The sequence below is a fragment of the Loxodonta africana genome, chromosome 2 (genome assembly GCF_030014295.1).
Source record: "Loxodonta africana isolate mLoxAfr1 chromosome 2, mLoxAfr1.hap2, whole genome shotgun sequence".
Lineage (NCBI taxonomy): Eukaryota > Metazoa > Chordata > Mammalia > Proboscidea > Elephantidae > Loxodonta > Loxodonta africana.
In genome coordinates, this window is record NC_087343.1 from 145,418,145 (window position 1) to 145,490,233 (window position 72,089).

Consider the following 72,089-nt stretch of genomic DNA (forward strand, 5'->3'; position numbering starts at 1 on the left):
TAATAGGGAAAAGAGTGATATTGAGTATACCATGGACTGCCAGAAGAACGAACAAGTCTATCTTGGAAGAGGTGTAGGCAGAGTGCTCCTTAGAACCAAGAACAGCAAGACTTTGTCTCATGTACTTTGGACATATTATCAGGAGGGAGCAGTTCCTGGAGAAAGACTTCGTGCTTGGTAAGGTTGAGGGTCAACAAAAAAGAGGAAGGCCCTCAACAATATGGATGAACACAGTGGCTGCAACAATGGACTCAAACATGGCAACGATTTTGAGGTTGGCACAGGACCAGGCAGTGTTCCATTCTGTTGTACACAGCGTCACCATGAGTCAGAAGTGATTGAACAACACCTAATAATAACAACAACATAACCATTAAAGGCAATCTGCTTCAGTAAAGATTTACAGCCTTGGAACCCCTATAGCGCACTTCTACTCTGCCCTATAAGGTCATTATGAGGTGAAATTGACTCAATGGCAACAGATTTTTTTTAATCCAGAATATGCAAATAATGCCAAATAATGCCAAATAAATAAGAAAAAAATGAGCAACCCAGTCAAAATGGACAAAATACGTAAATTGGCACTTCAGAAAAAAAAATGATGCTCAAAATACATAGAAAAAATGCTCAATATCACTAATCAAGAAAGAAATGCAAATTAAAATCATAGCAAAATACTATTGCACTCAAATAATCATGGCTCAAATTTAAAAGATTGACAATAACAAGTGTTGATAAAGTTGTGGACTAACTGAAAGTCATATTGCTGGTAGGAATATAAATTTGTACAACTGCTTTGGAGAACTGGAAATTTTACTAAAGTTAAACATAGCCTATGACCCAATACTCCCTCTCCAAGTTATGTATCCAAGAAAAATGACTGCATGTCTATCAAAGGACACATACAAGAATATGCATAGCATTTTTATTCATACTTGCTGCCCTACACTAGAAATAATCTAAATGTTCATCAACAGAAAAATTAATAAATTGTAGTATATGCATACAATAGACTAATACACAGCAATAAAGAACATTTATTGATACACATAAACAACACAGATAAATCTTATAAAAACAAATATTGAAAGGAGGAAGTCAGAAACAAAAGAAAAATTAATATAAAATTGCAAAAACTGAAACACCAGCTAATGCCCGTAGAAGTCAGAGTGTGGTTACCTTCAGGAGATTAGTGAATGAGAAGGAGTATAAGGGTAATATTTGGGGCTGGTGAAAACATTCTATATCCTGATTTAGGTAGTGGTAAAATGGATGTACACGTATGTAAAAATGTACTGGATTGTACTCTGAAGATTCGTATAATTTTATTTTTTTTAATTTTATTGTGCTTTTAGTGAAAGTTTACAAGCCAAGTCAGTCTCTCACACAAAAACTTAAAATACACCTTGCTATATACCCCTAATTGCTCTCCTTCTAATGAGACAGCACACTCCTCCCCTCCACTTTCTCTTTTCATCTCCTTTCGGCCAGTTTCTGTCCCCCTCTGCCCTCTTGTCTCTTCTCCAGACAGGAGCTGTCCACATAGTCTCGTGTGTCTTCTTGATCCAAGGAGCTCACTCTTCACCAGTATCATTTTCTATCCCATAGTCCAGTCCAATCCCTGTCTGAAGAGTTGGCTTTGGGGATGGTTCCTGTCTTGGGCTAACGGAAGGTCTGGGGACCATAACCTCTGGGGTCCTTCTAGTCTCAGTTGGACCATTAAGTCTGTTCTTTTTACAAGAATTTGGGCTCTGCATCCCACTGCTCTCCTGCACCCTCAGGGGTTCTCTGCTGTATTCCCTGTCAGGGCAGTCATCCGTTGTAGCCAGGCACCTTCCAGTTCTTCTGGTCTCAGGCTGATGTAGTCTCTGGTTTATGTGGCCCTTTCTGTCTCTTGTGCTCATAATTACCTTACGTCTTTGGTGTTCTTCATTCTCCTTTGCTCCAAGTGGGTGGAGACCAATTGATGCATCTTAGGTGGCTACTTGCTAGCGTTTAAGACTCCGGACGCCACTCTCCAAAGTGGAATGCAGGATGTTTTCTTAATAGACTTTATTATGCCAACTGACTTAGATGTACCCTGAAACCATGGTCCCCAAGCCCCCACCCCTGCTACGCTGGCCTTCAAAGACTTCAGTTTATTCAGGAAACTTCTTTGCTCTTGGTTTAGTCGAGTTGTGCTGACCTCTCCTGTACTGTGTGTTCTTTCCCTTCACCTAAAATAGTTCTTATCTACTATCTAATCAGTGAAAACCCCTCTCCCTCCACACTCTCCTAACCATCAAAGAGTGTTTTCTTCTCTGTTTAAACTAATTTTCGAGTTCTTATAATAGTGGTCTCATACAACATTTGTTCTTTTGCAACTGACTAACTTCACTCAGCATAATGCCTTCCAGATTCCTCCACGTTATGAAATGTTTCACAGATTCATGATTGTTTCTTATCAATGTGTAGTATTCCATTGTGTGAATATACCATAATTTATCCATCCATCTGTTCATGGCCACCTTGCCTGCTTCCATCTTTTTATTATTGTAAACAGTGCTGTGATGAACATGGGTGTGCATATATCTGTTTGTGTAAAGGCTCTTATTTCTCTAGGATATATTCCAAGGAGTAGGATTGCTGGATCATATGGTAGTTCTATTTCTAGCTTTTTAAGGAAGCACCAAATCGATTTCCAAAGTGGTTGTACCATTTTACATTCCAACCATCAGTGTATAAGTGTTCCAGTTTCTCCAAAACCTCTCCAATTTTGTGTTTTTTGGATTAATGTCAGCCTTGTTGGAGCGGGATGGAATCTCACTGTAGTTTTGATTTACCTTTGATCGTGAGCATTTCCTCATGTATCTGTTAGCTACCTGAATGTCTTCTTCAGTGAAGTGCCTGTACATGTCCTCTGTCCATTTTTTAATTGGGTTATTTGTTTTTTTGTTGTTGAGTTTTTGCAGTATCATGCAGATTTTAGGGATCAGACGTCGATTGGAAATAAACCAAAAAACCGAATCCACTGCCATCGAGTCGATTCCGACTCATAGCGACCCTATGTCATAGCTAAAAACTTTTTCCCAGTCTGTAGGTAATCTTTTTACTCTTTTGGTGAAGTCTTTGGATGAGCATAGGTGTTTGATTTTTAGGAGCTCCCATTTATCTAGTTTCTCTTCTGCATTGTTAGTAATGTTTTGTATACTGTTTATGCCATGTATTAGGGCCCCTAACATTGTCCCTATTTTTTCTTCCATGATCTTTATCGTTTTAGATTTTATATTTAGGTCTTTGATCCATTTTGAGTTCATTTTTGTACGTGGTGTGATGTATGGGTCGTTTCATTTTTTGCAGGTGGATATCCAGTTATGGCAGCACCATGTGTTAAACAGGCTATCTTTTCCCCATTTAACTAACTTTGGGCCTTTGTCAAATATCAACTGCTCATATGTGGATGGATTTATGCCTGGATTCTCAATTCTGTTGCATTGGTCTATGTATGTGTTATGTACCAGTGCCAGGCTGTTTTCACTACTGTGGCAGTGCAATAGGTTCTAAAATCAGGTAGAAGAAGGTCTCCCACTTTTTTTTTCTTCTTCAGTAATGCTTTACTTATCCTAGGGCCTCTTTCCCTTCCATATGAAGCTGGTGATTTGTTTCTCTATCTCATTAAAAAATGTCATTGGAATTTGGATTGGAATTGCGTTCTATCTATAGTTGGCTTTTGGCAGAACAGATATTTTTACAATGTTAAGTCTTCCCATCCATGAGCAAGATATGTTTTTCCACTTATGTAAGTCTCTTTTGGTTTCCTGCAGCAGTGTCTTCTAGTTTTCTTTGTATAGGTCTTTTACATCTCTGGTAAGATTTATTCCTAAGTATTTTATCTTCTCGAGGGCTACTGTAAATGGTATTGATTTGATGGTTTCCTCTTCGATGTTCTTTTTGTTGGTGTAGAGGAATCCAACTGATTTTTGTATGTTTATGTTGTATCCCGATACTCTGCTGAGCTCCTCTATTAGTTTCAGTAGTTCCCTTGAGGATTTTTTAGGGTTTTCTTTGTATAAGATCACGTCATCTGCAAATGGAAATACTTTTACTTCTTCTTTACCAATCTGGATGCCTTTTATTCCTTTATCTAGCCCAATTGCTCTGGCTAGGACTTCCAGCACAATGTTGAATAAGAGTGGTGATAAAGGGCATCCTTGTCTGGTTCCCGATCTCAAGGGGAATGCTTTCAGACTCTCTCCACTTAGGATGATGTTGGCTGTTGGCTTTGTATAAATGCCCTTTATTATGTTGAGGAATTTTCCTTCTATTCGTATTTTGCTGAGAGTTTTTATCATGAATGGGTGTTGAACTTTGTCAAATGCCCTTTCTGCATCAATTGATAAAATCACATGATTCTTGTCTTTTGTTTCATTTATATGATGGATGACATTAATTGTTTTTCTAATGTTGAACCATCCCTGCATATCTGGTATGAATCCCACTTGGTCATGGTGAATTATTTTTTTGATATGTTGTTGAATTCTATTGGCTAGAATTTTGTTGAGGATTTTTGCATCTACATTCATGAGGGACACAGGTTTGTAATTTTCTTTTTTTTATGGTGTCTTTAGCTGGTTTTGGTAACAGGGATATGCCAGCTTCATAGAATGAGATTGGGAGTATTCTGTCCTTTTCTATGCTCTGAAATATCTTTAGTAGTAGTGGTGTTAACTCTTCTCTGAAAGTTTGGTAGAACACTGCAGTGAAGCCGTCCAGGCTAAGGCTTTTTATTTTGTTGGTAGGTTTTTAATTACCTTCTCAATCTCTTATTTTGTTATGGGTTTATTTAGTTGTTCCATCTCTGTTTGTTAGTTTAGGTAGGTAGTGTGTTTCTAGAATTCATCCATTTGCTCTAGGTTGTCAAATTTGTTAGAGTACAATTTTTCATAGTAATCTGATATGATTCTTTTCATTTCAGTTGGGTTCGTTGTAATATTGCCCATGTTATTTCTTATTCAGGTTAATTGCTTTCTCTCCTGTTTTTCTTTGTCAATTTGGCTACTGGCTTATTAATTGTGTTAAGTTTTTCAAAGAACCAGCTTTTGGTCTTGTTAACTCTTTCAATTGTTTTTCTGTTCTCTATTTCATTTAATTCTGCTCTAATTTTTATTATTTGTTTTCTCCTTGTGTCTGAGGGTTTATTTTGTTACTCTTTATTTGTTCAAGTTGTAGGGATAATTATTTGATTTTGGCCATTTCTTCTTTTTTGTACGTGTGCATTTAATGACATAAATTGACCTCTGAGCACTGCTTTCGTTCTGTCCCAAAGGTTCTAATTGGAAGTGTTTTCATTCTCACTGCAGTCTATGAATTTCTTTATTCCATCCTTGATGCCTTCTATAACCCAGTCATTTTTGAGCAGGGTATTTTTCAGTTTCCAAGTGTTTGATTTCTTTTCCCTGCTTTTTCTGTTATTGATTTCTACTTTTATGGCCTTATGGTCAGAGAAGATGCTTTGTAATATTTCGATGCTTTGGATACTGTTAAGGCTTGCTTTATGACGTAATATGTGGTCTATTCTAGAGAATGTTCCGTGTGCGTTGGAAAAGAAAGTATACTTTGCTGCTGTTGGGTGGAGTGTTCTGTATATGTCTATGAAGTCAAGTTGGTTGATTGTGGCATTTAGATCTTCCGTGTCTTTATTAAGCTTCTTTCTGGATGTTCCCACCTTCACCGAAAATGGTGTGTTGAAGCCTCCTACTATAATTGTGGCACTGTCTATCTCACTTTTCAATGCTGTTAGTTTGTTTTCTGTATCTTGCAGCCCTATCATGGGGTGCATAAATATTTAACATGGTTATATCCTCCTGGTATATTGTCCCTTTAATCATTATATAGTGTCCTTCCTTATCCTTTGTGGTTGATTTAAATTTAAAGTCTGTTTTGTCAGAAATTAATATTGCCTCTCCTACTCTTTTTTGATTGTTGTGTCCTTGATATATTTTTTTCCATCGTTTGAATTTTAGTTTGTTTGTGTCTCTAAGTCTAAGGTGTGTCTCTTGTAAGCAGTATATAGACAGATCGTGTTTTTTATCCATTCAGCCACTCTCTTTTTATTGGTGCATTTAGTCCATTTACATTTTGAGTAATTATGGTTAGGCATGAGTTTAGCGCTGTCAATTTGATGTCTTTTTTTGTGTGTTGTTGACAGTTTTTTTCCTACTTAATTTTTTGTGCCAAGCAGCTTATCTTTATATACTGTCTTTTCCACTTATTCGTAGTAGTTGATTTTGTTTCTGCTGAGTCTCTATTTTTTTCTTGTATTTTATTTTTGATGAGTAGGATTGTTAGTCTCCTTTGTGGTTACCCTAATATTTGCCCCTATTTTTCTAAGTTTAAACCTAACTTTTATTTCTTTATATTGCCTTGTTTTCCTCTCTATATGAAAGATCTATGACTACATTTCTTAGTCCTTCTTTATTATTTTAATGTTGTCTTCTTTTACATAAGGACATCGCTATTTCCCTGTTTTGAGCATTTTTTTAATCTTGATTTATTTTTGTGTTTTCCCTGTCTGGGTTGACATCTGATTGCTCTGTCCAGTGTTTTAGTCTTGGGTTGATATCTAATATTATTGATTTTCTAACCAGAGCACTCCCTTTAGTACTTCTTGTAGTTCTGGTTTGGTTTTTACAAATTCACTAAATAGCTGTTTTTCTGGAAATGTCCTAATTTCACCTTCATATTTGAGAGACAGTTTTACTGGATATATGATTCTTGCCTGGCAATTTTTTTCCTTCAATGCTTTATACAAGTCATCCCACTGCCTTCTTGCCTGCATGGCTTCTGCTGAGTAGTCCGAGCTTATTCTTATTGACTCTCCTTTGTAGGTGACTTTTCGCTTATCCCCAGCTGCTCTTAAAATTCTCCCTTTATCGTTGGTTTTGGCAAGTTTGATTATAATATGTCTTGGTTACTTTCTCTTAACATCTACCTTATGTGGAGTTCAATGAGCATCTTGGATAGATATCTTCTCATCTTTCATGATATCAGGAAAGTTTTCTGCCAACAAATCTTCAACAATTCTTTCTGTATTTTCTGTTATCTCTCCCTGTTCTGGTACTCCAATCACTCATAGGTTATTTCTCTTGATAGAGTCCCACATGATTTTTAAGGTTCTTCATTTTTTTAATTCTTTTTTCTGATTTTTCACAGATAAAACAATATATTTGTGGCAAGTGGTTTATCTTCAATCTCACAAATTCTCCCTTCCACTTCCTCAATTCTGCTTCTCTGACTTTCTATTGAGTTGTCTACTTCTGTAATTTTATTGTTAATCATCTGAAGTTTTTGATTGCTGTCTCTCTATGGATTCTTGCAGCTTATTAAATTTTTCGTTATATTCTTGAGTAAACTCTTTAATTTCTTCAACTGTTTTATCTGTGTGTTTCTTGGCTTGTTGCCTGATCTCCTTCCTGATGCCTTGAAGAGTTCTGTATACTAATCTTTTGTATTCTGCATCTGGTAGTTCCAGGAACACAGCTTCATCCAGAAGATCCCTTGATTCTCTGTTTTGAGAGCTTGTTGATGTGATCATGTCTGCTTCTTTATGTGATTTGATATTGACTGTTGTCTCTGAGCCATCTATAAGTTATCGTATTAGTTTATTTTATGTTTGTTTATTGTATCCTAGCTTCTTGCTTTGTTTTGTTTTGATGTGCCCAAATAGGTAACTTGAGTGAGCTAGCATGATTATTTTCACCTCTGAAGCTCAAATGTCTTTTCACCAGATGGCTAGAGCTGTTACTAGGTATATGAGCCTAGGAGTCCGTTTGCTTTTCTTGTATGGATTCAGCTCAGGTGTTCAGGTAGTTGGTCATTAAGTGTGTGGTACAGGCTCTGTCCTACAGTCTTAGGGAAGCTGGGGTGATTGGTGTAGGTACTGGTATCTGGTTGCACCAGGGCATCACACTCTGAACAAGGCAGGGGGCTGACAACTATCTTCTGAATGTCTGTGAGGAAAGCATGTCCCTGTTCCCTACAGCATACTGGTGGGTTGGTTCTGTAGACAGACCATGGGCACCGAATGCTTTTGTTTGCAAGAACTGGGGGGTACCAGTTATCCTTGGATGCCAGTCGTGGGTGGCTAGATGACCTGAGTGGAGCCACCAGTCCTTAGGCCCCTGATGTGGGTAGGTGAGAACCCTGTTTAGTAGGCAAAGCAGTGTCAAACATCAAACGCCCGCCTCTCCACCCACAGCTGAAACAGTTGCAGTGTGCCAACAAGGGCCTATTCTCCTGAAATAGGCTGGCACAGGTCCATGCAGGGAGGAAAGGTATTCAAAGTCCATGGACCATTTATGCCTGAACAGGAGCTGCTTCTCTCCTGAGCTCCCCAGGTTAGTGGAGCTGGCAGATTGTCTTTTCCCCAGTTAATTTATTCCTTCTCCAAGACCAGGAGAATGGCTCAGAGCACCCAACAGGACCTATCTTAGACCCAGGGAAATCAACAGCCACTGAAGCCAGCTTCAGGGTGGGGGCTGCAGTAAAATACATGCAAGTACTTAGCTTTTGCTGAGAGTGCCATTCTTCTCAGGTTCCGGAGGTGTAAGTAGGCTGTGCAGCTGGATGTTTCTCCCTGAGGAAACTGTGGCTGGACATTACCACCAGACCACCGCAGCCACTCCCAGGAATGGTGCCTGAGGGATTCCGGCAATTCAGGTCCGGCAACTCCTCTTCACTTGCAAGTCCTTCTCTCCTTCCCCCTGCCACTCAGTCCATTTTCTACCTTTGCCTTTCATATTCAGGGCTTCTAGCTTGTCATAAATGTAATCTTTTCACTTGTTTATTTGGGTCTTCATTGTAAGAGGGTTCACCAGAAGCATCTGACTACTCCGTCGTCTTGCCCCCACCCCTCAGATAAGTATAATTTAAACATTTTACTATATATGTGTTGTACTCAGTAGAAACAAGTTAAAATAAATAATTTGATTTTTTTTTTTAAGGCAAGAGCATCACGTATAGATATTTGGTAGTAGGGAGCATTAGAGGTTTGAGGAGGGAGGTAAAGAGGCAAACTAGTTAATTGAAAGGAAGAATAAACAGACAACCAGGAAAATGAAGAATTACTTGGCAACTGAAAGGGACCACTTGAGGAATGTTGTCTGAATTTAAAGTGAGCCCAGTGGTCACATTTGTGTGCATGTGTGTTTTTCAGTTGTGTGTTTTTATCTTCTTTCACATTCAGCTGGTCTGGTGTAGGTGTGGAGTTGATGGAGAGTTGGGTTTAACCTAGTGGAGTTGAGTCAGTTCTGTATTACAGAGGATAGAGGCAACAGAATCAAGGAGATATATATATATAAAGGAGTTGAAGGATCCCTGGTAGCTCAGTAGTTAAGTGCTCAACTGCTAACAAAAAGGTTGGTGGTTCGAACCCACCAGCCACTCTGTAGAAGAAAGATGTGGCAGTCTGCTTCCATAAAGATTACAGCCTTGGAAACCCTATGAGGTAGTTCTACCATGTCTTATAACATTGTTGTGAGTTGGAATCAACAAGTTTCAATGGAACGAAGGAGTTATTATAACAATGGCATAGAATCAAAGCAAGTAACATGAGGATTGAGTATATAAGGAGGGTGATGGAAAGTGAAAAAATAGAATCAGTAGTGAGACCCTGTGGTGGTTAAGGTTGTGTGTCAACTTGGCTGGGCCATAATTCTCAGTGGTTTGACAGTACACAATGATGTAGCTTGGTGGCTATATAATGATGTAGTCATCCTTCATGATGTGATCTGATGCGAGTAGCCAATCAGTTATAAGAAGCATTTCCTTGGGGGTGTGGCCTGCATTCAATATATATATAGATATTCTGGCAAAGCTTACTTGCTTCCTCTAGATCCTGCATCTAACTTGTCATCATCTGACCTCTGGACTTGAGCCAGTGGCCTGCCATATTGCTTGCTGTTGTTGGGACTCATCAGCCTCCACTGCCTATGAGCCAGCAACATGCTCCCCAGCCTGTGAGTCAGTGGCCTACAAACTGACCTACTGATCTTGGGTTCATCAGTCCCTGCAGCTACGTTGAGTCAGGAAAAGTACGCAGCCTGATGCCTGATCCATGAACTTGGGTCTTGCAAGCCTCTACAACTGCATGAGCCATTTCCTTGAGATAAGTCTATCTTGTCTGTCTGTCTATCTATCTATCTGTCTGTCTGTCTGTCTGTCTGTCTGTCTGCCTGCCTGCCTGCCTGCCTGCCTGCCTGCCTGTCTGTCTATTCATCTATACCCATCACTGGTTTTACTTCTCTAGAGAACCCAGCCTATGATAGACCCAATGTGGTTGGAGAAATTTTTTTAATTGCCTGCTTGTACTTAGTATTTAAGAAACCTCCATTTCCTCATGTTGTCTCCCCAAATCACACTTTAGGAAGGTAGAGACATTAAGTTCCATGTTTTCAGGTGGTGTAGGAGGAGATATCCACAAAATGCTTCCTTTCCCTTGGGGATACTTTTGTTCCTGTTGAATAGATGCATGCTTTTACAATGTCAATCAGTGTAAACACAGCATTCAACTTACTGTACAATTTTATGCTTATATAAGTTAAAGGTATTCATTCCAAAGGGAAGCAGCTATGCAGTAAACTTCTTTTCATGATGAAGGTATAACAAGCTAACGTGAAGTGACTTTTGAAACGGAAAAATTGTCTTTAGTAGTCATTCCATGTAAACATAAACATTCACCTGGTATTAAAAATAAATGCATAACTTATGTCACAAAGAAAGAGATACTTTAATTATTGTTCTGAAGACGGTCTCATGGTTGTTAGACAAGCTGTCAAGCTAACACATTGGCTTTTAAATTATTTCACCCATTCAGCTAGAAAAATGGGTTTGTGTGTGTGTGTATGTTTTCTTCCTGAATACAATAAAGAATGAAAGATAGTGGACCTGACTCATGAATACATAATGAGCACTGACTAGGAGAGATGAGCCTGGTAGCATCTCAAAGAATAAATCAACTGTAAACTCTCCCCTTGTTTATTTTCTTTGCCGTAAGTTGCCATTGTTGTTAATTTGGAGCAACATATAAAGAATCTCATTCTTTGGGAAGGTCTCATGTCCTAGTGACCTACAGGGCAGTTGCAAATAGTTTTCTCATTAGGTGTCCACCTGTACGGGGAAAGCACCCATGGCTGCAGTGTTTTGTTTGTTTTCTACTTTACAAATTATTCTACTCTCTCCCTCTAAAAACTTTGTTTTTATTTATTTATCAATGAAATTGAAGTCCATTCTCTGTAAGGAATGCTTAGACAGATTCCATACTGGTATTTCCTTCTTCTCACTTGTTGTAGTTAGGTTCTGTCGATTCAGTTCTGACTCATAGTGACCCTATGTACAACAGAACAAAACACTGCCAAATCCTGCATATTGCAGGTTGTTAATGAGCCTTGTTCCAATCCTGATGCCATGTTCTTTTTCATATAGTCCAGCCTTTTAGATTATTTGTTCAGCATATATATTGAATAACTATGGTGAAAGGATACAACCCTGATGCACAACTTCCCTGATTTTAAACCATATAGTATCTCCTTGTTCTGTTCAAATGACTCCTTCCTGGTCTATGTACAGTTTCCTCAAGAGCACAATAAAGGGTCCTGGAATTCCCAGTCTTCATAATGTTATCCATAACTTGTTATGACACTCACAATCAAATGCCTTTGCATAGTCAATAAAACACAGATAAACATCTTTCTAATATTCTCTGCTTTCAGCCAAGATCCATCTGACATTAGCAGAGATATCCCTTGTTCCACATCCTCTTCTGAATCTGGCTTGAATTTCTGGCAGTTCTCTGTTTATGTGCTACTGCAACTGTTTTTGAATTATCTTTAGCAAAATTTTACTCACCTGTGATAGTAAGGGTATTATTCTATAATTTCCACATTCTGTCAGATCACTTTTCTTTGCAATGGGCACAAATATGGATCTCTTCCAATTATTTGCTTTCCAAATTTCTTGGCATAGACCAGTAGTGGGCACCTCCAGCACTACATACTGTAAATCTCTTCTCCCAGCCTGAACCATATCTTTTAACTATCTCGTTGGTGTCTTTTGATGAACATACATTCTCAATTTTAATGATGTCTAAATTATCACTGTTTTCCTTTATAGTTAGTGCTTTTTATATCCTGTTTAAGAAGTCTTTGCCTATCCCCAATGAACTTATATCGTTAAAATTCACTGAGATAATAGATGCAATTAAAAAAAAAAAAAAACTTCCATATCCTGCTTAACAAATTCTTCAACCTACCTGCAACTTCTACCGATATACTCTCCCTTCCCTCCTACAATGGATGAATTTTTCCCACTCCTTTTTAGGTCCCAAACTGCCACTGCTTTTCTCTTCTTTCATTCACTTAAGAATGTCTCTCTTGCAGGAGTTGTTTTTTTTTTTTTTTTCTCTTCTGCATGAATTTTTCCATCTCTACTGAATAATTAATCCCATCAGCATACAAACATGCTGTAGTGTCAGTCATTGTATTTATCAGTACTAGCAAGAAATTGATGATACTCTCCAATTAGTGTAATTGGAGGAAGGTTCATAATCACTTACAAAGGTAAAGGCAGGGTATAGGGAAAAGATGGAGTTCATGGGTGGTGCAAAGGGTTACATGTTCAACTGTGAACCAAAAGGTTGGAGGTTCAAGCCCACACAGAGGTGCCTCAAAAGAAAGTCCTGGTGATCTACTTCTGAAAAATCAGCCTTAGAAAAACCTATGGAGCACAGTTCTACTTTAACACATGTGGGATCACCACGAGTCAGAATAGACTCAACAGTAACTGGGTTTTCTTTAGGGAAAACATGAAAGCTCTGAAGTACTCCAGGGATAGCAACAGTGGCATTGACACCAAGCCCAGGTCTCTAATGAAGGAAGGGATCAGAAACACCCAAAAAGAGTTAGTCATATATATAGAAAGACTACCTTGAGAAGAATAGTTGAAAGAAACCAGCTAGGTCAAGGCTCTGCCCTGGAGGGTTAGTACTAGGGGAACAAAAACCATGAATTTACTTTCCTCTCCTCTTCCAATCTCCAGCCGAACTCTCTACTAGCCAGACTCAATTGGAAGTCAGAGGTTAAAATAGTTTACTTACATAAACCCTATAGGTCAGCTTCCTGGGACACAGAGAAGGATATAGAAAGACAGAAAAAGCTTTGGAATGGTAAGTGGCAGATATACAGCAGAGTCCATCCTTTGACTCTTCTGGATCCATTCTTATTCTTCAAATGGGAGAAAAGTTTATGCACCCAATCATGGGACACACATTTCTTTCACCTCCCCTATTAGCACAAAGTGATGTTTATTTGGTCATACTTCCACCTCAAACCTAAAACATAAGTTTTTATAAGTGTTCTTCGTATAAGGTAAGGGAGTGGGGTGGGCAAAATAATTAAGTAATTACATTTCCTACTTCTATAGCTGATCCAGTATCTAAGTTGTTAATTATGGCTGACTTTTTCTATCATGCATTGAGTGTTCCTTTACCATCTGCCAGCACCTTGGCTGAAACAATTCTTTATAGGGAGTGTAACCAGGCATGTAGCAGTAACTAGAAATTTGCCTCCAAAAATGGATGGTGCTGAGATACTGAAGAAAGAGATGGGCAAGTCCAATGCGGCAGCAAAGTATATTAGGGAGGCTTACATATGGGGCAAGTTCTGACCAGCTGTAGGACCAAAGAAGATCTCTGTACCCTGCAGTGGGTAGGGCAGATGTTTTATAGTAGTGGTGAACAATAGTGGCTATATGCCAGGGACTTACATAAGAATGCAAACTGTAATGAACTAGCAGACCACATGGGGGCACCCATGTTCGGCCTCACAAAGTCTGTTTCCCCTTCAGAGAGTTGACCTTAAACTTTATTCCAGTGGAATCTGTGTGCTTAATGGTCGTATCTTTACTAGACTGCCATATTTTTCTATTGATCTATACTACCGGGCAAGGAAATATTAAGAAGTACTCCTGTCATTCTTTTGGATTCTAAACACAGTCTTCTTTGACCCTATTTTGTAGCAGAAGCACAATTTCCCCTGGAAATTAGATTGGCTACTCCAGCCAATACAGTGACTGATTTCTCTGTCTGTTGGTTCTACAGCAAAAGAAGCCCAAAATGGCCATGGTACAGTTTCATTTTCCAATTCACCAAAACTATGACTGTGTTTCCTTGTGGAAGTATTCCTTTCCTGCTCACTTAGACTTCCAAATTTGCCAGTTATGGTTACTTGAAACAAAACAAAAAAAAATCAAATGAGTTATTAGGAATAATAATGAGACATGCTACTCACGTCCCCTCATCTCCCCACTTCCTGGGCAGTTGTACTCTTATTATAGAGAGAGCACTATATACTGGCTTTTAGTTTAAAGCAAGAATTTAGTCCTATAGGACAGCACCCCAATCCTTCAGGTGCTCTATCCCAACTGGCATCATAGCTGAGCCTTTATCACCTTTATCACTCCACCATTCCATTAAGCCAGCTACTACAGTGATTTCATGAAAGGTAGCCCATTACCTCACTTTCTTTGCTATAAAATATGTTCTCTGGTTAAAAGTGATGTTGCATGGAATTCCTTGGCAATAAATAAAAAAGCATCCTGTTAGCCTCCAAATGGTAGTGCTATCAGAAACCTTGCAGGTAGAGAAGACAAAACTCTTCTGAAATATACAGTTATCTTGTAAGGACAAAGTGCTGTACTGTGTAAGATGTGAGAGGTCCAATGTAGTTAACTTGTTACCAGGTAGCCATCTTGACTCTGCAAAAATGGTACCACATGGGGGCTCATCAGCAGCTTCTGCTTTTAGAAGACATTTAGCAGTAGCAGTAGCAAGGTCAACCTAAGTCAGGAAAAAACCATCTTGTTGAATCAATGTGCAGTTTCTATGCCAACTGATATGATCACTTTGCACATGGGCCCATTAAGTAAATTCCAGGGAGGCAGGGAAAAGAGGCTGACATCTATAGGACGAATTACCTTATTCATGTGATTACTGAGGGTCTCCTCCAAAGTGGATACCCTCTGGTATATGGGACACAAATGTCTTTTTACTCTGAGCCTATTTTGAGAGGACTACCCACGTCCGTTAGAAGGGTAGATGGCAAGATTTTTGTCTCATGCTCTTTGGACACCTTATCAGCTGGGACCAGTCCCTGGAGAAGGACATCATGCTTGGTAAAGTAGACGGTCTGCTAAAAAGAGGAAGACCCTCAACAGTGGCTGCAACCATGGGTTCAAACATAGTAACAATTGTGAGAATGGCGCAGGACCGGGCAGTATTTTATTCTGTTATACGTAGGATTGCTATGAGTCAGAACCGACTCGACAGCACCTAACGACAACATTCAACATTCCTTTCTCCTTTGTCAGTAATTTTTAAATTTGTTCTTTGCAAAGTTAAGTGCTTGGCTATTAACTGAAAGGTTGGCATTTCAAATCCATCCAGAAGAAAGACTTGGCAATCTACTTCTGTAAGATCACTACCATTGAAAACCTGTGGATCACAGTTCTACTCTGACATGTATGGGGTCAACATGAGTCAGAATCGACTCAATGGTAACTGATTTGTTTTGTTTCTGGGTTTAGTCTCTAAGTAGCAGGCAACATGCTAACTACTGCCCACAAGTCAGTTTAGTTTTTCAACATAGGCCATCTCTCCTTTAACACCAAGTAGACAACTATGTGCACCATCTGAAGTTCTGCCAGCTCTAAGAATTTCCCTTCACCACTGCACACTTTTCCCGCCACATCTAGTGAAATTGTTGTGTAGTGGCTGTTTTTTTCTAGCATATGAAGCATATATGCCTATAATCAGACTCATGGTTCACGCCTTCCTTTAACTGGTCAGAGGGGACCAGTCATGACACCACAGGTGTGAGCTGAGGGAGAGGCAGTGAAGCATCAGGAGCAGGTACCATAGGAGGCTGAGTCATTTGATCATGCAGTTTGCTTTTGCCTTCTGGACCTGCTCAGACCTGATTTCTATATTCATCTTCCATTTTATAGTGGCATGTTGCTGTGTATGTTCAATCCTATAGTTTGATGGATTAGAAAGCACTCAGTTCATGATTGGCAGTTGAGGTCACAGTCACTTGGTGACCCATAGTCATTCATTCAGTCTCTACCAGTGTCCGGTAGCAAGCCAGGAGTTGTTTTGATTTTTTTTAAAAAACAGAGAATAATTGTCGGTAAAAGAATAATAAGGTTTTATCCTAAAATCCTCTATTCTCCTACTGTGATTTCCCAGTATGTATGTTTAAACTCACTTTATTTATGCTTAAATATGTTAAAGTAAATGATATTTTAATATTAAAAATTATGGATAACATTTTGAAGAATGGGAATCCTAGAACACTTAATTGTGCTCATGTGGAATCTGTACATAGACCAACAGGCAGTAGTTTCAATAGAACAAGGGGATACTGTGTGGTTTAAAATCAGGAAAGGTTTGTGTTAGCGTTGTAGCCTTTCACCATACCTTTTCAATCTGTATGCTTAGCAAATAATCTGAGAAGATGGACTATATGAGGAAGAACACGGCATCAGGACTAGAGGAAGACTCATTAACAATCTGCAATATGCAGATGACACAGCCTTACTTGCTGAAAGTGAAGAGGACTTGAAGCACTAACTGATGAAGATCAAAGACTACAGCCTTTAGTATGGATTGCACCTCAATATAAAGAAAACAAAAATCCTTACAGCTGACCAATAAGCAACAACATGATAAAGAAAAAATTGAAGTTGTCAAGGATTTCATTTTACTTGGATCTACAATTAATGCCAGGGAAGCAGCAGTCAAGAAACCACATGATGTATTGCATTGGGCAAATCTTCTGCAAAAGATCTCTTTAAAGTGCTCAAAAGCAAAGATGTCACTTTGAGGACTAAGGTGTGCCTGACCCAAGCCATGGTATTTTTAATCATCTCATACGTATGCGAAAGTTGGACAGTGAACAAGGAAGACTGAAGAAATGATGCCTTTGAATTATGGTGTTGGCGAGAAACATTGAATATATCGTGGGCTGTGAAGGGAACAAACAAATCTGTTTTGGAAGAAGTATACAGCCAGAATCCTCCTTAGAAGCAAGGATGGCAAGACTTCATCTCACGTGCTTTGGAAGTTGTTATCAGGTGCAACCAGTCCCTGGAAGATGACATCATGCTTGGTAAAATAGACGGTCACTGGAAAAGAGGAAGACCCTCAATGAGATGGATTGGCACAGTGGCTGCAACGACTGACTCAAACATAGCAAAGATGGTGAGGATGGTGCAGGACCAGGGAGTGTTTCATTCTGTCGTATGTAGGGTCATCATGAGTCAGAACCAACCTGACAGCACCTAACAACAACAATAACAATATTACACATCTAAATACCTCAGTCTAAAGTTCTAAAAATTAAAAATATTTTCCTACTAGTCTATATAACTTCATTGCACTCAACAAAATTAAAATTATTTAATACTCAACTCATATTTAAATTTGTTTAATTGTGCCAGAAATGTCACTTTTACTTAACTTACTGCACTTGTAATTTTCTGTTAGCTTGACATTTTTAAAACAAAAATTTTGAAAAACAAAATTCCCAAGACAGGCAAAATTAAATTACATTGTCTAAGACTGCACACACGGGTAACAAAACTTTACATGAAAGCAAGGAAATTAGGACTGTAGTTTACTGTAGGGAGAAGAATCTGATTGTAACCCTTTACAGGCAAACGGGGAGCTTCTGGATGCTAACAGTATATTATTTTTGGACCTGGGTGGTGGTAGCATAAGAATTTCCTTTTGAGTGGTCATTAAGTTATACATACATGTCTTTTAATTTAAAAGCAAAGATGTGGTATATGAAAACACTTTTGGAAAGTAAAACTGCTATACAATTGTTAAGCATTGTTACATTAAACAAAAGGAGATTTAAAATGAGGGCTTTCACAGCATTCTTGGATTTATAGTGAGCAAATCTAAATAAAACTGGCTTTTGCAATATGGGTTGCTTACTTAAGTTCCATCTATCAAGATGCATTACTGAGGACCATTTTTTGAAGTTAGTGTTATAGTTATAACAATGATATGCTATTTTTACATACAGCAGTTGACTTATGTAGTAAATTATGACCACCAATTCCAAATCTTTTTCTGTCTGGTATTCTAAATAATTCCCATGCATTATAATATTATTTCCATAGTTTATTTTAGCAAATATTCTAACAAATGCTATTTGAAAATTTTACAAGAGGCCTCAGGAAAGAAGTTTTATGATTATAAAATACTACATTTTTAATCTGAACATTTCTTTTTATTTTCAAAGGCCAATGCATTTCTTAACGCCTCTGCAAAGGGAACAATCTCTAGGTCCATCCAGGTTGGCTTAGCAGATTGCAGTTTCCAACATCCCTGTTTTCCTGAGTCTTCAGACTCCTACCTGTGCCAGACTCCACAGTATGCCAGAGAAGTTTCAGTTTTTAAACTTTTTTAAAAGTCTAGGCCATCACTGAGTTTACACTCAGATTTGCTAAGCCTACGGATGATGTCACTTTCAAGTGCCTGAACCAACACATCAAATCCTGATGTATTGGTGGCACTACCCATAGCAATGAATTTGGCCCAATTGAGCTTATATTTAATTCCCTTGTTCTAACACCCTCAGCCTCACTCCCATATGCACCCTAGGATCCTGCTGATAAAGGTGGCTGAGGTTGCACATTTTTGGTCAACAGGCTATTTCTGCTCTGAGCAGGCTTCTGTTGAACCCTACTAGCTGTGTTGGTTTCTAAATCTTGTAACTGCCTTGGAAACAGTAAGTGGTTGTTGGGATGGGCCTGAGGATAACTGGTTTCAGTGTGGAAGCCACTGCCACAAGCGTAGCCCTTAAAAGGCTTTTACGGCAAGAAGAATTGCTCCCTCAGCTAGGGGACTGGAACTCCCTCCAAAGGCAAAGGGAAGTTAGGGGAGATTCAGGATATCTTGGTCTTGTCTAGCTTAGCCCAAATGCCTCTATCCTATTTCTCAGGGTCCATCTTCTTCCCCATCAATAGTGTAAGGTATTTATTGAGGTCAACTGTGCAACCCTTACAATCAGGAATTTGTTCTTAGCCATTTCTACCCTGAAACATTAAGAGACAAACACTCTTTCAGAGCTTCTGGGGAGTCCTCCTGGTTCTCCAAGTGTATCATTTATTGTATATCCATGGACTTTAATTTATCTTTTTTCCTATGGCTGTTCCTTGAGGCTCATAATAAGAAGCCTCATGATCTTTATAATAACTATTTTGTTGCTCTAGTGTTTCATGTCCCACTTTATTCCATTCTACCAGTGTTAACCTGAGTAATCATGATTCCATAGCATGCTTTGGGTTTTCCTAGCTCCTTTCCCAATGCCCACCACGAAGAAAAAGGGTAAGATTATACTGTACTTCTTGAATACATGAGACACTATCCAAAAATGCCACTTTGAGGATCTGTCTGTTTCTTGGAACCACTTTGGAATCAGTAGGCATTTCAGCAGGAGAGAGATAGACTTGAATTATGGTCATTCAAAGAGGATTTAATAAAGCGACTATTTATAAAGATGTATCAGAGTCCTGGTGGTGGAGTGGTAAAGCACTTGGCTGCTAACCGAAAGGTTGGCAGTTCAAAGTCACCAGCTGCTCCGTGGGAGGAAGGTGTGGCAGTCTGCTTCTATAAAGATTTCAGCCTTGGAAGCCCTGTGGGGCAGTTCTACTCTGTTCTACAGGGTCACTATAAGGTCACAATGAGTTGAAATAGACTCCATAGCGATGGGTATTTTTTGGTTTCATCAGAGTACAGGAAAACCAGGAGTATAGTACCCTGAGGCCAGCAGGTGGAGAAACTATATCTACCCCTAAGCCCAGATGGATAATGGGAAGACGTGCTTAACTGAAGACTGCAGAATAAAATGCATAGAGATTGCTACCTTGAGAAGATCAGTGACCTTCAGTGGATAGAAACAGTCAGCCCAGGACAACCCCATAGTGATAGTCCCACAGAGTAAATCTTCAAACCTCACTCTCCTTCTCACTCCAATCTCCTGACACAGCTCCCTATTTGCTGCACCTGAGGAAGTCAAAGGTCCTCCTTTGTTCTATAGTAGCCTTCCTGGACAGACAGCAGGGTAGAGAAAGGTGAAGACTTATCTGAAAGGATAAGCAGAAAATATCTGGCACATCATCTTAGAAACAAACAAACAATAAAACCTTCCCTTGATCCCCACATCTCCCCTTCAAAAACTATCTAGACCCATGTTTTTTCTTATTCTCCTTCCATTCTTTCCTGAAGTATTGGAATTTTCTCTGTTCCATTCCGCCTAAATAGTTCTTGTCAAAATCACAAAATACAATAGTCTTTTCATAGCCTTGATTTCTCAGCCCATCACCAGCATATGACACAGTTGATTACTCCCTCTTTCTTGAAATATGTCTTCTCTTGGATTCCAGGGCCCCACTCGCTTACCTTTCTGGCTGATCTTCCTTCCTGAATCCTCCTCATCTTGCTGGCCTCTAAGGATTGGCCAGTTCAGTTCCTGGCCCTCTTCTCTTTTCTAGCTCCATTCACTCCTTGGGGGATTTCATCTTGCTTCACAGCTGTAAATACCACTATAAGTTTAAAATTCTCAAATGGAACTCTCAAGCATTAACTTCTCTCCCAAACTCCAGACTAATATATCCAACTACATATTTAACATCCTCACTTGGATGTCTAATAGGCATGTCAAACTTAACAGGTCTAAAATTATTCTTGATTTTTCTTCCTAAAGCTGCTTCTCCCCATCTCAGTAAATGGTAGCTCCACTCATCAAAAGGCCAAAAACCTTGGAGCCATTCTTTTTCTCTCTCTCCCCATCCAATCCACCAGCAAGTTCTTTCTACCTCACCTTTAACATATATCTTGAATCCAACCTCTTCTCAGCACTTCCACTGCTCTAACCTCAGACTAAACTGCCACTATCTCTTATCTAAACTCCAACAGCAGCTTCAAATTGGTCTCTGTGCTGCCACTCTTGCCTTGCCTCAGTCTACTCTCTACATATCTGGCAAAAATTCATGCCATTCCGGAAGACTAAAGCATAAAGGTGTTCCGTTACCAAACCAAACTTCAGTGAACACATTTTGGCCATCTTCGATGATTGGTTTTAACCCAAAAAAACCCTTTGCCATCAAGTTGATTCCACTCATAGGGTCACTATAGGCTAGAGTAGAACTGCCCCATAGGGTTTGTATAGCCTAGCCTAAATCACAGCCTAAAACGCTTGTTGAGGTCTCATAACTGTACAGCCACACAGCTTTCTTAGAGAAACTCACCATTCTATAAATCTATCACTTTCAGAAAGTTAAGGTGCTAGTAAGATGATCTCTGAGATTAAATCAAATAACCTAGGATATAGTAACGAACTGGTATGATACCAGGTGTACCAGTAGCTGTCAAGTTGATTCCAACTCATGGAGACCCATGTGTTTCAGAGTAGAACTGTGCTTTATAGGGTTTTGAATGGAAGCGATCTTTTAGAAATAAATTGCCAGGTCTTTCTGCCAAGGCACCTGGAATGATACCACATTTATCTCTCTTTAATGTCTCTTTACCCCTTGCCTCCATGCTCCATCTCCTCTTACATCCCACCTACCTTAGCCAGGTGCACTCCTGCCTCAGGGTCTTTGCTATTGCTGTCACCATTGTCTGGGTATTCTTTTCCTGGACAACTGTTTCCTTACTTCAAATCTTTGTTCAAATGTCACTCCTTCAATATGGATTTCTCTAACTACCCAATTTAAAATAGCAACAATACCACTTACATTATTATATATTTACTTATTTACTGTTTATACTCCTTTTTTGGAATGTAAGCTTCTGAAAGCAGAGATTTTTGAGTTTGTTTTATTATCAAAAACAGTACCTGCCTCACGGTAGGCACTCAAAAAAATATTGTTTGGCTGATAAATACAGTATAAAGTAAGTATTTCAAGGACATTCTGAGCTCTGGGGTAGGCCAAGGTAGAATCGTATCTATTCCCGCCGTTTTCTTACATTTCAGAACTCATGTTTCCAGCTGTTCACCAACGTCATAACCCCAATTTTCCATAAACATAAACAACAGAAAATTTACCTCCCGCCAATTTGCTTCTTCTCGCTAGATAATGTTAAGTCAGCAAAATGAAATTTCCTTATGAAAAGGTTGTCTATTGTTGTTATTATTGTTAGGTTGCATTGTTCAACCTGCCAAGTTTGTGGTAATTTGTTACAGCAGCAATAGGAAACTAATATGTAAACTAAGACCTATTGTTTCAAGACAGCCCTCTTCCTTCATTTCACTCAATGGGTACAGTATAGCTATGTAACAAAGCAGCTTAGTTTTTTTTTTTATTATTTGATGTGGCTCTTGGAAAATTCTAGAGGAAGAGCTAAAACAAATTTTTTGATCTACCAGTTGTTTGCACTTTTTATTGGGTACTTTTTATGTAGCAACACTCTATATACATTGTTTTTTTAAAATTATAATCCTGGAAAATAATGCCTTGATTCTTCATTTTACAACTATAGAAACTAAGATTTAGGATGGTTAGGTTCGTTTCTCAAAGTTATATAGTTAACATGTGCCAGAATCAGAAATTAAATCCCAGAACTGTCTGAATCCAAAGTCTATGTTCATTTCTTGATACAATATGGCTTCTAAAAGAAACAGCAATCTTTTAATATAAGGCCACTAGCTAGATGATGCTCATTCTTTCTTCGGCATAACAACCAAACATGTAATATTAATAATTAATGCCTGTTGAGTAGGATTTGGGAAAGACGATTTTATCTCATATGTACCTCCCTCTCATATTATCAAAAGAATGGGCTAGATGATTACAAGATCTAGAAACAAAATGAAGTTATACAATATTTGCCACTAGACTGGAAGAGGAACTAACTTCTAGATGATCAGCCTCAAAAACTATGGATATAGTTTCCTGTTCTTATCATGACCCTTAGTTCCAAATTTACTACCCTAGCCTGCTCCGCTAAAGATAAACTTTTAGGGAACCAAGGAGTTGTACTAAGCACAGGATTTAATCTCTCAGTCTTTACCTGGATCATGTTACATTAGGTTGGATTCAAAACTGGGGCTTCAGACTCTGAGAAATTATACTGATTAACTCCTTTACTGGGGAGTTTATCTAATAACCATGGAATTAGGAATGCACATTCTACAAAAATTGGTATAAATATTCACCAAAAGCTGGAAGCTATACCACTGGTATTCGAGTGCCAGAAGGGTTACCCAAAATGGAAACGTTTCAGGTGAGCTTCCAGACTAAGACAGACTAGAAAGAAGGAACTGGTGGTCTATTTCTGAAAAGAGTTAGCTAGCGAAAACCTTATGAATAGCAGCAGAACACTGTCTGATAACAGTGCCAGAAGGTGAGCCTCTCAGGTTGGAAGGCACTCAAAATACAACTGGGAAACAGCTGCCTCCTCAGAATAGAGTCAGCCTTAATGACGTGGATGGAATCAAGCTTTCGAAACCTTCATCTGCTGACATGACACTTCTCAAAATGAGAAGAAACAACTGCAAACATCCATTAATAATTGTGACTGAATCTACGAAAACTGGAGACCATCAAAAATGAAATAGAATGTATAAACATTGATATCCTAGGCATTAGTGAGCTGAGATAGACTGGTATTGGCCATTTTAAATCAGACAATCATATGGTCTACTATGCTGGGGATGACAACGTGCATTCATCCTCAAAAGAACATTTCAAGATCTATCCTGAAGTACATTGCTGTCAGTGATAGGATAATATCCACATCTACAAGGAAGACTAGTTAATTTGACTATTATTCAAATTTACACACCAAACATGAAGAAATTGAAAATTTTACCAACTTCCACAGTCTGAAATTGATCAAACATGCAATCAGGATGCATTGATAATTATTGGTGATTGGGATGTGAAAGTTGGAAACAAAGAAGAAGGATTAGTAGTTGGAAAATACGGTCTTGGTGATAGAAATGATGCCAGAGATTGCATGATAAAATTTTGCAAGACCAATGACTTCTTCATTGCAAATACTTTTTTTCATCAACATAAACAGTGACTACACAGATAGACCTCACCAGACGGAATACACATTGGCTACATCTGTGGAAAGAGATGATGAGAAAAGTCAATATCATCAGCCAGAACGAGGTCGGGCACTGACTGTGGAACAGGCCATCAATTGCTCATATGCAAGTTGGAACTGAAGAAAATTAGAACAAGTCCACAAGAGCCAAAGTACGGAATTGACTTTATCCCACCTGAATTTAGAGACCATCTCAAGAATAGATTTGATGCATTGAACACTAATGACCAAAGACCAGACAAATTGTGGAATGACTTAGGTGAAGGGAAAGACAGCACACAATAGAGGGGAGGTCAGCACAATTGGACTAAAGCAAAAGCAAAGATGTTCCCTGAATAAACGGAATGCTTCGAAGGCCAGTGTAGCAGGGGCAGGGGTTTGGGGACCATGGTTTCAGGGGACATCTAAGTCAATTGGCATAATAAAATCTATTAAGAAAACATTCTGCATCCCACTTTGAAGAGTGGCGTCTGGGGTCAGCCATCTAAGATGCATCAATTGGTCTCAGCCCACCTGGATCAAAGGAGAATGAAGAACACCAAGGACACAAGGTGATTACGAGCCCAAAAGACAGAAAGGGCCACATGAACCAGAGACTACATCATCCTGAGACCAGAAGAACTGGATGGTGCCTGTCTACAACCGATGCCTGCCCTGACAGGGAACACTACAGAGAATCCCTCAGCGAGCAGGAAAGCAGTGGGATGCAGACCCCAAATTCTCATAAGACCAGACTTAATGGTCTGACTGAGATTAGAAGGGCCCTGGTGGTCATGGCCCCCAGATCTTCTGTTGGCCCAGGACAGGAACCATTCCCGAAGCCAACTCTTCAGACATGGATTGGACTGGACAATGGGTTGGAGAGGGATGCTGGTGAGGAGTGAGCTTCTCGGATCAGGTGGACACTTGAGACTATGTTGGCATCTCCTGCCTGGAGGGGAGATGAGAGGGTGGAGGGGGTTAGAAGCTGGTGAAATGGACACGAAAAGAGAGAGTGGAAGGAGAAAGCAGGCTGTCTCATTAGGGGGAGAGTAATTGGGAGTGTGTAGTAATTGGGAGAGTATGAGTTTTTGTGTGAGAGACTGACTTGATTTGTAAACTTTCACTTAAAGCACAATAAAAATTATTTTTAAAAAAATTGCGGAAGGACATCATACATGGAAAAACCAAGAGGTCATTAAAGAGTCAGGAAAGAAAGAAAAGACCAAAATGTATGTCAGAAAAGACTCTGAAACTTGCTCTTGAATGTTAACTAGCTAAAGTGAAAGGAAGAAACAATGAAGTAAAAGAGCTGAACAGAATATTTCAAAGGGTGGCTCAAGAAGATAAATTATTACAATGACATGTGCAAAGACCTGGAGATACAAAACCAAAAGGGAAGAACATGCTAAGCATTTGTCAAGCTGAAAGAACTGAAAAAAAAAATTCAAGCTTTGATTTGCTATAGTGAAGGATTTTATCAGGAAGACATTACACGATGCAGGGCGTATCAAAAGAAAATGGAAGGAATACAGAGTCACTATACCAAAAAGAATTGGTCGATATTCAACCATTTTCAGGAGGTAACGTATGATCAAGAACTGATGGTACTGAAGGAAAAAATCCAAGATGCCCTGACAGCATTGGCAAAAAACAAGACTCCAAACATTGATGAAATATCGATTGAGATATTTCAACAAATGGATGCAAAGTTGGAAGTGTTCACTAGTCTATGCCAAGAAATTTGGAAGACAGCTACCTAGCCAACTGACTGGAAGAGATCGATATTTATGCCTATTCCCAAGAAAGGTGTTCCAACTAAATGGGGAAATTATCGAACAGTATCATTAATATCACACACAAGTAAAATTTTGCTGAAGATCATTCAAAAGCAGCTGTAGCAGTGCATCGAAAGGGAACTGCCAGAAATTCAAGCTGGATTTAGAAGAGGATATGATACCAGGAAAACTATTGCTGATGTCAGATGGATCTTGGTTGAAAGCAGAGAATACCAGACAGATGTTTACCTGTGTTTTATTGACTATGCTAAGGCATTTGTACAGATCAGAACAAATTATGGATAACATTGGGAAGAATGGGAATTCCAGAACACTTAATTGTGCTCATGAGGAGCCTGTACATGAATAAAGTGGCAGTCATTCAAACAGAACAAGGGGATACTGTGTGGCATAAAGTCAGGAAAAGTGTGCATCAGGGTTGTACTCTTTCACCATACTTATTCAATCTATATGCCGAGCAAATAATCCCAGAAGCAGGAGTATATGAAGAAGAACGGGGCATCAGGGTTGGAGGAAGATTCATTAACAACCTGTGTTATGCAGATGACACAACCTTGCTTGCTGAAAGTGAAGAGGACTTGAAGCACTTACTGATGAAAATCAAAGACTACAGCCTTCAGTATGGATTACACCTCAACATAAAACAAAAATCTCACAACTGGACCAATAAAGAACTTCATGATAAATGGAGAAAAGACTGAAGTTGTCAAAGATTTATTTTACTTGGATCCACAATCAACACCCATGGAAGCAGCAGTCAAGAAATCAAAAGTTGCATTGCATTGGGCAAATCTGTTGCAAAGACCTCTTTAAAGTGTTAAAAAGCGAAGATGTCACCTTAAAGACTAAGGGGCACCTGACCCAAGCCACGGTGTTTTCAATTGCTTCATATGCATGTGAAAGCTGGACGATAAATGAAAAAGGCCAAAGAAAAATTTACGCCTTTGAATTGTGGTATTGGCAAAGAATATTGAATATATCATGTACTGCCGAAAGATTGAAAAAATATGTCTTGGAAGAAGTACAACCAGAATACTCCTTAGAAGCAAGGATGGTAAGATTATGTCTCACATACTTTGGACATATTGTCAGGAGGAATCAGTCCCTGGAGAGGGACATCATGCTTGGTGGAGTAGAGGGTCAGTGAAAAAGATGAAGACACTCAGCGAGATGGATTGGCACAGTGACAGCAAAGGTGGGCTCAATGCTTGAGATGGGCTCAATGATTGTGAGGATGGTGCAGGACTGGGCAGTGTTTCATTCAGTTGTACATAGGGTCACTATGAGTCAGATCTGACTCAACAGCACCTAACAACAACCTTACAACAACAACAAAAGCACTTTTGCACCTATAAGCCCAGATGAACATCAAATTGGTATTTGCATTGGCATCGACTCTGCAGATCAATTTTATTAACATCGAATTGCATTGCTCCACCCCCCAAAAAAATAATCTATAGGCTACAACTTACAAAAATTAACTAAAAATGACACACACCGCAAGGTCTTGTCATGGAGATCTGGGAGAGTTTGTTTTCTTATCAGAAATTCATCTCTCAATCATGTACTCTACATTTTGCTTCTGTCATCACCTTCACATAGACAAGAATATCTAGTTCACAATAATTTTTACTCCCTGAAATTATATGGTTCTTATGCTATAAATAATGAGCATTTCATTTCTATCAACAGGAATCTGCAAGCAATTGACTCTGAAGGTTACCTACATAGAGCAGTTATCTGTCAGAGCAATTGCTTCAAGATGAAAAATGAGCTGGGCAACCCAGCTCACCCAGATGAGTGGGGCACAAATGCCCCCATCCATTACATCAATGCACTGTTGCTATTTTCTCTTCATGCCATTAACCCAAACAACAGGGCCTGAACCACCAGCCCTAAGCTGCTAAGATGTCACACAAGAAAGCTTGCTAAGATGCAACCATTCCTAATTGGAATTTGAATCTATAAATCAGTACTAGAACAAAGACGAAGTTTTTTTTGGTGTTTTCAGTAGCAAAAAGAGCAAGAGTGACACTTGGTGGCCAGTACAAGATATCACATAAGTTTGCACCATAGGAAATAACACTAATCACACTCTGGGGGTTTTAAAGATCAGGGAAGAACTATGCAGTTCACAGAAAGTAAAGACGTGTTTACAAGAATAGTATTACTCTTATTCCAGTGGATAGCTAAATATCAGAAATACCATAAAGCAGATATTTTGAATGAAGAGTAGTTTGTCCAAAGAGAAACACTTCAGAAGAAAAAAAACATAGTCATCAGAACACTATTTCAGATAGCTATCACGAGTATGAACAAAACCTATGTGATGAATACCAACTTTAAATAAAGTCATTATCAGCCACTGCATAGAGCTTGGTCACTCATTTGTATACCTTGCATTTACCATTTTCCCAGGGTAGGTTCCTTTCCATCTTGCTCAAATCAAAATCCCTTCTACCAAGACTGGAAACCCTGGTGGTGTAGTGCTTAAGGGCTAAGGCTGCTAACCAAAAAGTTGGCAGTTCAAATCTACCAGCCGCTCCTTGGAAACCCTATGGGGCAGTTCTACTCTGTCCTGTAAGGTTGCTATGAGTCGGAATCAACTCGATGGAAATGTTTTTTTTTTGTTTGTTTGTTTTCCCTACTAAGACTTAGCATAATTTCTAGTTATTTTAACCAACTTCTTAGTAAAAAAAAAAAAAAGTATTGGCTTTATCAGTTCAAGCCCAGATCAAAGAAAGAGCTCATTTCAAAGTATTTATTGAATAAATGCATACATACACAAATAAATGAAAAGGTGCAAGCAAATTGAAACCAAAATAGTTTATAAAAACACCACCCCTAGTAAGCTGGTTGAAAGGTAAAGGAAGACAAAGATAAAACAAGCATAAAAATATACTTCCAGGAGAAACAGGAAATAAGAATTTCTAAGGAATATCAAAAAGGGGTATAGTCCCTCCTGTTGTTGTTGTTAGGTGTCATTAAGTCAGTTGTGAATCCTACAGCGACCCTATGCAAAACAGAACGAAACATTGCCTGGTCCTGCGCTATCCTAACAATCACTGTTATGCTTGAGCCCATTGTTGCAGCCACTGTGCCAATCCATCTCGTTGATGATCTCCCTCTTTTTCACCAACCCTCTACTTTACCAAGCATGATGTACTTCTCCAGGGACTGATCTCCCCTGACAACATGTACAGAGTATGTGAACCGCAGTCCTGCTATCCTTGCTTCCAAGGAGGATTCTGGTTGTACTTCTTCCAAGGTAAATTTTGTTCATTCTTTTGGCAGTCCATGATATATTCAGTATTTTTCCCCAACACCACAACTCAAAGATGTTAATTCTTCTTCAGTCTTCCTTATTTGTTGTCCAGCTGTCACATGCATATAAGGCAATTGAAAACACCATGACTTGGGTCAGGCACACCTTAGTCCTCAAGGTGACATCTTTGCTTTTTATCACTTTAAAGAGATCTCTTGCAGCAGATTTGCCCAATGCAATACGTCCTCTGATTTCTTGACTGCTGCTTTCATCCTAATTCCCTGGAGATAGAGATGCTGGGAAAGGTGTTGTAGCATGCATGTAGATATTTATGCCTAAGGTGGTCATTGGTAAGCAGGCACTGGCAGTGGTTCTCAATCTTAGCTACATGTTAGAATCACCTGAAAAGGTTTTTAATTTTTTAATTCAGGCTATGCACCAGACCAATTAAATTAGAGTTTCTTAGGGTAGGGCCTAAAATCCAACCATGAGAATTGTTTAAATGTTCCCAGCTGATTCTTATGTACATCTACAGTTGAGAATCAGTGTTCAAAGTATTCTCAAACACCTTGGTCTCAAGGTCTTCTCATGCTCTTAAAAATTACTGAAGACTCCAAAAAGCTTTTGTTTATATGTGTTCTATTTATTAATATTTACTGGAGCCCTAGTGGCACAGTAGTGAAGAGCTCAGCTGCATACCAAAAGATTGGCAGTTCAAATCCACCAGCTGCTCTTTGGAAACTCTATGGGGCAGTTCTACTCTGTCCTATAGGGTCGCTATGAGTCAGAATTGACTCGATGGCAATGGGTTTTGCTTTGTTTTATTAGTATTTATCGTCATATACATTAAAACTGAGAAATTATTAAAATATTTATAAAGTAATTCACCTAAAAATAATAATAAACTTATTACATGTTAACATAAACAGCACATTTTTATGAAAAATAACTATAGTTCCCAGAGCAAAAACTTTGGTGAGAAGAGCAGCATTGTGTTGCATTTTCATAAATCTGTGTAATGGCTAGTTTCATAGAAGACATACAGACCTGAATGTCTGCTTCTGCATTCAGTTGTTTCAATAGAATACTTTGGTTGAAGTAGATGAAGAAAATCTGGCCTTACACAGATATACAGTTGGAAAAGGGAGGAGTGTTTTAATTGTCTTTTCAGATAACTATGTATATTTTTCTTTGATACTACTATAAAATTCAAGAAGTGATAGTTTCTTAAAGTATAATTGCAGTATGGAATCTGAAACGATATCAATGAATTTTTTGTCTTTGTTATATTAAAATCATTTGGTGAATCTTGGAGTTTGAGTGGATCTTTTCATCAAGCATGAGTTTGTAAAATTATGCTTTGGTCCTTTGGAAAATATTGGTTTTCTAATTAGATCTTTTAAATGTTGACAGATTTTATTATACATTATTTTTTAAAAATGCATTCATTAATGTCACCTCTGATCTCACCAAAAAGTCCTTAAGAATTGGGAAGCTGTCAAATTCACAGTGGTGGCCATCATTTTCCAAAATCCTAATTTTCACTTGAAATTTCCTGTTTTATAGTTGTCAACAATGCTTTCAGTTGTTTTCTTTGATGGGACAGACTTACGTCAATAATTTTTATGGAAATATGTGCCGAATACTCAAGTCTGCATAACTGTGGTTTACCTGTCAGTTGTTCTTTCAAATAAAAATGATGTTCCATGGAAAAATTGGCTAGTTCAGCTTGCAACGCAATCACACACTTGATTTTTCTTGAAACAACCATCGTATTTCAGGGAAGACCAGAAGTGTTTTATGATTAGTTTCCATTTTATTACACAGAATATTTTTAAAAATGTGTACTTGTTGAAATTTAATGCAATTAAAAATTTATACTACTTTGGACAAAAGAGGGAACAGTAGCACATGTTCTATATTATTTTAGGTCAGGCGTTAGGGATGTGTTTCCTAAACTTCTGACATATCACTCAGCATGCTGTAGTGCACACAGACAGATCATCAACTTTAGGCAATGTATTAAAAAGTGCAATACTTATTATAATGTTTAAATGATAAAAACAAAGAATATTTTAAAATAAACAACACCAATAATAGTTTCAAATCAAAGAGTATGTATCACAACGTACTAAACAATATAAAATTTAACAGAAAAAGTATAAAATAGGTCTTTGCAATTTTTGCTGTTTTTATCTTTAATCTGTTATATAATTAGGGAATGATGGAGGTCTGATTTGATAAAATTCATGAAAAAATCTAAGGGAACGTTTATTGATCACGAGCTAAATGCGTAAGGTTATGGGTGCTATAAAAGCTGATGTTTTAGATTGCATTAATGGAAGTACACCTACTCCTCACTTATGGACTATCTCGTTATCCAACATTTCACATTTACAACAATAGTAAAAAATCTACTATCCTACCATTTTGAGCATCAACAACGTACATTTGGCAGTAACGAATGCTGAGGCACAAGGTGAGAGTAATGTTCTCTGTGATGGTTAAGGCTATGTGCCAACTTGGCTGGGCCATGATTCTCAGTGGTTTGGCAGTCATATAATGATGTAATTCGGCAGCTATGTAATGATGTGGTCATCCTCCATTTCCACATAATGCCAATTTTTGTATAACAACCTGGATTTGGAACCTAACTAACCATGTTGATAAGTGAAGAGTGGGTTTATAGTCTCCAGAGGGAAAGAGGTTATTTTCACATTGTAGGATATATCAGGCAGATCACAAGTACAATACTCTGTTTCAGGGTAATCATAGCCTGTCTGATTTGCAGTTTTATGGTTTGTTTTTATAATAGTGGATGCAACTTAGCAATTTGCCAGAAGGATAGATTTTCCAGGCCAGATAACATTTTCATCCAGTCTGGACTAGTCTAGTCTGGTCATTTAGCATAGAAATGCTCCTCCGCTCTTAAAAAAGGGGGCAGGAGAGTGACATGAGAGTACATACCAATTCCTTATAGGAAAACCATTAGTTTCAAGATTTTTGAAGACTAACAGATCAAAGATCTAGGACATAGGGACAAATTAAATTATATAATAAATGGGACATCATAGGCAAGATTCATGAAACTAGGGAGTTGGGTCATCTTGTTTCCAAGTTCCTAAATACTTTGTCCATTTTGTTCAGCTTTTCCTTGACCTTCACTAGAATCTAGGAAAATGTAGTCTGGTTCCAGACCCATGAGGCCTACAGAAATGAATAGAACTCTCCTTAAGATCAGAGTATCAAGTGGCCATTTGCCTAGATGATGTGTGATATTCTAGACCAGTAGCTGGGCACAAAGGACCTAAGTGGTGTCTCACTGGCAGGGTGAGGATGCTTCTCTTGTGACAAAGGAAAAAGAATAAAGATACATGTCCAGGAACTTTGAATCAAGTCCCAGACATGCCACTCATTTACTCTTTGAAGCTAAACCAAGCTATTTTATTTCTCTGGGTTTCAATTTATAAAACGACAGGTGTTTATGGACTGGATCACCATTCTTCAAACTGGCATATGAGTACCTCTGGGGATTCTCAAATACCTTCTAAATAGTGAGCAGGCATGGATATTTTTAGGATAATAAATATCATGATCCTCAAGTTTGTGTTCTCTTTCCTAAAACTCATCTGCTTAAGAACCTTTCTTCCCCAACCCATCTTTTACAACAACTTTTTTCTACCTTATGAAGGTCTATCCCCGCCATCCAGGAATCTTACTGTAGTGCCCTAACCGAACTATACAAATGTCCAGGGCACCAAGAAAAGGGCTAAATCAACCACTCCTTCAATCAAGATACCCCAGATGTTTCAGTAAGTGATACATTTTCAATAAAATTTTACTTTTTGGGCTTAATTATCAATGTGTATTACATGTTGTTTTTTACTAAATGCATATTAATAATGATTGTAATGACAACTTAAGAAAATTTTCTCAGAAAAATGTTTACTTAGAACCTTATGGTGAGAAGATTTTTTTTAATTATAAATATTTGCAGAAATATATAAGAGACTAATCAGTAAAAGACTTTATTAGGATAAATTAGTATGGAAATTGGAATAAAAAAATTTCAAGGGGATATTGCAAAATGTCTGACTGGTAAAGAGTTTGTTCATGTATTAATTAAAGAATGTAGTTGGGTATCACATGTCTGTAGAATTTATATTCTTTTTCTAGTTACCGAACGATCCCTTATTGAACTACCTCCTTTTGTAGTTGTTAGCTAGCTGGACATTCCACAGCACCACTGTTGATGTCATCTATGATGTCATGAGGGTGGCAGCCATCAACATGGCAGCCCACAGACTGAGCAGTCCTCAGGATCTCTTTAATAGTTCCAGAGAGCTCTCTGGCTAAAGATCGGTGTCGCATCTGACCAGCAACGCCCGACAATCTCATCAAAAGTGATATTTCCACTGTGTTTAATATTTTTCTGCTTCTTTCTGTCTCTGGGTGGTTCCTTGAGGGCTTTGATGATCAGGGCAGAGGCAGAAGGCGCCACTTCAGTCTGGGCCTGTCTGTTCTAAATGGTCAGTTTCACCGTGATCCTTAGTCCCTTCCAGTCACCAGTTGCCTTAGCAATGTCATTACCAACCTTTTTGGAGGCAGACCCAGGGGGCTGATCTTGGGGGCTAGAGCAGACGTGGCACTGACTTCCCCACCGGTGCACCTCAGGTACACGACTCTTGATCTCTTTGGGGTTGAACTTCCGGGGCATGGCAGAGGCGGCTGGTGTCGGATGAACCCAGATGCGGGACGACCAAAGAAAGTTGCGCCTAGGTCTCCTCCAAGCCGAAAGCCGAGAGCTGAAGAATTTATATTCTATTGGATACACTAAAAGAATGATGTAATAGTTTTATTTTTAAATGTCAATACTTGCAACATACTCTTTGCACTTTAAACTTAGGACAAAATAATTTTACATCAACCTAAAAATGTGTGAATATTTTTCAAACTTCTTTTAGTGGGGTTGTGGACATTTAAAAGCAGTTCATTTTCATTAAAATGTCAATCTTTAATATCATGATAGCCTCAAGTAAGATGACTAATAATTGGCTTGGAACATCAAGAAGTCCTAAATACTTTGTCCATTTTGTTCAGCTTTTACTTGACCTTCACTAGAATCTAGGAAAAGGTAGGCTGTCTGGTACCAGACCTGTGGGCCTACAGAAAGGAATAGAATTCTGCTTAAGATCAGAGTATCAAGTGGCCATTTGCCTAGTTTCCTGAAGAATTAGAATTTAGCCATTGGAAGTCCAGTCTAGTGTTTTGGTCTCACGGGTATTTGTCAGCCTGTTTCATAGAAGTGTTCCAGCCCTGCCTTCAAGTGCTCTGGGATACAAGAAGGGATGGGGGTGGGGTGGGGTGGAACAAAACAGCAGACCAAAAGGAAAAGTACATAGCTTCTCCAAGGTTCTGGGTAGCTTTAAGTAGAGGACTGAATGAATCTCTGAGTTGAAATAGGGGGGACTATGGAAAAAAAAAAAAAAAAGAGGAAGGGAGAGGAATGTGTGTGAGTGAGAGCAAAAGGGAATAGTCATTAAAACATGAAATTTGCCTCAAGCTAAATAATATGAGATTGGTTACATGTTCCCGGCCAGTGGTCAAGATCTGTGTCTGGTTTATTTTTGTGTCCCCATTATTGAGCACACTGACTGGCCCAGGCTCAGAGCTTACTCAACGATGCTTATTTTTAACATACCTCATTTCTAAGTGTCAAAGGCAAAGTATACCATCCAGACCCTGAGAACTTTGTTGGTCAACTGCTTATGGAATTACTTGCAGGCATTTAAAAGCGCCCTGAGAATTTTTACAGGGCATGAGTTGGCATTTTACCTACAAGAAATTAGCTTTTGAGGTTCCCTTGCAGGGTGATGACAATTTATTTTGCAGCTTTACTATAGTCAGAGAAAACAAACATGTGTTAAAAAATGGAACACTACCTAGGAAATAGGTAGACTCTCCTCAAATGATACTGAGAAATAGAACAATATCTTAAATCTCCAGGTTGATGAAATAGGAATTCTGCCTGTGGACAGCAATAATAGCTACCTATTATTGAACCGGAAACCCTGGTGGCGTAGTGGTTAAGTGCTATATGGCTGCTAAACAAGAGGTCGGCAGTTCAAATCCACCAGGCGCTCCTTGGAAACTCTTTCAGGCAGTTCTTCTCTGTCCTATAGGGTCGCTATGAGTTGGAATCGACTCGACGGCAGTGGTTTTGGTATTATTGAGCATCTGCTACTGTGCTAAATGCTTATCTTTATGATAATCCTATAACTACTCTTATTCCCCCATTAGTTGTGGTGTTAACAGGATTAGAGAGGTTAAGTGGCTATCTCACGGTCAGAGCACTGGTAAATTGGCAGAGATGGGATTTAAACCCAGATGTGTCTAAACAGATTCTGTGAGAATCTCCAGCCCTGAGATTCCATGGCTGTATGCCTATCTCTCAAGAGTGGGAAGAATGACTTGCCCATAAATGGACTGTACAGCAATGAAGAAAGCATGTGTGGGTGTCAACCATGGGCAGCTGAGCCCTGCGCGGTTCTGTGTGAAACTCCGGCATCCTTTAGTGCGGGCGATTACTAGCTCATCAAGTGTTTTGACAGAAATCCATTAAAAACAAGTATAAAAGAAATTAACCATGTTTGGGTTAACCCATCCATAATTTACTACCAGCCCAATCTGACCTGAAAGATTTTAAAGTATTCAGTCACCAGGTTTAAAAAAGACTTTTTTTGGCAATATCTAGTATAGTACAAATCATTTTATGCATGAAGACGTACAGGTGGCAGTTTAGATTTTAATTCTATTTGTAAAATAAATTGCTTTTCAAAGATATCTACAGGAAACATGTTCAGTACATGTTTGATTTCTAAAAGCTTTAGAATGTAATGTCATATTTTTCTATGTCCCAAAAGAAATCAATGAAATTCAACTACACAAACACTTGTTATTGCCACAATGCTCATAGTTACTCCCTGTGACTCAAAATGTATCATTTAAATGTGTATAAATGCTTCCTTATAATAAATATAGCAGCATCTACTGAACTCACCAGGTCAGCAAGTGTCATTTAAATGTTAATGGAAACACCAAGCAAGATTCTCAGGTAGGGGAAGACCAATGAGTTGCCTAATTAAAAAAAAAAAAAATCTGGACTTACATAAGGAGAGGCTTTGCTAAAAAAAAAGATAACTGCAAGAAAGGAAAGGGACTATTACAATAGGGGAAGGTGTCTATTGCAGTAGGAAGGACATTCTCATCAGCAATCATCTCGAGAGTTAGGCAGATGAGTTTTTCTTTTATAAAGACAAGTAAACAAAGCAAAAAAAAAAAACAACCCAGGTGTAGGGAAGTGGGATGAAAGGATAACATCATGGGATAGTAGTAAATCAGAGGATGTTTTAGTTCAGGCCATCCTATTCTATGTGAGGGTCCCATGAAGAGGGGTATTCTGCTGGCTCAGGCTGAGCATGGGTCAAAGTTCAGGAACTTGGGAGATCGAGTTTGGTTTACAAGCACTTTGTTTCTGATTGATCAGTGGGACAAGCAATTCAGTTCCTCATTTATGGTGCAGAGAATGAGGATTTGGAGAGTATGTGTCTGGCCTTGTCACAGGTAAACAAGAAAGCAGCAGTGAGTCTTCTCTAAGTCCTACGGGGAAAAGTGGTGTGATCATTAAGGTTGTATGTCAACTTGCCTTGCCCATGATTCTCAGTAGTGGTTTGGCAGTTAGGATATAGTTAACCAGTTGTATATGATGTGATCACCTCAATAATGAGATCTGATATGATGTGATCCCATGATAGGATCTGCTGTGAGTAGCCAAGCAGTTGAAAGGGAGCTTCCTTGGGGGAGTAGCCTTCCTCTAATATAGATGGACTTTCTGGCAAGGCTTGTGGGCTTTTACTGTCACTGGATCCTGCAGCTGACTCCTGTTTGTCTGACCTCTAGATCTTGGGACTTAACTGCCATCTCGCCTGCCAATCTTGGGATTCATTGGTCTTCGCAGCCTGTAAGGTAGAGCCTTGCTGTCTCACTTGCCAATCTTGGATTCACCAGCCCCTGACACTATGTGAATCAAGAGAAGTCTCCAGTCTGACTCACAAACTTGGGATGTTCCTGTCTCTACAACCATATGAGTCATGTCCTTAATATAAATCTCTCTATATAGATATTTATACACTTACTGGTTTTGTTCCTCTAGAGAACCCAGCCTAAGACAGGTGGTTATTGTCAGTAAACCATTTTCTGGAACACAAAGGGTAGGTGAATTTCTTTAGCCATCACTGTTTTACAGAATCACAGAGTTCAGGTAAAATTCAGTATTGTCGTAGTAAAGTAAATGACTGAATTGGATGGATCACATCTGATAGTTGAATACACTCGGCTATCAGAATATCTTGGTTTTCACCTCATGGTAAGTAAGCCAGACAGAGTCATGGTCACCAAATACACTAAGAATTCTGAGATAGCTAGGATGCTTTTTGCAACAAACTAAAGAGAACAAAATAAAACATGCATATTTTATGTATCTGCAATTGTCATTTGCCCCTTATTCCTGACGACAAGCTGATATATATACATGTCCAGCTCTGTGCTTAGATTTATCCTGGAAAATTGGCCCAAGGTTTAGCATCTTGTGGCACAGGCCTTCAGGGTGATGCTCTAAAGCATCACCACTTCATTCTGGCCATGGGCAGGTCAATTTGCTCTTAGATGAACTATTTATACCTACCTCAGAGGGTTGCTATGAGAATTAAGTTGAATAATATATAAGAAATACTTAGCACAGTGTCTGGTACCACAGTAAATGCTAAACAACATATATTATTAGACTATATAGAAATCCAATATAACTCTGTGAATTTTAAAGATTGGTCATTGGAATCAGATGGATTTAGATTCTAATCTAAGTTCCACTAGTTACTGGATGTTTGTCTTTGAGATTGTTTCTTAATTGCCCTGATCTTAATTTTTTGTTGTTAAATTGGAATAATTAAACTTACTCTTTGTGGTTCCTAACAAAATTAACAGATAACGAATATCAAGCATCTAATATTACAACAGTTCGCTGGTGGTATAGTGGTTAAGTGTTTGGCTGCTAACAAAAAGGTCGGCAGTTCAAATCCACCAGCTGCTTCTTGGAAATCCTATGGGGCAGTTCTACTCTGTCCTATAGGGTTGCTGTGAGTTGGAATTGACTCAACGGCAATGGGTTTGGTTTTTTGGTTTTAATATTACAACAAGCATGTAGTAGTAACCCAATAATGGTTGCTATTATTAGTTAATACAGTGAGGGGTACAAAAGGACAATGAATATATCCAGTCCTGAAGGAGTTTATATCCTAGCATCCTTACATTCTAATACTAATAATAAGGGAAGTAGGAAATAAAAGAAGGAGAAAATACAGTGGAGAGTAAAAGTGGGTATAGTGAGGTAGGAATCAGTTCAGGGGTAATTAGCTCAATCAGCTTCTTTTGTCATAGACCAGTTTCTCTATAATATTATTTAAAACGGGGCAAGTACTCCAACTATTTCTTTATGAGAAATTTTTTAAACGACTTATTAGAAACCATCCAAAAATGTATACCCACACCCAACCACTTAAATTATATTACTTCTCAAAGCTAAGCCTCTCCCATGATCAATGCTGTACCAAGTAGGGAGGGGTGGTAGAAGACCACTCAGATATATGCAATAAGGAGTTGCATTGTCTATGGAGAATCTGAAAACAATAATTAAAATAACTAAAAGTTTGTCTGCTTTTTAATATTCCTATGCTTAGATGTGGGGTATAAATGGAAGAGATAAACTACCAGGTTTATCAAAGTTTATATTTGACCTTATGGAAATATGGGTCTTAATTTTATCTGATTAATTTTTTTTTCTTTTTTCTTGTCTTTAAAACAATTTCATGTTTCTCAAAAGCAAGATAAAAATTTAAAAAATAAAATAATTTCATGTATGATACATGGAAGATAGTTTTTAAGCCAACACTGAAATAGTCCACTGCTATCAAAAAAAAAAAAAAATTTTTTTTTTTTTTATCCATAAGGGTTTCAATGGTAATTTATTTTATTTTTTTTTTAGAAGTAGATCACTGTCTTAGGCTGGGTTCTCTAGAGAAGCAAAACCAGTAGAGTGTGTAAATATGTATAAGGAGAGATTTATATCAAGGAAATGGCTCATGCTATTGTAGAGGCTAAAAGTTCCAAGTCCATGGATCAGGATAGAAGCTTCTCAATTCATGTAGCCACAAGGGCTGGCAAACCCAAGATGGGCAGGTCGGAAAGCAGGGCTCCTGCTCCCAGGCTGTGAAGATCCACGAATCCCACCATCTGCAGATAAGCTGATAGCTCATGTCCCAAGAGCTGGAGGTCAGACGAACAAGAGGCAACCACAGGATCCAGAGTGAGCAACAAAGCCAGAACATGTGCTTATATTCGGATGGTAGGCCACATTCACAAGGAAACTCCCTTTTAACTGACTGGCTACTCACAGCAGATTCAATCATGGGGGTGATCACATATAAAGACTGAGAATCATGACCCAGCCAAGCTGACACACAATCTTAACCATCACAATCACCACGTCCTTCTTCCTAGTCTGTCTTAGTCTAGAAGTTCCATTGAAACCTGTCCACCATCAGTGACTCTCCTGGTATTTGAAATATCAGTAGCTTGGCTTCCACCATCACAGCAACACACAAGCAGCCACAGTATGACAAACTTACAGACAAGTGGGCAAATCTGCTGCAAAAGACCTCTTTAAGGTGTTAAAAAGCAAAGGAGTCACTCTGAGGACTAAGATGCACCTAACACAAGCCACAGTTTTTTCATTTGCCTCGTATGCATGCGAAAGCTGGACAATGAATTAAAAACTGAAGAAGAATTGATGCATTTGAATTACGGCGTTGGTGAAGAATATTGAATATACCACGGACTGCCAGAAGAACAAACAAATCTGTCTTGGAAGAAGTACAGCCAGAATGTTCCTCAGAAGCAAGGATGGCAAGGCTTCATCTCATGTACTTTGTTATCAGGAGCAACCAGTCTCTGGAGAAGGGCATCATCCTTGTTAAAATAGAGGGTCAGCAAAAAAAAGGAAGATCCTCAATAAGATGAACTGACACAGTGGCTACAACAATAAGCTCAAACATAGCAATGATTGTGAGGATACTGAAAGACCAGGCGGTGTTTTGTTGTATTGCATATAAGGTCACCATGAGTTGGAAATGAGGTGATAGCACCTAACAACAACTGAAATATTACTATTCCTTCATATAAAAGAATTTCCTTGGTATGGACTTTGTATGAGCATTTTAAACAAGAATGAAGATATTAGAGGCATGATGTATCATAGCTTAACAAGACTGTCACCAAGAATCAGTCCAAAGCAGCTTGCAATCTCAGACAACCAGTCAAGCAGTTAATGATTGAGAAAATTTCCTAGTTAATTTGTCAGTTGAAAACTCAGTGATTATAAGCTTCTTATAGTACATCACCAGCATCTTACTCAAAACAGTCACCTAAAAATCCCCAGAACGGCTGCTGTGTAGAAATTCTCTCCTCTGTTGAATAGTTATCTTTTAAAAAAAAAAAAGAGTATTCATGCCCATGTCTATTCATGTTCCAGTGTACAAGACTGACAGACAACAGGCAGAGAAAGACAAACAGCTGACCAGCCTGCTGAGCGTCCTCTGGAAACCCTAATCCAGGCAAGGAGGCTATCATTGCCACCATGGTCATGGATCCAGACAAATGCATGTAAATGGAAAACCTGTCCCATGAATAACTGACTTAAACAGTGTGACTGAACTCAAAACGCCAGAGTCAAAAGCACAATTTATCCATAAAAGCACCTCTAAGAAGTTAGAACGTGTGGCCTTTAATATGTCCTTCCATGATTTCTATGCATCAACGGCCACTAGATATAGAAATGTCCCCATGCTGCTTGGATGTCTTTAGGCTTTGGAGTCTGCACAGACACCCACAAATATCTGAACGTGCTTCAGCTTTGCTTTCAATGCTGGCAGCAATGTATGAAGAGATGGGGAAGGTATAGGCAAACCCCGGAGGAGTAGCTAGGCAATTTGGCTGGATATAAAATAGATCTTTAAACAGGTTGGAAAATGGAAAAATGCTAAAATGTATCTAGTTGTAGATTCTGAATTCTTACAGTTTATCTAAAACTATTTTCTTAACATGCTAGTTCTCTGGGGAAGCTTTCTGAGAAATTTGATCAGATAGTTACATCAACCTCTTAGTCTCTTAGCAGATTTTGAAAGGACTTAGAGATCATCTAGTCCAATATCTTCATTTTACAAATGAAACACTAAGGCCAGAGCAGTGATCTGCATTTCCCAAGACTTCAATCTAAATTAGAGGCGAAGCTGAGACTAGAAGCAGGTCCTTGCCTCCTTGGGCATTGACATTTTCTCCATGCCGTTTGAGACAACAGACAATGGAATATCCTGCTCTTAACGTCTTAAAACCAGGATACAATATTACGCTGAAGTAGAAGGGTTACCTAGTACAAAATTGGGAAGTGGAATACCTGCCTTTGTGGCATATTATTCTCCTTTCTAACTGTTCCCTCCTTCCTTCTAGAGGCGTGTTACAAAGGCCTGGACTGATGACCTCTGACAGTTCAGGGATTCTCATGCTAACTTTCTAGACTGAATTTCCCTCTTGGGAAATTCCTCATGATCCAGTTAAAGCAATTCTTGAAGTCTGCTCTCAATCACACTCTCTTATACTAAAACTCATCCATCCTGTGCTACATTTTCTCAAAGCCTCCGCAAGCGTTTTGCTCAAATATCTGTTAAATATATTCGATACGCACCAGAAGATTCTTAACCTACATTCACTTAGCTGACTTTCTGGATTACACAGAACTGTCCATTCCATCTCATGCACTCAGCATGCCACGTACTTGTACTTCTTTAACAGAAAATAAACATGGGATAGTTGAAAATTTCTATAATATCTTTCTGGTTCCAGAGTAGTACTCATATCAAAAGCATGAATACATAGTAAAACAGTTAAATTTTGTATACCATTCCTTTACCTTAATACTTTGCACAAAGCTACTAAAAAATAAGGTATTAGACACTTAAATTTTGATTACCTTGTGATGGAACCATGAGGTGGGAAAGGAAAAAAATATATAATTCCGAATATCTTAATGTGTTGAATTCCTTACAACAATTTTATTTTTAATTAAAATGGACAAAAGGCTTTATTTCTACTTTTCTTTTAAGCTCTGTACATTTCATGAAGTAAAAAGCTTCTTTTATTTCTTGGGGAAATGTCTCCTTACACGACAGGAGAACTAAGGCTGTTATTGTGAGGAGAATTTAAGCTTTATTTTAGCAACTACCACATTGATTGTGTTTCTAAGTCTGTCTACCTGAGCACAAAGCAAATTAATCCTGCCCTTGGGGTTACTGATTTGACAGATTGGAAGAAAATACAAAAACTGTTTCCAGAGGTGATATTACTTATTAGAGTTCAGACCTATGATCATTTAATAAGATCAGAACCAACTACTTCTCTATGGCAAACCAACAGAAACCATAACATCATATTACCTAGATTTTAAGACATGCTGGAAACTTGCTACACATGTGCATTTTTTAAATAAACATTTTATAAGAGATTTATAAATCATGAAGGTTGTACAGAGAGTTACTGTCTACCCCACACCCAATTTTTCTTATTTATAATATCTTACATTAATATGGCACATTTGTCACAACTAATGACCAATGTTGACATATTATTTGTAGCTAAAGTTCAAACTTTATTCAGATTTTAATGTCTGAATGTCTATTTTCTGTTTCAGAAACCCATTGAGGATACCATATGTCATTTAAGTGACATGTCTTCTTAGGCTCCTCTAGACTCTAACAGTTTCCCAAACTTTCCTTTTTTTTTTTTTTTAATTTTTATTGTGCTTTAAGTGAATCTTTACAAATCAAGTGTCTCATACAAAAATTTATATACAGCTTGTTCGATGGCACTGGGTTTTTTTTATATACTCCTATTTACTCTCCCGTCACTGACACAGCACACACTTTCTCTCCACCCTCTATTTCCGTGTCCATTCAGCCAGCTGCTGTTCCCCTCTGCCTTCTCATCTCCCCTTCAGACAGGAGCTGCCCACATAGTCTTATGTGTCTACTTGATCCAAGAAGCTTACTCCTCACCAGTATCATTTTCTATCTTATGTCTATGTGTGTTATAGTCCAGTCCAATTCCTGTCTAAAGAGTTGGCTTTGGGAATGGTTCCTGTCTTGGGCTAACAGAAAGCCTGGGGACCATGACCTCCAGGGCCTGTCTAGTCCCAGTCGGACCATTAAGTCTGATATTTTTCCAAGAATTTGACGTCAGCATCCCACTGCTCTCCTGCTTCTTCAGGGGTCCTTGGTTGTGTTCTCTGTCAGGGCAGTCATCAGTTGTAGCCAGGCACCATCCAGTTCTTCTGGTCTCAGGGTGACTTAGTCTCTGATTAGCGGGCCTTTCTGTCTTTTGGGCTCGTAATTACCTTGTGTCTTTGGTGTGCTTCATTCTCCTTTGCTCCAGGTCAGTTGAGATGAATTGATGCATCTTAGGTGGCCACTTGGCAGCATTTAAGACCCCAGACACCACTCTCCAAAGTGGGATGCAGAATGTTTTCTTAATAGATTTTATTATGCCAATTGACCTAGATGTCCCCTGAAACCATGGTCCCCAAACCCCACCCCTGCTGTGATGGCCTTTGAAGCATTCGGTTTATTCGTGAAACTTCTTTGCTTTTGGTTTAGTCCAGTTGTACTGACCTCTGCAGCACTGTGTGTTGTCTTAACGCTTAACCTAAAATAGTTCTTGTCTATTACCTAATAATAAGTGAATACCTCTCTCCTTCACTCCCTCCCCACTCATAGCCCTCAAAGAATATTTTTTTCTCTGTTTAAACTATTTCTTGAGTTCTTATAATAGTGGTCTCACAGAATATTTGTCCTTTTGCAACTGACTAATTTCATTTAGCATAATGCCTTCCAGATTTCTCCATGTTATGAAATGTTTCAAGGATTCATCATTGATCTTTATTGGTGCATAGTATTCCATTGTGTAAATATAACATAATTTATCCATCCATCCATTCATGGCCACCTTGCCTGCTTCCATCTTTTTATTATTGTAAACAGTGCTGCAATGAACATGGGTGTACATATATCTGTTTGTGTAAAGGCTCTTATTTCTCTAGAATATATTACAAGGAGTGGGATTTCTGGATCCTACGGTAGTTCTATTTCTAGTTTTTTAAGGAAGCACCAAATCGATGTCCAAAATGGTTGTACCATTTCACATTCCAACCAGCAGTGCATAAGTGTTCCAGGCTCTCCAAAACCTCTCCAACATTTATTATTTTGTGTTCTTTGGATTAATATCAGCCTGGTTGGAGTGACATGGAATCTCATTGTAGTATTGATTTGCATTTCTCTAATGGCTAATGATAGTGAGCATTTCCTCATGTGTCTGTTAGCTACCTGAATGTCTTCTTTAGTGAAGTTCATGTACATACCCTTTGTCCATTTTTTAATTGGGTTATTTGTTTTTTTGTTGTTGAGTTTTTGCAGTATCATGTAGATTTTAGAGATCAGGTGCTGATCAGAAATGTCATAGCTAAAAACTTTTTCCCAGTGTGTAGGTAATCTTTTAACTCTTTTGGTGAAGTCTTTGAATGAGCATAGGTGTTTGATTTTTAGTTGGAATTGACTCGACGACAGTGGGGTTTTTTGGCCCCGTTATCTAGTTTCTCTTCTGGTGTCTGTGTATTGTTAGTAATGTTTTATATACTGTTTATGCCACGTATTAGGGCTCCTAATGTTGTCCCTATTTTTTCTTCCATGATCTTTATCAGTTTAGATTTTATATTTACGTCTTTGATCCATTTTGAGTTAGTTTTTGTGTGTGGTGTGAGTTATGGGTCTTGTTTCATTTTTTTGCAGAAGAATAGCCAGTTATGCCAGCATTATTTGTTAAAGAGACTGTCTTTTCCCCATTTAACTGACTTTGGGTGTTTGTCAAATATCAGCTGTTCATATGTGGGCAGATTTATGTCTGGATTTTCAATTCTCTTACATGGGTCTATGTATCTGTTGTATCAGTACCAGGCTGTTTTGACTACTGTGGCAGGATAATAGGTTCTAAAATCAGGTAGTATAAGGCCTCCCACTTGGTTCTTCTTTTTCAATAATGCTTTACTTATCCGGGGCCTCTTTCCCTTCCATATGAAGTTGGTGATTTCTTTCTCCATCTCATTAAAAAATGTCGTTGGAATTTGGATCAGAATTGCCTTGTATCTATAGATCACCTTTGGTAGAATAGACATTTTTATAATGTTAAGTCTTCCTATCCATGAGTAAGGTATGTTTTTCCACTTATGTCGGTCTCTTTTGAAGAATAGATTTGATGCATTGATAATTAGTGACCGAAGACCAGACGAGTTGTGGAATGACATCAAGGACATCATCCATGAAGAAAGTAAGAGGTCACTGAAAAGACAGGAAAGAAAGAAAAGACCAAGATGGATGTCAGAGGAGACTCTGAAACTTGTTCTTCAGCATTGAGCAGCTAAAGCAAAAGGAAGAACTGAGGAAGTAAAAGAACTGAACAGAAGATTTCAAAGGGAGCTTGAGAAGACAAAGTAAAGTATTATAATGACATGTGCAAAGAGCTGGAAATGGAAAAGCAAAAGGAAAGAACACGCTTAGCATTTCTCAAGCTGAAAGAACTGAAGAAAAAATTCAAGCCTCAAGTTGCAATAGTGAAGAATTCCATAGAGAAAATGTTAAACGATGCAGGAAGCATCAAAAGAAGATGGAAGGACTACACAGAGACATTATACCAAAAAGAATTAGTCAATAGTCAACCATTTCAAGAGGTGGCACATGATCAGGAACCGACAGTACTGAAGGAAGAAGTCCGAGCTGCTCTGAAGGCATTGGTGAAAAACAAGGCTCCAGGAATTGATGGAATATCTATTGAGAAGTTTCAACAAACGGATGCATCGCTGGAGGTGCTCACTCATCTATGCCAAGAAATATGAAAGACAGCTTCCTGGCCAACTGACTGGAAGAGATCCATATTTATGCCTATTCCCAAGAAAGGTGATCCAACTGAATGTGAAAATTATAGAACGATATCATTAATATCACACACAAGCAAAATTTTGCTGAAGATCATTCAAAAACGGCTACAGCAGTATATCGACAGGAAACTGCCAGAAATTCAGGCCAGTTTCAGAAGAGGACGTGGAACCAGGGATGTCATTGCTGATGTCAGATGGATCCCGGCTGAAAGCAGAGAATACCAGAAGGATGTTTACCTGTGTTTTATTGACTATGCAAAGGCATTCCACTGTGTGGATCATAAACTATGGATAACACTTTGAAGAATAGGAATTCCAGAACACTTAATTGTGCTCATGAGGAACCTTTGCATAGATCAAGAGGCAGTTGTTCCAACAGATCAAGGGGATACTGATCAGTTTAAAATCAGGAAAGGTGTGCGTCAGGGTTGTACTCTTTCACCATACCTATTCAATCTGTATGCTGAACAAATAATCCGAGAAGCTGGACTATATGAAGAAGAACAGGGCATCAGGATTGGAGGAAGACTCATTAACAACCTGTGTTATGCAGATGATACAACCTTGCTTGCTGAAAGTGAAGAGGACTTGAAGCACTTACTAATGAAGATCAAAGACCACAGCCTTCAGTGTGGACCGCACCTCAACTTAAAGAAAACAAAAATCCTCACAACTGGACCAATGAGCAACATCATGATGAATGGAGAAAAGATTGAAGTTGTCCCAAGGATTTCATTTTACTTGGATCCACAATCAACAGCCATGGAAGCAGCAGTCAAGAAATCAAAAGACGCGTTGCATTGGGCAAATGTGCTGCAAAGGACCTCTTCAAAGTGTTGAAGAGCAAAGACGTCACCCTGAAGACTAAGGTGCAATTATTTTCAATCATATCATATGCATGTGAAAGCTGGACAATAAATAAGGAAGACCGAAGAAGAATTGACGCCTTTGAATTGTGGTGTTGGCGAAGAATACTGAATATACCATGGACTGCCAAAAGAACGAACAAATCTGTCTTGGACGAAGTGCAGCCAGAATACTCCTTGGAGGCAAGGATGGCGAGGCTGCGTCTTACATACCTTGGTGGGCATGTTTTCAGGAGGGATCAGTCCCTGGAGAAGGACATCATGCTTGGCAGAGTACAGGGTCAGTGGAAAAGAGGAAGACCCTCAACGAGGTGGATTGACACAGTGGCTGCAACAGTGAGCTCAAGCATAACAACGATTATAAGGATGGCGCAGGACCGGGCAGTGTTTCGTTCTGTTGCACATAGGGTCGCTATGAGTCGGGACCAACTCAACACCACCTAACAACAACAACAACAGATCTCTTTTGGTTTCTTGCAACAGTGTCTTGTAGTTTTCTTTGTATAAGTCTTTTACGTCTCTGTTTAGATTTATTCCTAAGTATTTTATCTTCTTGGGGGCTACTGTAATTGGTATTGATTTGGTGATTTCCTCTTCGATGTTGTTTTTTTTGGTATAGAGGAAACCAACTGATTTTTGTATGTTTATCTTGTATCCTGATACTCTGATGAACTCTTCTATTAGTGTCAGTAGTTTTCTTTAGGGTCTTCTGTGTATAAGATCATATCATTGGCAAATAGAGATACTTTCCCTTCTTCTTTACCAATCTGGATGCCCTTTATTTCTTTATCTAGCCTGATTGCTCTGGCTGGGACCTCCAGCACAATGTTGAATAAGAGTAGAGATAAAGGGCATCATTGTCTGATTCCAGTTCTCAAAAGGAATGCTTCTAGACTCTCTCCATATAGGATGATGTTGGCCATTTGCTTTGTATAAATGCCCTTTATTATGCTGAGGAATTTTCCTTCTATTCCTATTTTGCTGAGAATTTTTATCATGAATGGGCGTTGGACATTGTCAAGTGCCTTTTCTACACCAATTGATAAGATCCTGTGGTTCTTTTCTCTTGTTTTATTTATATGACGGGTAACGTTGTTTTTCTAATGTTGAACCGTCCCTGCATACCTGGTATGAATCCCACTGGGTCATGGTGAATTATTTCTTTGATATGTTGTTGAATTCTATTGGCCAGAATTTTGTTGAGGATTTTTGCATCTAAGTTTGTGAGGGATATACATCTGTATTTTCCTTTTTTTTATGGTGTCTTTATTTATTATTTTTTTTACCTGGTTTTGGTATAAGGGATAGGCTGGCTTCATAGGATGAGTCTGGGAATATTCCGTCTTTTTCTATGGTCTGAAATACCTTTAATAGTAGTGGTGTTAACTCTTCTCTGAAAGTCTGGTAGAACTCTGCAGTGAAGCCATCAGGGCTTTTGTTTGTTGAGAGTTTTTTAATTACCTTTTTAATCTCTTCTTTTGTTACGGGTTTGTTTAGTTGTTCTACCTCTGTTTGGGTTAGTTTAGGTAGGTAGTGTGTTTCTAGAAATTCATCCATTTCTTCTAGGTTTTCAAATTTGTTAAAGTACAATTTTTCATACTAATCTGATACGATTCTTTTAATTTCAGCTGGGTCTGTTGTGATATCGCCCATCTCATTTCTTATTCGGCTTATTTGCTTCCTCTCTTGTTTTTCTTTTGTTAGTTTGGCCAATGGTTTATCAATTTTTTTAATTTTTTCAAAGAACCAGATTTTGGTCTTGTTAACTTTTTGAATTGTTTTTCTGTTGTCTATTTCGTTTAACTCTGCTCTAATTTTTATTATTTGCTTTCTTCTGGTGCCTGAGGGTTTCTTTTGGTGCTCTCTATTTGTTCAAGTTGTAGGGATAATTCTTTGATTTTGGCCCTTTCTTCTTTTTGGATGTGTGTATTTATTGATATAAATTGACCTCTGAGCACTGCTTTTGCTGTGTCCCAAAGGTTCTGATAGGAAGTTTTTCATTCTCACTGGATTCTAGAAATTTGAATTTGTCTGATTTTTTTTTTCTCATGATATGAATGAAGTTATGGATTCTTGGGAGGAAAAGCAGAGTTAAAGTACCATTTTCATCATATCAAGGGTACATGCTATAAAAAAAATTTTTTTTTTTTTTTAATGCTATAAACACAACTTATTACTGATGATGCTAACATTGATCACGGGACTGAGGTAGTGTTTGTTAGGTTTCTCCACTTCAGAGTTACCCTTTTCCTCCTTTCCATACTGTGCTGCATATAGAGAAGTCACTATATGCAGCCCACACTTAAGGGTGGGGAGTTGTACTCCATCTCTTGAGGAAAATGGGGAATATTTACATATATTATTTGGTATCCCTCTGTATGGGATATTTGTCTGTTCTCCTCTACTTATGTTCAGTCTTCAAACTCTGTCTCCCCTGGAGTGGGCACCAACTGAAATTTTTGTTCAGTCAGTTCTTCTAGCTTTAGCGGAAATACTTGAAGTTGGCCTCATGCATGGGTAGATCAGGGATCAGCCAGATATTTGGACAGACTTTATGTACAGAACTTGGGGTTCCCTTTTTCTGGCTTTCTCTAGAATTTTTTCATTCACTTGCCAGCTTCTGTGGTTATACTGGATTCTGCCCCTGTGTTCAAGTCAGCAACACTGCAGGCTTCCATCTAAGATTTAGCTCCCCCTCTTTGTTTCTTTTTTTTTTTCTTTGTTTCAGTCTGAGGCCTGACCTCAGGCTAAAAGCCAAAGAAATACAGAAAACTCCTTATATACTGTTTCTATCTTTTAAGTGTTGATGGCCTCTATGATCTTCCTGTTTTGGGATATGGTCTAGTGGTATTGAGTTGTTTTATTTATCTATTTTTTCTTGAAGTATATAGTTTTTATTTATAGATGAGTTGATTTAATAGGAAGTACTTGTCCATGACAAGAGCAGAATCTCCATTTTTTTTATTTATAAATGTGGGGAATAATAATTATATTGTCATAGTTTCTTATAGGAATTTTATGTGTCAAATAAAACAATGCATATGAAAATTGTTTGTGAAATGTAAAGCCCCATATGGGGTAATTTGTCATTAGTGTACAGTTGAGAAAACTCATGACCAGAGAGATGAATTGACAGCTAAAGCAATAGATCTAGTCAGTATCAAAACTAGGACAAAAATCTAGGTATTCCAACTCATAGTCTAGTCCTATTTCAACTACATCATACAACTTCCTCCTTATTCAAAATTGTTCTCAAGGCAACAAGATATACACCAGATTTACTCAACTTCGGTGAAACACTGAATCAATTCAATGAATCAAAATTATTCTGACTCATTGTTTGCCTGAATAGACTAATTGGCTAACCAAACGTGTTGCTCCAGTATAAGAGCTTATAAAAGTAGTTAGAGAATCAGCACAGGTTGGGTCTGTCATTGGTAGAATAGAAAGTATAGCATCTCAGGGGTAGGAGATGCTCACAGGCTCTCCTGCAGGACAGTTCACCTCTCTCTTAGCATCCTCTGCCCTCTTTTCCTACTCCAGGTTTATCTAGGGTCAATATTTATAGTGGAGGCAAAATTAATCTATTTTGTTTTGCTCCCCTCATTGTATATTAGATGCTACTTATTTAAAACAAAGAAGTCTCCTTTGAGTGAGGTATTGCATTATTTTCATTTCTCACATCAGCTGAGATACCCCATAGTCTCAGAGTCAGAGCAAGGATATGAACATGTGGTGTCTTTTTCTCTGTACACTCAAAGTGGCCCTCACCTTCGCTTCCACTAACCCCCAGCAAGAGAGTGATAGGGACCATCCAGATCATAAAACTAGTGAATTACTCTGGGGTTATCTGTACACCTGAACTCTGGTGGAGCAAGATTGTGTATATAGCAAAAAGGAACTTCACAAAAGACCACTCAAATGTATTATACTCATTTACCAAAAATGATTATGGGAGTGTCCTGAAATCTTCAAATGGGATATGAAATCCATGAGAGAGGAAATCTGCAGCATATGAACAAAGTTCCTTAAGCAATTTCAAACTTTAGGACTCTTTCATTTTTATGGCTACCTACTTATTGCCAGTGCAGCCCTTAGCAGACTGGGCAAACCTTTCATCCTAGTCTAAGCAATTCTATACCCGTGATTGTTTCTGCTCAGAAAAGTGTGGCTGATCATTGTAGGGCCCAGGTTTTCCCAGGTCAACCTTGTAATAGTATGCAAATACCCAGGCAGACAACTGGAAACTTGCATTTTCTAAACCTATGTTTCCACAACATGTGGTCCACAGACTGTCAGTGTCAGAATCCCTAGAAATTATTTAAAATGAGGATTCCTGAACTCTAAGCAAACTATGGCATAGTAATGTCTCCTGAGGGTGCTGGAGGGCAGAAACCTGCATCTTTAACAAGGGCTACAAACCATTCTGGTAACAGTATCATGTGGAACCTTGTATATGATAAAAGATGGAGTATTTTGTTTGTGTAGTTGGGCCTTTGGAAATGTATTTCCAGCAATGATTTCAGGCTTAGACCAGTTTAACATCAAGGCGATTCCTGACATCCAAAGTGTAATGTGGCAGGTAGTGGAATTCTTCCATTCTCAGTCAATTTTGTGCTGGTCTACCCCACAAAAACTCCTGCATTCTTTGCTCCTTTAGAAGAACACATTCGTAGCCCTTGTAGAGATAAAATTTGAGTGAAATGCAAAAAATTTTAAAGGTACAATATGACAAATCTTTAGACATTTCATTAATCTAACATGAATGGAACACCAAGTGTGAGTAGTCATTGTTCTGGGCAAGAGAACTACAGTAATGAATAAGAAAGATAATGTCTTTGGCTTTATGTAGACATGTCATAGTGAGAAGGTAAATATATAAATATACACACAAACATACACACGAACATACATATTTTGAGCACTGCTGAGGAACAAAAATACAGGACTGGAGAAGAGTAAACTAGTGGGAATCCTAGTGAGTAAAGAGAACAATGCTATGAGATGGGTTTTGGTAACTAAAAATATAAGGGAAATGATGACTGCATGACATTCTTAGTCATGTTATACCATTACCTAAAAAACTTGCTCAAGAGTCATCTGATTCTTGGGGGCTGTAACTCACTCACTATTTACCATTGGTTAAGGTGCAGGCACTTTGCATCTCTATAAACATAGATATTCAGTTGTAGAAAATTGATAAACTAAAACAGATTTTTGATCAATAGAGAAAATAATCCCCAAAGCTGTGGTTTTATTTCCCTATAGAACTTTAACCAATGTTGTATCTAACTTAGCATTCTTATACCAGCTTTCTTTGCTTTTCCGCCCACCTATATTTGTGTTTTATATCCTTCTTTGAAAAGCCCTTTTTGTGAACCGTCTTTTTATCTCACTTGTTCCCTCTTTAACGAGCTAGATAAATCTTCGACATAGCTTAAAGAATTTTTTTTTTAATATTTTGAAAATTATGCCTTTGCAGTTGGAGAGGCAGGCAAGGGATGCTCATACAGGCTTTGTAGGCTTTGAAACGATGACTCGGGCTGCCCTTTGGATAAGAGATGGAAAGGAGGAATGGGTGGCAACAGACCACTAGAAGGTTGCTTCAGTAGTCCAAGCAAGAGATGTCAGGTGGAACAGGGTAATGCCTGTGGAGACAGAAAGAAGTGGATGAAGTTAAGAATAATTTTTTAACCAGATATGTAGTGAGGCTTTTACTGAATGAGAATCATGGTAGATAAGTTCTGAAATGTGAACAGCAGGGTAAGAGAGGGAAATTTTCAAGAAAAAGTTCTGTTAGATTATGGAAATCTTAGGAAAGAAACCCAGAGAGACCATATCAGAGGTACAAAACAACTGGAACCCTTTACACCTTTATTACTTCTGAAAAGTCAGCCATTGAAAACCCTGTGGAATACAGTTCTACTCTGACACACATGGTGCTGCCATGAGTCAAAGTCTACTCAAAGGCAATTAGTAGGTAGATTAGGTACCCCTTTATAAGGGTGAAAAATAAGGCTGCTTCCCTTCTTTTCAGTCCTACATAATATGTCCAGAAATCAATAGAATAATGATAGAATGTAAACTAAATTTGTAACAGTGGAAACACAATGCTTATTAAAGCTCAATTTAAAATTACAGAACTACAGTTAAGTTACTATATTCAATGCATAAGCAGAAAAAAAATTAGGACACCAGAAAATATGAAATAAAAAGCTTTTTGTAGACCAGGGAAAAGTTTAGAAAAGGAAGTAATCTTTGCTAAATATATTTAGGGAAGGTATGAATATGAAACTCAGCATTTTCTTCTGGCCATGATTCCCAGAAACACATTTAGTGAAGAAATTGTGAAATTTTCAATTTGTTTATTAAACCACTAAAAAATTCTATTTTATTAGATTCATATCATCTCTATAGCACTACACTAAAATTCATTTACTTTGCATTGAATTCCAATACAATCAAGCTATTTTCTTTTGTATTAACTTCTTTTTTTCTAAGTAGCAAATTGATCAGGTTTTTTTTATTATTATTTTTCTACTGCTTTAGTTTTGCACTGGTACACCTTCTGACAGAAAAGCTGTAGATTTCTAAGAGATTACTATAAGAACTAACCAAATCAGAGCCTTAACAAAAGGGAACTTATTCTCATCGATAAATTTTGTCCTTAAAAGCTTATGACTTACAAGTAAGAATCCCTTGTTCAGATTAATCTCCCCTGCATTATATGCCAGATTTAAAATAAGCAATTGCAAATTACAGAGAAAGAATAAAGAGATTCTGTCATTTTGGTACATGTAGCAGGGAATGCATGAAAGAAACAGCTCATATATCAACGGTATTGCTGTTGTATAGTTATTGAACTTTCATAAGCAGAAGTTCCCAAGTAATTACTCAATGCTGAAGGTCTGGGCTTATTACATGAAGTATCCATCAAAGCTAAGATGATGAAGGATAAGCAGCTTCTGTTTGATTAATAGGTACAAGCGCACAAAACAAAGGAGATTAAGAAAGCCTATGGGTTAAATCCATAGAGTCAACCTCAGCTGTCAACAAGGTAAAACACTCTTTCAGCCAGCAACCCATTAAGCTGCTTATAAAAATACTTACAGGTCCCAGGTGAAGATCTAACATGAGCTTGTATATGATGGAAGAATTACCAAACTCATTCATGAAGTTTGAATTAAATATTTGTTTGAATTAAAAACCATTGTCTATAAAAAGGGACAAAATCAACACAGTTTTATAATCAAGGGGTAGGATTTTATTTAATCTAGAAAGCCCTTCAGTTCAGTTTGAAAATTGCACTGAAGCTACTATAGGTTCAAATAAGAAAGAAAATGTGTAAACGATGTTAATTCAAGAATTTGCTATCAGTTCTTCCTACTCAATGATTGATTGATTGTATGCGTGTGTGTGTGTGTGCGCGCACACACACACGTCTATCTGTCTCTCTGTCTTAGGTTATCTAGATTTAGAAAACAAAAATACAGGACACTCAGGTAAATTTGAATTTCAGATAAACAGTGAATAATATTTTTAGTATATGTGTATCTAAAAACTGGAATTGACAGAATGCCATTTGAGATGTGTCAGCAAACAGATGCAGCGCTGGAAGTGCTCACTCATCTATGCCAAGAAATTTAGAAGAGAGTTACCTGGCCAGCCAACTGGAAGAGATCCATATTTACACCCATTCCAAAGAAAGGTGATCCAACTGAATGGGGAAATTATCAAACAATATCAAACTCAAGAAAAATTGTGCTGAAGATCATCCAAAAGCAGCTGTGGCTGTATATTGACAGGGAACTGCCAGAAATTCAAACCAGATTCAGAAGAGGATGTGGAACAAGCAATATCATTGCTGATGTCAGATGGGTCCTGCCTAAAAGCAGAGAATACAGGAAAGATGTTTACCTGTGTTTTATTAACTAAGCAAATGCATTCAACTCCATGGATCATAACAAATTATGGATAACATTGTGAAGAATGGGAACTTCAGGACACTAAATTGTGCTCATGAGAAACCTGTACATAGATGAAGAGGCAGTCATTTGAACAGAACAAGAGTATACTGTGTGGTTTAAAGTCAGAAAAGGTGTGTCAGTGTTGTATCCTTTCACCGTATTTACTCAATTTGTATATCGAGGAAATAATCCAAGAAGACAGAGTATATGAAGAAGAACTCAACATCGGGATTGAAGGAAGACTCATTAACAACGAGTATTATGCAGATAACGCAACCTTGCTTGCTTAAAGAGGACTTGAAACACTTATTGATGGAAGATCAAAGACCAAGCTTTCAGTATGGATTATACCTCAACATAAAGAAAACAAAAATCCTCACAACTGGACCAATAAGCAACATCATGACAAATGGAGAAAAGACTGAAGTTGTCAAGGATGTCATTTTACTTGGATCCACAGTCAACACCCACGGAAGCAGCAGTTGAGAAATCAAATGCACATTGCATTGGGCAAATCTGCAGCAAAAGGCTTCTTTAAAGTGTTAAAAAGCAAAGGTGTCACTTTGAGGACTAAGTTGTGCCTGACTCAAGCCATGGTCTTTTCAATTGTCTCATACACATGGGAAACCTGGACAATAAGTAAGGAAAACTGAAGAACTGATGCCTTTGAATTACGGTGTTAGTGAAAAATATTGACTATACCACGGGCAACCAGAAGAATAAACAAACCTGTCTTGGAAGAAGTACAGTCAGAACGGTCTTTAGGAGAGAGAATGGTGAGATTTTATCTCACATACTTTGGACACGTTATCAGAAGGGATCAGTCCCTGGAGAAGGACATCATGCTTGATAAAGCAGAAAGAGAAGAAGACCCTTGAGGGGATGGATTGACACAGTGGCTGCAACGATGGGCTCAAGCATAGCAACATTGTGGGAATGGCACAGAGAGGGCAGTGTTTTCTTCTGCTGTATGCAGGGTCGCTATGAATCAGTACTGACTTGATTGACACCTAACAACAAGTGAAAGCATTATGCTTAACTGGATACTAAGAGATACCTACAAAACCTAGTCATACTGTATATTGTATTTATATGGCATTCTGGAAAAAGCAAAACCATAGGGACAGAAATAGAATCAATGGTTAAAAGTTAGAAGTAAAGAGTTTTCCTGTAAAGGAGCATGAAGCATAAAAAACAATGCTAGATAGATAGGTAGAAACCAAATTTCAGAGTCGTTTGAACAATTAGGAATAGGTCTCTGTCTCAGCCATATAAACAAGTAAAGGATTTAGTCTTTACCCTGAAAGCACCGGGAATTCATTAAAAGGGCTTTAAGCAGGCTTGTAGAGGATAGTGAACAGTGATTGGATTTGCATTTTGAAAAGATGATTCTGGTTGCAACGTGGAGAATATTCACAAAAGGGACTAGGTTTGTTATAGGGAGATCACTAGGGGTGCCTTGTCAGTAGTCCTGACAAAAGATGAATGAGTGTTTTGACAATGAGGATGGAGAGAAATTCATGGAATCAAGAGATACTAAGAAGATAAAAATCAAAAGGTCATAGTGGTGTACTGATAATAGTAGCTAATATGCAAAAGATGGCATACAGGTTTCCAGCTTACAGAACTGAAAAGACAGTAGTAGCATTCCCTGAGGCAGGCACCCCAGTTTGGGAGAGAAGACCCTGTGTTTGTAATAGGATGTGTTGAGTATGAGGTTCCCTGAGGTGCTATAAACATAAGACAAATGAGGCAGTTGGAGAGCTGAGGTTGAACCATACGAAGTCACCAATGTTCAACCACATTTACCTACAAAAAGCGATACATATGGTTCAACCTAATAAATGTCTGGAGTTCTCGTCTAACCCAGAGTGATATTATTGCCTTTACCAAAAACAAAACAAAGAACACTGAAAAGTTCCCTAAACAAAATTATTGCAGTAATGACACTTTGTGCTATAGAGCTATTTATGAAGAATCTAGGTTTCAAAGTTGCAGAAGATGTGAAAAAGTCTTTATATATCATGTATTTTTGGCAGTAGTGATTAATCACTTTCTTTCAAAACAAATTAAAGTAATTATGATCCATTATAGCAGTTGATAGGAAACCCTGGTGGCGTAGTGGTTAAGTGCTACGGCTGCTAACCAAAGGGTCAGCAATTCAAATCCACCAGGCGCTCCTTGGAAACTCCATGGGGCAGTTCTACTCTGTTCTGTAGGGTTGCTATGAGTCGGAATAGACTCGACAGTACTGGGTTGGGTTATAGTAATTGATATAAATAACTAAAGGAATTTGGAAAAAGAACAACTTGCTATTGGGAGAATACCAAAAAATAAACTCAGGTATGATTCACGGTTACTCCTCTGAGATCAGTTTAACGGTTTCTACAAGTCAAATACCAACTTCTATAAACTCTAATAATGGGTCAGATTCTTTTTGTTCTAATGTCATTTTGTTCAAAATTTTATCAATTTCCATTGAACAATAGCTAGGTAAATTCAAAATATTCATATCATATTACCAAGCACAGGACAAGAATAGGTTTAAACAGACTATAAATAAAGGGCCAAAACAAATACATTGCTTTTATTGCACTAGAAGCATGATGTTTGATCTATAAAAATGTTCACCACATTATCAAGGATAGGGAAAATATTACAAGTCACATTTGAAAAACCAGACCCACTTCAAGTTCTATCTACTGCAAAAAGATGCTTCAGATAATTCTATTTCTATGGCTAAAACTATGCAAAGGTGTCAACCTATAAAATCAGGTATATTGCTCCTGGAGTAACCAGCAAATTCCGTTTGATCCTTACTTGAGACAGTTTATCTTATACATAAACTACTTATCATACTACATCAGAGAAGGTTTTTAATTTCCTTGAGAAATAAGTTTTCTATTTACCATTCTATAATTAACAAATAGAATTATCAAACCAAAGAGATAATAATACTATAAAATAATTATGTATAATTCTTTTGGCCCTTATGTTAAGCATCTTACACATATAATAGGATAAGAATGGAAAATATGAGTATTTGGGTTCTGTCTCTATTCAAATCTCGCTATATGCATTTATAAGGCTTTTATACTCCCAATGGAACGAAAAGGTTAGTCAATGCCTGCACTTCCTTCCATCTTTAAAATTCTGTGACACTCTGAAATTCTGCAAAAACAGAAAAAAATAAATCCAAGGTTAGTATATTACTATAGCTTTTCTATAACTTTTCCAGCAAAGCGATTCTAATGGCAGATGGGGTACACATTCTTCCACAAACTCTGCCCATGGAGTGGTGCAGGTTATAGCCTGAGGCAGCTGTCTGAAATAAGAATTTTATTTTTAACGTCTAGATTTATCTTTAAATCCATTTTTCATTCCAAATTCTAATATATCTGTATTGAATTAAATATAAAAATAATGTGTTTTCTAGACCTGCAAGCATGATTACCACTCTAGGAAGATCTGTTCTACTTATTGATTGAGCCTGAGTGTATACCACTTTATAACCCGTATCCTGATTTGAGACATACATACAAGCAGCGGAGAAAAGTTATCCATGCCAGGGTTGAAAATTCAGCTGTTATAAGACCTGGGCAGAAAACACCAATAATGACATGGGTCAGTGTCAATGCAGTTTGCTGTGGAGGGAGCTAAGGCAATCTTTGGATGACCTAAAGGGACAGTCATTATTCAGCTCCAACCAGACGGTCGCCCATTGTGGCCAGATATTCTCATTCTTCAAGGAAAGCAAAAATATGAATTTTATATGAAATTTCTCCTCTTTATAAAACACCATACAGACCAAATAAAACAGGTCAGCCGTACAGACTCAGCTCAGAGCATGCAGGTTTGAGTCCTCAGTTCTAAAGCCTGCTTCAGGAAATGAGTTCAATTATACAAAAGAGAGAGATCGTCTCCATGGAGAACCAAGTGGAAAAACATTTTAAAGGGTCAGAGTGAAGTCTATGCACTTCTGAGGGCAACAGTGGAATTTTCTTCCTTTCGGTTAGACTATAAAAAGCAGAAAATCCATCAATTTTTCACAATCATTATGGGCTGCTTAGCCTAGAGGCAGAGGGTTGGATCAGGCAGGCTCTGGAGACTGACTACCAGGATGATGGGAAAGTCATTCATTTTCTGTAAGCATTTAACCTTGGAATAATGACAACATATTTGAAAACAAGGTCAAAAAGTTACGGCATATAAATGAAAAACATTTAAAAGCCACATAAGTGAACATGAAGCTGTGGTCCATATACCAAACTATGATTTGGTTGATTCAATTTTTTCACCTATGTAAAAAAAAAAAACTGAAGTAGCCCCTGACATTCATAAGCTGGTCTGGCACTCACAGAATACTAACCTCTGACAAGATTACTCTGAGACCGTGATAATATGAGACGAAACTAGGATACTGCATATTTTTATCTAGGTACAGACAAAAACAAGGTCACTGTGCCATCCACAAACTGCTAAGCATTCCCTCTTTTATCTAAAACAAGTGAACTGTTACTTATTTACCAATTACAACTTCATCCTTGTTCTAGTCTTCTTTCCCTATAGGTAAGATTTACTGAGCTACTCAGTCATAGAATTGCCCCTGTTTTCTGATAGACAACCTACAGCAAAGCTCAGCTTCCTTAAACCCTCCCCAAATCACCCAACCAAAGCCCAAATCCTATAACAGATTCTTCCTAATAACTTCTCAGAGCCCTGGTGGCACAGTGGTTAAAGGCTTGGCTGCTAACCAAAAGGTCAGCAGTTCAAATTCACGGTCTGCTCCTTGGAAAACTTGTGAGGCAGTTCTACTCTGTACTATAGGGTCACAATGAGTCAGAATTGACTGGATAGAAAAGGATTCAGGTTTAACACCCTCTCAGGGACCCTAGGTGGTACAAGCAGTTAATACTACTGGCTGTTAACCAAAAGACTGGAGGTTCGAGTCCACTGAGAGGTGCCTCGGAAGAAATACCTGGCAATCTACTTCTGAAAAATCAGCCCTTAAAAACCCTGTGGAGCACAGTATCTTTGACACACATGGGATCACTATGATTTGGGGTCTTTAGCTGAAGGGCAGTGACACATGTGAATAATCAGCATAGTTTACCACACAGACAAGCCATCAAGGGCAAAAGATGTTGTTCACTTGGAAGGTAGCTGAAGGGATTCTGCCCAGCCTTAATGCTCTTTCCCCACCAGATATAGTCAGGTCTTACTTCATTCTATTTCTGCCCCTTTCATATTGCTCAGTTAGGCACTTTTTCTGTCTCTGAAGAACCCAGAGGTTTTGTAGGCCTTTCCAAGATTCATTATTCAGACAGCGGATAATCAATATTTACACATCTACTCTTACGTGACGTTACACACCCATATCAGAAAAAAAAAGAACAATGAAGTACAAACATTCCTCTTAAAATGATCAAATTGAGAGTAAAAATAGTATCATAGGGAGAAAAACAAACAAGCCTCAAAAAAGGCAATGTATGATGTTCCCTGCATTCTCTTTTAGTTGCATAAAAGACAAGCAATTAAATTCTAAAATGCTATTAAGCATGGCCATTTAACAGAAAAATATGTTTTGTTTTGCGTGACTTCAGAAGACAACAAACAGAGTCATGTGTAGAACAGGATGCAATCTAGCAAATTTATGGACAAAAGGGAATAATTATACTCAGTTTGAGTAAATGAGTGTTAAAACAGTGAAATGTAAAACCAGGGCAGTCAACATTATAAGACGCCTGTAATGCTTCTTGACATTAATTCTGGTTCCAACACAGAGATAGCTATGTATACACTGACTTTCAGTTTTATATATCAGCATTTTAATACATTTATTATGGCTTTGAAAACAGAGATATAAAGATGGAAACAAAAACATACTAAATCTAATTAATCCATGCAAAGAGGGAAATCCAAACAAAACAGAAAGCTGTCAAATAAAACATGTACCCTTCCTTCCCTCTCATTTCCAAACTATACCCCCATTGTAAACACCGTTAGTAGTTTCTCATGTATCCTTCCAGAAAATAATATATTGCTGGTGGGAGTGTAAAATGGTACATCTGCCCTGGAAATTTGTTTGGTAGCTTCTTACAAAACTAAACATGTACTTAGCATTAGAGCCAACAATTGTACTCTTGGGCATTTATCCTGGAAAGATGAAAACTTAGACTAACCTGTTTATGAATGTTCATAGCAGCTTTATTCATAGTTGCAAAAAGAGGAAACAACCCAGATATCCTTCAATGAGAAAATGGCTAAATAATCTGTGGTACACCCACACAATGGAAGAGTATTCAACGATAAAAAGGAGCAAACAAAAATTAAAATGGAACAACCTGACATTATGCTTAGTGAAAAAGTCAACCTCAAAAAGTTACATGCTATATGATTCCATTTATATTTAACATTCTCAAAATGACAAAACTATAGAGATTAAGAACATGTAGTGGTTGCTGGGGCCAGGTGGGGGCATGCGGAAGTTCCTTTGTGGTAACAGAACAATTCTGTGTCTTGCCTGTGGTGCTGGCTACACAAATCTATACATGTGATAAAATTGCACAGAATCCACCCCCCAACAAACACACAAACAGGAAAATATTTTAAAATTGTAAAAACTGAATAAGGTTTGTAGTGTAGTTAACAGTATTTCACCAATGTCAATGTTGTGGTTTTGATGTTGCACTACAGGTATACAAGATGTCATTGAGAGAAGCTAGATGAAGGGTACACACAACTCTATACACTACTTTTGCAATTGCCTGTGAGTCTATAATTATTTCAAAATAAAAAGTTAAAAATTTTTACATATATCTCAGCTGTAAAGCTTAACGATGCTTTTGCCTACAAATAGCAGAAGATCTCAATTCAATTGGCTTAAAAATATTTATAATCTAATTATAATATTTTACAATTTATAACAGGAAGTCTGGAGATAGGGTAGCTCCAGAGCTAGTTAATTAAGTGCTCATCAACATCATCAAGAGTCCAGGATTTTTCCTTTTTTCTACTCTGCCGTAAGTGCATAAGCTTGGTCCTTAAGCTAGCTTAAATCACAACCCCAAGATAGCTCCCAAAGTTAACATTATCACATTCATCCAGTGGTAGAGCAACCATTACCTATTTGGCGTCTCTTTTAATCATAGAGACACACGTTTCCCAGAAGCCCCCCTGCTAGCTTTTTCTCACGTCTCATTGGCAGTTTTACATATGCACTCCTGAACCAAAGCTGGGGCTGAGGGGCCGTGGCAGAGGGCGGTTTCAGGAATGGAACCACCATGACTGATGTGGACCAATCGTAACATACCCTATTGGTGGCAACAGAAGATCAGTGTCTACCACTAAGAGTTAATTAAGTTAATGCACATGTACATGACAAAATACTATGCAGCTGTAAAAAATGAACTATTCATGGATTGACATGGAAATTTTTATACCAAGTGAAAAAAAGCGAGGTGTGGGATCATGTACATAAAACTATGCCTACTGGGAAAATTTTTTAAAAGGATAGCAAACAGTGTTGGTATCACAGTCCAACTCATTGCTTTTCATTATTGCTATTAGAACCCCTGTTTTATTCAGGAAAATACATAACTTATTTAACCAGTAGGGAAAATTTCCATACTTCCACTTATTTTGACTTATATATCTTTAACAATGAGTGAGGTTAAGTATTTTTTCATATTCTTTGAAACATTTGACTTTATTTCCTTTGACATTTTCAATCCATTTTTTTCATGCAGAATTACATTAACTTTTTATAAACTTAGGGAAATTATCTTTTTTATGTTATTAACATTGTAAATATTTTTTCTGTCCATTATTTTGTTTTGTTGTTTTCTTTCACTGATATACTAATGGCTATGCAGAAATTTCTAATTTTCATATAACTGAAATCATCAAACGTTTTCCTTTCTAGGATTTTTGACCATGCTTTGGAAGCCTTCCCCTATAACATTATAAATAAATTTACCCAGACTGTCTTATAGAACACCACTGCTCAATATAACTTTCAGAAGTGATAAAAATGCTCTGTATCTGTGCTGTCCAATACCGTAGTTACTAGCCACTGGGCACCTGAAATGCAGCTAGTGCAACTGGGGAACTGGATTTTAAATTTTATATAATTAAGTAAATGCAAATAGCTACATGTGGCTAATGAATACTATATTGACAGTGCAGTTTTATAATCTATTGTTTCATTTTTTAAATATTTAAATGTTCAGAACTTCATTTGGATAAAAGGTGAATTATCAGTACCTGAGTCATTGACTTCTGTGTTATATTAGAAACACAGACCACTTTGATTCAAATGAAAGTTATAGAACTTATCTCCAGAAAAATGAACATATGGACATACAATCAGAATTCTGAAGCTCATATTGTGGTAGCATGAAATGAAAAATATACAAAAAAAAAAAAAAAAGCAAAATAATTTTCAATAATGATAAGGGTGAAGAAGGAAATAAAACAGAATTATGAGATAGAAACTGACTGTGGGGGTGGAAGGTAGGAAGGGGCCACTACTTTAGAAAAGAGAGACAAGGAAGGCCCTTCTGAGGAGAAGACATTTGAGCTGAAAGGTTAATGACAAGTAGGAGCCAGCATCACAGAAAGCTGAATAGAGAGCATTTTAAGCTGAGCAGACAACAAGACAAAAGTCTTGGTGGCAAGAATAAGCTTTACTCTTTAGAGGGCGGAAAAGATGTCCAGTGTGGTAAGAGCTTAGTGAGTGAGGAAAGGGGGACAAGACAAGTTAGAGCACTCAGGGGGCCACATCCTCAAACTGAAGCCAAATTCACATACAGGTAGAAGTGACAGAGTCAGGATTCCAATCTGTTACTCCAAAGTCCTGCTGTCAACCATTACAGTGACTGTCCTATGGTGTCTTCCTGATTCCACAGGATAGTGCATTTAGCTCACTAAGACCCTGAACAGTTCTCTGTCCAACTCTAGTGTGTTTATTTTGTCATTATACCAGACATAGACAACAACTGTTTTTTTCTAAGTCTACTCAATTCAAAGCAATGCTAGGGCTGGATCAAGGGAATAAGGTAACATTCTATGCTTCACATAGTCTGCTGAAGAAACTTCAGCAGTTTTTTTTGTTTGTTTGTTTGTTTTTTTAGTTTCTTCATAAATGAGATAGATAATTATTTCTTTGGGAGGGTGTATAGGAATAAACCCATGAGAAAGCTAGACATTAATTATACAATTATATCTTCTCCTTGAAGAATTTCAATCTGTGGGGTTCTGAACTAACATTGAGTGCCCTGAGCTATTGAAAAGATTTTTAGTTCATGTTCTATCTCTGATCTTTCCCCCTTCTAAGCTATTCTTCACTCAGCTCTTCGAAGGATCTTTGAAGGCTTCAGCCTGATCAGGCTCCTCCACTGCTTAAATAACTCTACCTGATGTGACTCCTAGTCTCCAGCCTTCTCCGTTGCCTTGAATATTTTATCCATAGCAAACTACTGACATGGCCTCAAAAATAACAGTATCTTTCAGGCCATCTGCTTTTGCTCTAACAGCTCCTTATACCTGTAATGCATTTCCTTGCCATTTATGCCTGATACATAGCTACTCATATCAATCCTCATATTACTTTCTGATCCACTGCCCTCTCTGAACCTCTGCTTGTCCTGCAGGCCCTCCAAATATACAGGCTCCTTCCCTTATAAGGGAAAAAAAAAAAAAATTTTTTTTTTTTTCCCTTATAGCCCAAAGTAACATGTACATACTGCTATGGAGCTCCTTATGACCCTTTATGGCACTTTGTGGGTATTATTTCTCAATTCTGTCACTTCCAACTAAATCTTAAGGTTTTTAGTACCATAGATCATATCTTACCTCAGTATAGCAATTTCCTAACACATGTGTTTTTGAATGAATGACTAAATTAATGAGTTAATATCCACAGAAGGACACACCTTCCATTCTGATAATGTTGGTGATGGATTTCTTATTTGTTCTGAACTGTCAATCTGAGGTCTGATTGGTGTTTCAGTCAAGTGCTGATTTCCTAATAAATTAAGATAAAGATTTTTAGCTTCCCACATTGTCTATGTATGTCCTGTTTAAAAATGAGCTCATCATTTTTATCTTTTCCTTGAGTTGTCAGTTAATAGTCACTCAGTTCCTCACTCACTACATTCTAGAGAGCCTAGTCTATTATTGTCAAAATATACACAGACTTAATGTTTTATATTCATGCCATGTTGAATGTGCAGGAGGTTTAGAAGATTTTACACTGTACAATATGATTTTCAAGACATTCATTTGAATGTCTAACATCAAAAATCACTGTTCCTATTTAAAGAGAGACTCAGATGGGTTTGTCTTGAGTTAACTAGCAGCTTTCAACTTTCATGTCATGATTTGGTTCAATTTATCATTGACCCAGCAAGTTGTATAAATATAAATTGATTTTTTCAGGAATGATACTTTGATCATTTAGCTCTGTATGTGGTTTATTCCTATTTGTCATCATGGAGAGAACAGAACTGAAGCAATGTTATAGTCATTGGAGAATTACTGGTCATCTAATACTTATGTACAAAGTGGCCTTGTCAGATTACCAAAGGAAACATCAAGGACTATGGAATTTAAAACTAATGTCATAAAGTATCAGAGCCAAAGACTACCTTGGACAAGATAACTTAGAAAAAAAAGTTTATTGTTAGTTCCTGGATCTCTCCTTTCAATGCCCAGTCTACTTGTAAAAGCAGTATAAAATTTCTTAAAAAGCCATCTGGTTAGAAAGAGTGATACCGCCATGATAATATACGCTAATTAAAAGCACCTTAATTTGGGAGCGCCATAAACAGCTGGGATCTGGGGGAAGAACACAGGAAATATCAAACAATTTAAAAACTGGGTCTTGGGTGGAATGTTGTTGTTGTTAGGTGCCTTCAAGTTGGCTCTGACTCATATAGACCCTATGTACAACAGACCAAAACACTGCCCAATCATGTGTCATCCTCACAATTGTTGTTACGTTTCAGCCCATTGTGGCAGCCATTGTGTCTACCCATCTCATTGAAGGTGTTCCTCTTTTTCACTGACCCTCTAACCTTTACCAAGTATGATGTCATTCTCCAGGGACTGGTCACTCCTGTTAACATGTCCAAAGTGTGTGAGATGAAGTCACGCCATGTTTGCTTCTAAAGAGCATTCTGGCTATACTTCTTCCAAGACAGATCTGTTCATTCTTCTGCCAGCCCATGGTATACTCAATATTCTTTGCCAATACCATAATTCAAAGGCATTAATTCTTCTCCAGTCTTTCTTATTCATTGTGAAGCTTTCCCATGCATATGAGGCTACTGGCTACCAAAAATGCCATGGCTTGAGTCAGGCGCACCTTAGTCCTTATAGTGACATCTTTGCTTTTTAATGTTTTAAAGAGGTCTTTTGTAGTACATTTGCCCAATGCAATGTGTCCTTTGATTTCTTCACCGCTGCTTCCATGGGCATTGATTATTGAACCAAGTAAAATGAAATCCTTGGTAATTTCCATCTTTTCTCCATTTATCATAATGTTACTTATTGGTCCAGTGTTGAGGATTTTTGTTTCCTTAGGTGGGGGATAACCCATACTGAACGCTGTGGCCTTTGATCTTCATCAGTAAGTGCATCAAGTCCTCTTCACTTTCAGCAAGCAAGGTTGTGTCAGCTGCATGTTATTAATGAGTCTTCCTCCAATCCTAACACCATGTTCTTCTCAGATTATTTGCTCAGCATACAGATCAAATAAGTGTGGTAAAAGGATACAGCCATGATGCACACCTAACCTGATTTTAAATCCTGCCATATTCCCCTTGTTCTGTTTGAACAGCTGCCTCTTGATCTATGCATAGGTTCCTCATGAGCACAATTAAGTGTTCTGGAATTCGCATTCTTTGCAAGGTTATCCATAATTTGTCATGATCTACACCGTCAAATGCCTTTGCATAGTCAAAACACAGGTTGTAGGCATATGGATATACCCTATCACTGACAGCACTGTACTTCAGGGTGGAGCTTGAGCTGTCCTTTTTGATGATGAATGTAATGCCATTCCTCTTCAATTTTTTATTCCTGGCATAGTAGACAATATGATTATCTCATTCAAAATGGCCAATACCTGTCCACTTCAGCTCACTAGTGCCTAGGAAATGCATTTCATTTCATTTTTGATAATTTTCAATTTTCCTGGGTTCATACTTCATATATTCCACATTCATAATATTAATGGATGTTTTCAGCTGTATCTTCTCATTTTGCATCATGCCACATTAGCAAATGAAGATCCCAAAAGTTTTACTACATCCATGTCATTAAGATTGACTCTACTTTGAGAAGGTAGCTTTTTCCCATCTTATTGTGAGTGCCTTCTAACCTAAGGGAAAACCCTGGTGTCATAGTGGTTAAGTGCTACGGCTGCTAACCAAGAGGTCAGCAGTTTAAATCCATCAGGTGCGCCTTGGAAACTCTATGAGGCAGTTCTACTCTGTCCTATAAGGTTGCTATGAGTCAGAATCGACTCGACAGCAGTGGGTTTTTGCGTTTTCTATCCTGAGGAGCTCACCTCCTGGCACTATATCAGACAACATTCCTCTGCTATTCGTAAGGTTTTTACTGGCTAATTTTTTTCAGAAGGTAGAATAACAGTTAAAGGAAATGCACATGTTTTGCAAATAATATAAAAGACTTAACTTTTGCTGCTAATATGGTGAAAACTATGGGAGAAAAGACATGGTGTTCTGCTTTGGTAAAAATTACAGCCTAGGAAACCCCATGTGACAGGTCTACTCTGTTCTGTAGGGTTACTACGAGTCAGAATAGACAAGAACAACATGCACAAATGGCTCATATTGAATCTGATCTTCCTGCAGATAACAACTATAAACTCTGGACAAAATGCAAAAACAAAGCAGTAGAATCTGGAGGAGAGCCCCTTGGAAGATGGGAACAATACAGGGTGAGTTGCTCATTTTTAATGCTTTTATCCTGAGTGCAGGCCATAATCAGAATCAATGTCTTCTCCAACCATGTCTTTCTCATGCTCAAAAAAACAGTGGTTCCCTTCCATATGATAAATGTAAAACTTTTAAAATATTATTAAAGCCCTTCATGATAAAGCCTGACTTTACATATCTTATCTCCTTGACTCAACAGGTTTCACCGTGTTTGGGCTCCTAACTAAGGCCAATGCCTTCTTTAGGGCACTGGATCCATCTCCACTTGCCAGCTCAAGAGTGTGACTCCTCCAGTTGTCTCCTTTCTCGCCTGTATCATCCTTTTTTCCCTCTAACCCTGTACTCCTCCAGCTACTGCTCCAGTTCTTTCATCCTCTTAATAACAGAAGTCCTTGAACGAGTAGTTTACATTCTTTCCTTCTAGTCTCTCTTGCATCTATTCCAATTATGCTTTATCCCTCCAAGCCTCCATTGAAACTGCTCTTGTTCACTAAAAACCTTAAGGTTTTTTAATCTGATGGTAAATTCAAACTCTTCATCTTGAACTATCAATAGTACTTGTCACATCAGATCACTCCCCACTCTTTAAAATATTGTATTCACTTGCCTTCTGGGATGCTAGTCTCTCTTAAGTCTCTTTGTCTTCTAAAACTGCACATTCTCCACTCCTTTAAGGGATTCTTCTTATATTTCCAATCTCTAAACATTCAAGTCCTTGGGAGTCATTCCTTAGAACTCTTCTCATTCTACTTTCCCTTCCTAGGTGATCTCACTTAATCCTAAAGTTTTAAATATCATCAATATAATCACGAATCACAAATTTTTATCTACAGCCCTGGCCTCTTCCCTGAACTTCATTTTGCTACATACAACTGACTACTCAACATCTACGAATTGGATGTCAAATAAATGACTCGAACTCTACATATCTGAAACTGAATTCTTGAATACCTTGCCCCACCCTGCTGCCAAAATTGCTCTTTCTTGCGGTTTTCCCCATCTCAGTAAATAACAACCCTGTTCTTCCCATTAGTCGGGTCAAACATCTTGGCATCATCTTTAAACCCACTTTCCCGCATACTTCAATATCCAATTCATCAGCAAAACCTATTAGTCCTACCTCTAAAATATATCCAGAATCTGATCACTTATCACCATCACACTAGTCTGAACTTTATTATCCATAAACTCTGGTGCCAAGTAAGCAACAATTTCAATAAATACCTTTATCTTCATCAAAACAAAGAAGCAATTGGTACTTAGGACAAGTTCATGATACTTTGGAGGGAGCATTGCACTAAGAACATGGAGACCTAGGCCTCAGCTATGTCCAATGCAAGTGATTTTGAGACAACCAACTTCCTTTCACTTTGTTCATATTTCAAACACTGTCCTTATTTATCATGTTGTATTCTATCTATTTATACATGTGTCTCTTTTAAATATGTGATCTTCTATGGTCAGGAACCATCATTTATTTCTGATGAGGCTGTCCCATAATCCTCTTACCATTAAGTTGATTTCAACTCATGATGACCCTACATGTTACAGAGTAGAATTGTTCCATAGGGTTTTCTCAACTGTAATCTTTATAGAAACAGATCTCCAGGCTTTTCTTCTGTGGTGCCCTGGGTGGATATGAATTGCAAACCTTTAGGTTAGTAGCTGAGTCCATACTAACTGATGGGACTGTATTTAGTACTTAATAAGTGTTTATTGGAATAGAAGTTATTTTAAGGATATTAGTTGGATTGGGTAGGGAGCCTCTTGAATTAGAACTAGATAATAAGAAGTAGAAAGGAAAAAGGTCAGTTAAAGGAATGTTTGATAATCCAGATGAGAGATGACAAATGACCAATCACTGTGGAAATTATAGTATAGTCAAAGGAACTAATTGTGTAGAAAAATTCGTATAGAAACAACAAGAATTAATGAGTTATTTAGGTTTAGGGGAGGAGTCACTAATGACTCTGATGTTTCTAGTTTGGAACAATGTATGCATGAGATTGCCATTAACTGAGCAGAATGAGGTTTGGGGACTGTAGGGATTGGAAAAGTTAATGAAGTCCATTTTAGGTATTTTTTTAAGTGCTTGTAAGTGTCCAGCTGAAAATATTCAATAGTAAATTGGCAGAACAGGTGTAAAGCTCAAGGAGGGAGGATGTGAGGACTGGTGATATCTATTGCAATTAACACTGGGGGTTAATAAAACTGGCTAGGAAATATGTACAGTGAGGAGAAAGAGTGGTCTAGGCTTAAATTCTGGAGAACATGACAGAAGGGTCAGGTGGAGGAAGTTGGTAGAGCAAAGATAGAAAAACTCCAGTCAGTAAAGCAGGAAGAAGACCAACACAAAATTAGAAGCCGATGGGAACAAACCTTTATATGGAGGGGTAAGTTATCATCACCAAAGCCCACGAAGAGCTGAAACAAGGTGAGAACTATGAGGATGCCATGAATAGGTTACATTAGCATTTGAAGTTCTTTGGTCAAGAGAGAAACCAGATGATAAAAGCTCATCACTCTTTTCAGAAGTTTTGTGATGTCAAGAAGGAGACAGAGAATATTAAAGAGGATGGTAGGCTCAATATATTTATTTTGGAATGAGAGAGACTTAAGCATGTTTTCTGGGTCCAAAGAAGAGGAGACAAGAGGATGAAATCTGACGTCCAGGTTGAAGAAAGAGCTTAGAAGGGAGAAGCACATGTCATTCATTCACTCATCATTCTCTCATTCATTTATACATTCAACAAGCATTTACTGAGCATTTACTATGTAACAGGCATTATTCCATATGCTTAATATATGAAGAAAGCAGACAAAGAAGCCTTGTCTTATGAAGTTTATATCTTAGACAGGTTGATAGAGAGAGAGGGAGGCACATAATAACTTAATAACTAAGAAAATAATAAATATAAAATATGGTTTCTTAAAAGATGACAAATCCTGAGTTGCAAAAGGACAAATATTGTATGAGACCACTAACATAAGAACTCAAAAAAAATTTCAAACACAGAAGAAAACATTCTTTGATGGTTATGAGAGTGGGGAGGGAGGGAGGGAGAGGGGTATTCACTAATTAGATAGTAGACGAGAATTACCTTAGGTGAGGGGAAGGATAATACACAACACAGGGGAAGTCAGCACAACTGGACTAAACCAAAAGCTAAGAAGTTTTCTGAATGCAACCAAGCACTTCGAGGTACAGAGTAGCAAGAGCAGGGATCTGGGGACCATGGTTTCAGGGGACATTTAGGTCAATTGGAATAACAAAGTTTATTAAGAAAGTGTTCTGCATCCCACTTTGGTGAGTGGTGTCTGGGGTCTTAAAAGCTAGCAAGTGGCCATCTAACATGCATTAATTGGTCCCAACCCACCTGGAGCAAAGGAGAATGAAGAACACCAAAGTCATAAGGAAAATGTGAGCCCAAGAGACAGAAAGGGCCACATAAACCAGACACTCCATCAGCCTGAGACCAGAAGAACTAGATGGTACCTGGGTACCAACAATGACCACCCCAACAGGGAAGACAACAGAGAGTCCCTGATGAAGCAGGAGAAAAGTGGAGGGCAGAACTCAAATTCTAGTAAAAAGACCAGACTTAATGGTCTGACTCTGACTGAAGGGTCCTCAGAAGACATGGCCCCTCAACTCTGTTAGCCCAAAACTAAAACCATTCCCAAAGCCAACTCTTCAGACCAAGATTAGACTGGACTATAAGACATAAAATGATACTTGTGAAGTGTGTGCTTCTTAGCTCAAGTAGATTCATGAGACTAAATGGTCAGCTTCTGTCCTGAGGTGAGATGAGAAGGCAGAGAGAGACAGGAGCTGGTTGAATGGACAGTGGAAATATAGGGTGGAAAGGAGGAGTGTGCTGTCACATTATAGGGAGACCAACTAGGGTCATATAACAATGTGTGTATAAATTTTTGTATGAG

General features: G+C 38.1%; 1 pseudogene; it reads right to left on the bottom strand.

The window, feature by feature from the left end:
• Positions 1–33,421: 33,421 nt before the first annotated feature.
• On the bottom strand, positions 33,422–33,935 carry LOC100662810 (large ribosomal subunit protein uL11-like; annotated as a pseudogene).
• Positions 33,936–72,089: the final 38,154 nt, after the last annotated feature.